Here is a 72089-nt window from a genome sequence, read left to right on the forward strand (position 1 = left end):
TTTTTTTACTCAACTTCCAATTGGTGTCCTTCTTTGTGAGGCATTGGAAAAACTTCCTGGTCTTTGTGTCTGAAATGCACTGCTCGACTGAGGGACCTTACAGATCACTGTAAGTGTGGGGTACAGAGATGAGGTAGTCATTCAGAAATCATGTTAAAGACTATTATAGCACACAGAGTGAGTTCATGTAACTTATTACGTGACTTGTCAAGCAAATTTTTACTCCTGAACTTGTTTAGGCTTGCTTTAACAAATACTTAATAATTATTGACTCAAAGACATTTCAGCTTGTCATTATTTATTAATTTATTTTTAAATTTAAATTTTTTTTTAAATTCTCTGCCGTTATGGGGTATTGTGTTTAGGCCATTAAAACAATAAATGACAATAAATTCAGGCTGTAACAACAAACAGTTAAGAGGTGTGACTATGTTTTTATTCTTATTATGAGGGCTCATATTGAGTGTACAGTATGAACCAGGGTAATAATATGCATTTTAGAAGGTTATTTATTATGAAATTTGTATCTAATGGCCGAATGCTAATTGCTAACCACTAGCTTACCACTTCCATTTAGTAGTAGCTATTTTTTTCTACTTTTATTGTTAGCAGTCCATTGGTTTTTGTAACATTTAATACACAGGCCTAAAATGGATTTTAAATGTATTTTCAAAATCCTCTCAAAACATCCTAAATATATCATCTACAGAGCTCCTGATTGGTGCAGCGGTCTAAGACACTGCATCTCAGTGCTGGAGGCGTCACTACAGACCCTGGTTCGATTCCAGGCTGTATCACAGCGGTCTAAGACACTGCATCTCAGTGCTGGAGGTGTCACTACAGACACCCTGGTTCCATTCCAGGCTGTATCACAGTGGTCTAAGACACTGCATCTCAGTGCTGGAGGTGTCACTACAGACCCTGGTTCGATTCCAGGCTCTATCACAGCGGTCTAAGACACTGCATCTCAGTGCTAGAGGAGTCACAACAGACACCCTGGTTCGATTCCAGGCTGTATTACAGTCCCATAGGGCGGTGCACAATAGGCCCAGCGTCGTCCGGGTTTGGCCAGTGGAGGCAGTAATTGTAAATAAGAATTTGTTCTGAACTGACTTGCCTAGTTAGAAAGGTTAAATAAAACAGATTTTTTCTTTCAATTATTCAACGTGTTTCCTTTCAAATGGTACCAATAATATGCTTATCCTTGCTTCAGGTCCTGAGCTACAGGCAGTTAGATTTGGGTATGTTATTTTAGGTCCTGAGCTACAGGCAGTTAGATTTGGGTATGTTATTTTAGGTCCTGAGCTACAGGCAGTTAGATTTGGGTATGTTATTTTAGGTCCTGAGCTACAGGCAGTTAGATTTGGGTATGTTATTTTAGGTCCTGAGCTACAGGCAGTTAGATTTGGGTATGTTATTTTAGGTCCTGAGCTACAGGCAGTTAGATTTGGGTATGTTATTTTAGGTCCTGAGCTACAGGCAGTTAGATTTGGGTATGTTATTTTAGGTCCTGAGCTACAGGCAGTTAGATTTGGGTATGTTATTTTAGGTCCTGAGCTACAGGCAGTTAGATATGGGTATGTTATTTTAGGTCCTGGTATGTTATTTTAGGTCCTGAGCTACAGGCAGTTAGATATGGGTATGTTATTTTAGGTCCTTGGGTTATGTTATTTTAGGTCCTGAGCTACAGGCAGTTATATTTGGGTATGTTATTTTAGGTCCTGAGCTACAGGCAGTTAGATTTGGGTATGTTATTTTAGGTCCTGAGCTACAGGCAGTTAGATATGGGTATGTTATTTTAGGTCCTGAGCAACAGGCAGTTAGATTTGGGTATGTTATTTTAGGTCCTGAGCTACAGGCAGTTAGATTTGGGTATGTTATTTTAGGTCCTGAGCTACAGGCAGTTAGATTTGGGTATGTTATTTTAGGTCCTGAGCTACAGGCAGTTAGATTTGGGTATGTTATTTTAGGTCCTGAGCTACAGGCAGTTAGATTTGGGTATGTTATTTTAGGTCCTGAGCTACAGGCAGTTAGATTTGGGTATGTTATTTTAGGTCCTGAGCTACAGGCAGTTAGATTTGGGTATGTCATTTTAGGTCCTGAGCTACAGGCAGTTAGATTTGGGTATGTTATTTTAGGTCCTGAGCTACAGGCAGTTAGATTTGGGTATGTTATTTTAGGTCCTGAGCTACAGGCAGTTAGATTTGGGTATGTTATTTTAGGTCCTGAGCTACAGGCAGTTAGATTTGGGTATGTTATTTTAGGTCCTGAGCTACAGGCAGTTAGATTTGGGTATGTTATTTTAGGTCCTGAGCTACAGGCAGTTAGATTTGGGTATGTTATTTTAGGTCCTGAGCTACAGGCAGTTAGATTTGGGTATGTTATTTTAGGTCCTGAGCTACAGGCAGTTAGATTTGGGTATGTTATTTTAGGTCCTGAGCTACAGGCAGTTAGATTTGGGTATGTTATTTTAGGTCCTGAGCTACAGGCAGTTAGATTTGGGTATGTTATTTTAGGTCCTGAGCTACAGGCAGTTAGATATGGGTATGTTATTTTAGGTCCTGAGCTACAGGCAGTTAGATTTGGGTATGTTATTTTAGGTCCTGAGCTACAGGCAGTTAGATTTGGGTATGTTATTTTAGGTCCTGAGCTACAGGCAGTTAGATTTGGGTATGTTATTTTAGGTCCTGAGCTACAGGCAGTTAGATTTGGGTCTTGAGCTGGCAGTTATTTTATGTTATTTTAGGTCCTGAGTTACAGGCAGTTAGATTTGGGTATGTTATTTTAGGTCCTGAGCTACAGGCAGTTAGATTTCAGTATGTTATTTTTTTAGGTCCTGAGCTACAGGCAGTTAGATTTGGGTATGTTATTTTAGGTCCTGAGCTACAGGCAGTTAGATTTGGGTATGTTATTTTAGGTCCTGAGCTACAGGCAGTTAGATTTGGGTATGTTATTTTAGGTCCTGAGCTACAGGCAGTTAGATTTGGGTATGTTATTTTAGGTCCTGAGCTACAGGCAGTTAGATTTGGGTATGTTATTTTTGGTCCTGAGCTACAGGCAGTTAGATTTGGGTATGTTATTTTAGGTCCTGAGCTACAGGCAGTTAGATTTGGGTATGTTATTTTAGGTCCTGAGCTATAGGCAGTTAGATTTGGGTATGTTATTTTAGGTCCTGAGTTACAGGCAGTTAGATTTGGGTATGTCATTTTAGGTCCTGAGCTACAGGCAGTTAGATATGGGTACGTCATTTTAGGTCCTGAGCTACAGGCAGTTAGATTTGGGTATGTCATTTTAGGTCCTGAGCTACAGGCAGTTAGATTTGGGTATGTTATTTTAGGTCCTGAGCTACAGGCAGTTAGATTTGGGTATGTTATTTTAGGTCCTGAGCTACAGGCAGTTAGATTTGGGTATGTTATTTTAGGTCCTGAGCTACAGGCAGTTAGATTTGGGTATGTTATTTTAGGTCCTGAGCTACAGGCAGTTAGATATGGGTATGTTATTTTAGGTCCTGAGCTACAGGCAGTTAGATTCTAGCGCAGGAAAACAATAGATTCATCGATGGGTGGAATGCGCGCACCACTATTATAGGCAGGGCAGAACACTGTCTAAAAGCTCATGGGAAAAAAATCTGTGGAATTCTTTGCATCTATTTTCCTTTCAGTCGTGAAAAGGTGAAAAGGTGTAACTATCCTGCTAAAGTTCAACATAAAATCACTTGCAACAGCATAGGGATTCATTCATTTTACTTGAAATTTTAACAGGTAATTGCATCAATTAGAGATTAATCGAAGGGATATGATGAGCTTGCAATTAGTCCTTTATTGACATGACCTCACACATTGTGTTAAACTAGAAATACTTCCTAGTAAGATGTGTAGGCTACCTATAGTAGTGTTAGGAGACACTATTAAGGTCCTTAACTAATGCTCTATACCTAACAGGAAGTGCAGTACGTGCCCAACGGAGAGGGCTTGGCTTGTGATGAAGAGCATGACTGAAAAGGATCCACCTCTTCTCAAAAAGGGGAGGGAGGGGCACCAACCAAAGAAGTCACATCACATAGGTTGTGTCTCAAATGGCACCCTACTCCCTATTGTTGTGCACTACTTTTGACCTGAGTCCTATGGGCTCTTGATAAAAGTAGTGCACTAGGAAATAGGGCGCCATTTGGAACGTATACCCGCTGTGGGCAAACAGAGACCTTCCCTCTGTAAGGGTGACAGAAACAACACACTCCAGGAAATGGCCGTGTCCAGCCTCAGGATCACCACGCAGAGAAGGGCATCCCTGTGGCGGTAACGTGATGTTCGGAGCGGAGTGCCTGCACAGGACTGTCGTCTCTGCTAACAGGCTTCTTATGTCCACACCGGTGGCTCTGCAGTGCTTCCCTTGGCTTCCCCTGGCCCGAGGCCCCCCTGGTGGCTCTGCAGTGCTTCCCCTGGCCCCCCTGGTGGCTCTGCAGTGCTTCCCCTGGCCCGAGGCCCCCTGGTGGCTCTGCAGTGCTTCCCCTGGCCCGAGGCCCCCTGGTCACTCTGCAGTGCTTCCCTTGGCCTGAGGCCCCCTGGTGACTCTGCAGTGCTTCCCCTGGCCCGAGGCCCCCTGGTGACTCTGCAGTGCTTCCCTTGGCCCGAGGCCCCCTGGTGGCTCTGTAGTGCTTCCCTGGCCCGAGGCCCCCTGGTGGCTCTGCAGTGCTTCCCCTGGCCCGAGGCCCCCTGGTGGTTCTGCAGTGCTTCCCCTGGCCCGAGGCCCCCTGGTGACTCTGCAGTGCTTCCCCTGGCCCGAGGCCCCCTGGTGGTTCTGCAGTGCTTCCCCTGGCCCGAGGCCCCCTGGTGACTCTGCAGTGCTTCCCCTGGCCCGAGGCCCCCTTGGTGATTCTGCAGTGCTTCCCCTGGCCCGAGGCCCCCTGGTGGTTCTGCAGTGCTTCCCCTCCCGAGGCCCCCTGGTGGTTCTGCAGGCCCCCTGGGCCCCCTGGCTCTGCAGTGCTTCCCCTGGCCCGAGGCCCCCCTGGTGACTCTGCAGTGCCTCCCCTGGCCCGAGGCCCCCCTGCTGGCTCTGCAGTGCTTCCCCTGGCCCGAGGCCCCCCTGGTGGCCCCCTTGTTCATAGTTGTAATGGGAAATAATGTATAATGTGTTTATTAACTGTCTCTGTACCCTATATGACTGAACTGCTTGTATGACATGACCGAATCTGCAGTATGTCCAGGATGCAGCGATGTCTTTAATAAGGTGTCTATTCTGTGTTTTAATCTCAACCCTTTAATAACTGGTCCTTTCGGTGTTATAATCTCAAACACATCTGCTGACGGGGAACACGGTGCAATTTGAGATGCATCAATGTTTATCTGTAACAATGGACAATGACATGAATATAGTCAGGTCAGAGGTGAGGGGTCAACAATGAAGATAGTCAGGTCAGAGGTGAGAGATTAAAACCTACGGAATGCTGGCTGTGAAAAGTGGGAAAAGTCAACTGAAGTGGATATCTCTTGTTGCAGTTCTCATCCAAATATTGGGTTAGCCCCCCGTGTAATATCTCCACTGGACGCAGACAGGAAACATGAACAATTTAGTTCCTTAGATGTTTTCAATGTATCCAAATGGCACTCCTATTCCCTAAATTAGTGCACTACTTTTGTCCAGAGCCTTATGGGTCCTGGTCCAAAGTAGTGCACTATAATTGAAATAGGGGGCCATTTGGGATAAAACCCTTAATAACAACGTCTAGTGGCAGGACACTTGGCTTAAGGCCTAATGCTCGGACTACAACCTGTAGAGAGTGGAAGCAGGTAGCCTAGTGGTTAGAGTGTTGGGCCAGTAACCGAAAGGTTGCTGGGTTGAATCCCCGAGCTGACAAGGTAAAAATCTGTCGTTCTGTCCTTGAATAAGGCAGTTAACCCACTGTTCCTCGCTAGGCCGTCATTGTAAATAAGAAGGTGTTCTTAATTGACTTACCTAGAAACTTGAATTGAAACCTAGAATTACAAAAATTGCTGCAGCTTTATTATGAACTACAAGGCCATGAGGACAATACAAAACAAGAGGCTCTGCTGCCCTCTAGCTGTCCGTCTCTGTAATGGCAGTAGTAATAGCCATTATTACACTATTTCAAGGTATCTTTCAAGTGCTTTGAGCAATTAGACTGATGGAGTGACAGTCTTGAAGTACATGTTAACAAATAAATTGCATGAAAGTGTTGGTCATATCAATTCCCAATCTGACCCTCATACCATCATGGCCACATCCCCAGGTTACAATTAACTCACTGATCTGCTCCTCTCCCCTGTAACTATTCCCCGGGTTCTTTAGTTCCCTCTGGTTTTAGTAATGAAATAGTGGCCATCCAGACACCATGTTGTGTGTATAGAAAGGCTGCATTTACAAAAACAGACCAATTCTGATATTTTGCCATTGGTCTTTTGCCCAATTAAATCAGAATTAGTCTGTGTTGTGTAAACGCAGCCAAACGTGTGTGCTTATAAACTTCCCTTCTTCAAAGAGCGTTCATATTGGTTTTCCATCCTCTCTGCCTTCATGGATTTGAAAGGAAATTAAAACTCCCTCTAGCCCATGGGGTGTCAAACATGGGTGGTTTCAGTAAACATGGGTGGTTTGAGTAAAAACATATACACTTTCAAATTAATTAATGCAAATCGAAACGGTGTAACCCGTTACATTCTGAGCTGTTTTTTGGGGGGCCTGTCTATGTCTTATTTTTGTATTAAAAAAAAACAACTCAATAACGTGAAAGACCTAATTGCTAGGGTCATTTTAAGACGTCGTGCTTGAAAACACCACGACACGTCACGGGATCTAATACTGCTGTCTAGTGGATGACCTGGGCATCAGACAGGATATGTTTTTACGTCAATGGAAATGTAGAGACTTCATCTTTCTCCTCACATGTATATCAAGGTATGGCATAAACCCTGCACTTTTAAAATGGCCGTGTTCCTATGGGAAAGTGCACGCTTAGAGTGCCGCCATTAGGTAAACGATCTGAAAAAATATATTTATATTGTAATGAAACAGCATGGAGGCAGGTCTCGAACCCTCGACCTTCGAGCCCGAGGTCCGGCGCGCTATCGACTGTGCCGCAAAAGCATGCTCGTGAGGTATAGTCGATTTCCGCGCTTATAAACCCAGGGTCGTTACACTATTATTATTATTTTTAATTGTTTTGGAACAGTAATTTGATTTCAAACAGACTTTCAAATCTCTTACCAATATGGGGACATTTGGGGGTCCCCTGCGAATAAAAAACAACAACAAAAAACGTTACACTTACGGGTTTTCTGTCCTGTAGTATTTTGGGCTCTGAGGTAGTCACCTTTCTAACAGATCTAAGCATGTATTTGTAGGAATTTGAAACCTTCATGTACATTACAATGGTAGTATACAATATTATGCATTGTTAAGAAAATGTCACCAGAGAGCATCGGAAATTCTAAAAACAATATAACTATTTGGGGCATTTTTTTTTACGGCGAGGAGCTATAACACATTTTCAGTGCAGCCCCCCAGAAGACCGAATACGCTCCCCAGGGGCATCTAGCCCATACAACCCAATCCAATGTTTTTACATTTTTGGGTCGTACACACTTCAGGTGGAAGGAGAGATTATTGTGAGATATATTTAAGCAATAAGTACCGAGGGTGTGTGGTATATGGCTAATATTCCACGGCTAAGGGTTGTTCTTAATCACGACGCAACACGGAGTGCCTGGATACAGCACTTAGCCGTGGTATATTGGACATATACTACTAATCCCCGAGATGTCGTATTGCTTTTATAAACCGGTTGTTAATACAGTAAGGTAAGGAACTACATATTACACTGAAAATGTTGCTTTAATAAATAAATACATTCCGCCATGAAAAAGTAGTCTGGACAAAAGTCTCGTTGCCAGACTGGTTGCTATACAACAACCACAGGCTAGCTGGCAAGCTTACATTACATGTATGGGGGGGAAACAGAGCATTAGCGCTACTTCTAGAGTGACTAACACGTGCCAATGATTTATTCATGTTGGTCTGAATGTTGTCATTTATTGTGCACAAGTGAGAGAGAAACAACATGGCCCCGTGTTATATCGTTTGTTGTTTCCACGCTGCTGGGAACGGATGCCGTTCGTTGAACTGGGGCAGCTGCTGCTGTGTTGTCAGAGTACATTAGAATGATTTAGTTTGGTAACAGTTACATATTATTATGTAGCCGTTCAGTTTTATCGTGCCCCTCTTCCCTCGACTTTTTAACTCCGCCAACAGACACGTTGTAAATTCGGTGTCCTTGTGTGTATGTCCATGCCAAACTGAGAAGTGTTCGTTGATATACCGGTCCAGCATAACGTTAGCTGCTAAATCCCATATTCTTAGGCATTCATGTTTCTCACTGAACAAATACAAATCCCGTAGAATAATGTTCAGTTTCATTTTTTTATATTCCCAAACTCACAATATATATTCCCTTTTTCTACACACCAGTCAGTAAATCAGCTAAGTGTCCACTTTGTTTGTTTCAAATCTAAATGCTTATTTTGTACATCGGCAATTTGCACTATTGTTGACGTAGCCATTTTATCAACGTGAACAGGCTTAAACGTCATGGTATACGGTATCACGTACGCACGGCAAACAAAAAAAATGCTGTTTTAGCCAATCAGTAACCAGTATCCAAACTACCCTGTTTATTAAACGTCTATAAAACATTCTCAGCGCGGGAATAGTTATGCCATTCCAGCCAATCGTTACGCAGAAACGATTGACTCCATCCCACCCGTTTGTGATTTGTCAAAGAGTTTACACAATTCCCTCCGATGATTGGACGAAAAAAATAAAATAATTGTGAGCTTCCCTTCGTTCTTCCGGTTATGTATGTTGTTGAAAAGAAAAGACGAATGCCTGGGGAAAACAAAACACTACGAATACGGTATTTTAGCATGTTAAAAACAAAAAAATTATGCCAATGTATCGTCAAAAGCTTTTGTCGATAAAGCTTTTCCCAACTTATTTTGGCATTCTATGAATATTGTAAGTTCACCCAATGTTTGTTTAGCGATAGCTGCAGCTAGCAAGCTATCCTTAGCTAGCTATTTTGTAAGGTTAACCATCTGGATATGCGATCAAAATTAAACGTTAACGTTATGTAAACGTGTTATTTGAAAGCTCGACTGTGGTCGCTGCCATCGGCTTGTGATACTGTCAAAGCAGATAGGCACATTCTTCAGAGCAGTGCCTATTCGGTGATTTATCTTGTTACTCCTAACAGCTGTATAGTTAGGGTTTCATAGTAACTAGCTTACCATAACATTATCCGCCAACTAAAAGATACCTACCGTAGCGTTACGCTTGTTTACACTGAGCTGCACGGGGGGGGTTGGTACGCAACCATGGTTACATTACGAGCTGGCGGGAGATATGGGTCGGGTAACCTAGCTCAATGCAGGGACGGGATATGTCAATATGCCACTGTACCCCAAATGTGACCTTTATCCACACTGCTAGTAGTGTTTCAATCTTCTCGATCGGGCATTGTGGATAAAGGTACAATTTGAAGTACACTGGCCCATCCTAGCCCAAGATGTACTCTTAAGGAGCCTAACGTTACCGTTGCTCCTTAAAGTGCAATTACTTATTTACAGAGGTAGGATGACTCTGGCAGCCAAATACAATATCTAAACGTGAATCGATTCTCAATTGCAATATGAGTGTAGAAATGTAAAGCCCGATACTTTCATATCACATCAACATTATTTCACAAATGCTAAATATACACTTAATGTACGCAGCTTTTTACCACAGGCGTTCAGAGCATGCTAATTACCACAGGTGTTCAGAGCACGCTAGATAGTTAATTACCACAGGTGTTCAGAGCACGCTAGATAGTTAATTACCACAGGTGTTCAGAGCACGCTAATTACCACAGTTGTTCAGAGTATGCTAGATAGCTAATTACCACAGGTGTTCAGAGCATGCTAATTACCACAGGTGTTCAGAGTATGCTAGATAGCTAATTACCACAGGTGTTCAGAGCATGCTAATTACCACAGGTGTTCAGAGCATGCTAATTACCACAGTTGTTCAGAGTATGCTAGATAGCTAATTACCACAGGTGTTCAGAGCATGCTAGATAACTAATTACCACAGGTGTTCAGAGCACGCTAGATAGCTAATTACCACAGGTGTTCAGAGCATGCTAATTACCAGGTGTTCAGAGTATGCTAGATAGCTAATTACCACAGGTGTTCAGAGCATGCTAATTACCACAGGTGTTCAGAGTATGCTAGATAGCTAATTACCACAGGTGTTCAGAGTATGCTAGATAGCTAATTACCACAGGTGTTCAGAGTATGCTAGATAGCTAATTACCACAGGTGTTCAGAGTATGCTAGATAGCCAATTACCACAGGTGTTCAGAGTATGCTAGATAGCTAATTACCACAGGTGTTCAGAGCATGCTAATTACCACAGGTGTTCAGAGCATGCTAATTACCACAGGTGTTCAGAGCATGCTAATTACCACAGGTGTTCAGAGTATGCTAGATAGCCAATTACCACAGGTGTTCAGAGTATGCTAGATAGCTAATTACCACAGGTGTTCAGAGCATGCTAATTACCACAGTTGTTCAGAGTATGCTAGATAGCTAATTACCACAGGTGTTCAGAGCACGCTAGATAACTAATTACCACAGGTGTTCAGAGCACGCTAGATAGCTAATTACCACAGGTGTTCAGAGCATGCTAATTACCACAGGTGTTCAGAGTATGCTAGATAGCTAATTACCACAGGTGTTCAGAGCATGCTAATTACCACAGGTGTTCAGAGTATGCTAGATAGCTAATTACCACAGGTGTTCAGAGTATGCTAGATAGCTAATTACCACAGGTGTTCAGAGTATGCTAGATAGCTAATTACCACAGGTGTTCAGAGTATGCTAGATAGCCAATTACCACAGGTGTTCAGAGTATGCTAGATAGCTAATTACCACAGGTGTTCAGAGCATGCTAATTACCACAGGTGTTCAGAGCATGCTAATTACCACAGGTGTTCAGAGCATGCTAATTATCACAGGTGTTCAGAGTATGCTAGATAGCCAATTACCACAGGTGTTCAGAGCACGCTAGATAGTTAATTACCACAGGTGTTCAGAGCACGCTAATTACCACAGGTGTTCAGAGTATGCTAGATAGCTAATTAGAAAAGACAAACTAGCTTTTTGCAAATATAATAAATACAATCTAATAGTGTAATTTACAGGATGCTTGTGGATTTATATTAAGAAGCAAAGTGGAAGCTGTGTCGTAGTCATAAATCCAGGCCCTGCAGTGCCTAGCTCCACTCCTATTCCCCAGGCGCTCTCTTTTGATGACTTCTGTAACCGTAATAGCCTTGGTTTCATGCATGTTAACATTAGAATCCTCCTCCCTACGTTTGTTTTATTCACTGCTTTAGCACACTCTGCCAACCTGGATGTTCTAGCCGTGTCTGAATCCTGGCTAAGAAAGACCATCAAAAATCGGTCAAACGACCTCCACTCATAACTGTCAAACGCTCCCTGAAACACTTCAGCGAGCAGGCCTTTCTAATCGACCTGGCCGGGGTATCCTGGAAGGATATTGGTCTCATCCCGTCAGTAGAGGATGTCTTTTTTTTTTTTAAATGCCTTCCTCACCATCTTAAATAAGCATGCCCCATTCAAGAAATTTAGAGCCAGGAACAGATATATCCCTCGGTTTTCTCCAGACCTGACTGCCCTCAACCAACACAAAACATCCTATGGCGTTCTGCATTAGCATCGAACAGCCCCCGTGATATGCAGCTGTTCAGGGAAGCTAGAAACCAATATACACAGGCAGTTAGAAAAGCCAAGGCTTTTTTTTCAAGCAGAAATTTGCTTCCTGCAACACAAACTCAAAAATGTTCTGGGACACTGTAAAGTCCATGGAGAATAAGAACACCTCCTCCCAGCTGCCCACAGCACTGAGGCTAGGAAACACTGTCACCACCGATAAATCCACTATAATTGAGAATTTCAACAAGCATTTTTCTACGGCTGGCCATGCTTTCCACCTGGCTACCCCTACCCCGGTCAACAGCACTGCACCCCCCACAGCAACTCGCCCAAGCCTTCCCCATTTCTCCTTCTCCCAAATCCATTCAGCTGATGTTCTGAAAGAGCTGCAAAATCTGGACCCCTACAAATCAGCCGGGCTAGACAATCTGGACCTTTTCTTTCTAAAATGATCTGCCGAAATTGTTGCCACCCCTATTACTAGCCTCTCTTTCGTGTCATCTGAGATTCCCAAAGATTGGAAAGCAGCTGCGGTCATCCCCCTCTTGACCCAAACTGCTACTGACCTATATCTATCCTACCCTGCCTTTTCTAAAGTCTTCGAAAGCCAAGTCAACAAACAGATTACCGACCATTTCGAATCCCACCATACCTTCTCCGCTATGCAATCTGGTTTCAGAGCTGGTCATAGGTGCACCTCAGCCACGCTCAAGGTCCTAAACGATATCTTAACCGCCAGCGATAAGGAACAGTACTGTGCAGCCGTATTCATTGACCTGGCCAAGGCTTTCGACTCTGTCAATCACCACATCCTCATCGGCAGACTCGATAGCCTTGGTTTCTCAAATGATTGCCTCGTTTCATGTGCTGCATTGACCATGCAGACTGAACACAAGTGCCTCGTAGTCAAGCGAGAATAAATGCGCTCCTTGAGTGTCTGGGTGGGGTTAGGTCTGTGTGGAAATCAGGGGGTGGGGCTAGGTCTGTGTGGAAATCAGGGGTGGGGCTAGGTCTGTGTGGAAAGCAGGGGGTGGGGCTAGGTCTGTGTGGAAAGCAGGGGTGGGGCTAGGTCTGTGTGGAAAGCAGGGGGTGGGGCTAGGTCTGTGTGGAAAGCAGGGGGTGGGGCTAGGTCTGTGTGGAAAGCAGGGGGTGGGGCTAGGTCTGTGTGGAAAGCAGGGGGTGGGGCTAGGTCTGTGTGGAAAGCAGGGGGTGGGGCTAGGTCTGTGTGGAAAGCAGGGGGTGGGGCTAGGTCTGTGTGGAAAGCAGGGGGTGGGGCTGGGTGCTAGGGGGTCTGTGTCTGGAAAGCAGGGGGGGGGGCTAGGTCTGTGTGGAAAGCAGGGGGAGGGGCTAGGTCTGTGTGGAAAGCAGGGGGTGGGGCTAGGTCTGTGTGGAAAGCAGGGGGTGGGGCTAGGTCTGTGTGGAAAGCGGCATGGAGAGCGAGAGAGTTGAGCGAGATGACTCATAGGGAAGTATAAGAAAAAATAAACTATTGAAATTGACATTACACACAGTGTATCACATTTAACAAACCAAACATTTAAAATACTGTTATAGAAGGTAAAGTAAAAACCCAATCCGGTCCGTGCATCAATACTGTTATATTGTCAAATTCGGTATACCGCCCAGCCCGAACTGAGAGTCATGATCAAAGGATACTCCCACCCCTGCATTGAGATATGTTTTCCGACCCATATCTCGCACCGGCTCCGCGCTGTCTTAATGTAACCATCCATGATTGCGTTCCCACCCCAATGCAGCTCGTTGTAAACAAGCGTAATGGGTAGGGTGGGTATCTTCTGGTAAAGTAACTAGCTAGCTAGAATGTGCCACCCCATTATTTTTTTCATAACGTCTGAATTTCCTAAATCTCTCGGGACATTCATTGATCGCAGACAGAGCGTTGATATGTAAAAAATACTTCAGCTTAAGCGCCTTTCCATTTCACACAAAGGTAGCTGGCTCTGTGTGAATGAAAGACAGGGTACCGAGGCTAGTGAGTCTTGCTAGAGCTGCTAGAATGGGATTTGTCTCCGTTCATCTTTACTCCCCAGGGCTGTGACAGGGTGGCAGGTAGCCTAGTGGTTAGAGTGTTGGACTAGTAACCGAAAGGTTGCTAGATCGAATCCCCGAGTTGACAAGGTAAACATCTGTTGTTTATGCCCCTGAACAAGGCAGTTAACCCACTGTTCCTAGACTGTCATTGTAAATAAGAATTTATTTGGAACTGACTTGCCTAGTTAAATAATGTTTAAAAACAAAATATGAGAGTCATGAAATTTGTGTTGACTGTCATGTGGATTCCTCATGCCATCTCTTCTCAAAACCCATTGAGGGGAGGGAATTTGGACCTTATCCGCCAATACATTTGATCAGATAAGGAGAAAAAATGAATTGAGAAAGAGGCGTGTGATCTATTTTAACATTTTTTTATTTTTTATATAATGGTTGTTCAATCCTTCTCCCTTCTAGGATAGTGAAAGATGAGTTCTCAGCCATTTTCTACAGCTGGAATGCCTGCTCAGAGTAATCCTGGTGGAAAGCCGGTCTCCATCAATCAGTCATCCAAACAGCCAGGTTAACATTTATATTGAATATTGCGTGTTCCTAATGGCATACTATTCCCTATATCAGGGGTTCTCAAACTTTTTGGGGCCAGGGTCCCCTTTTGTGATACTAAATTCATCAGGGACCCCCTCATAATCAGAACACAACTCAAGTAAGGTAATATATCAAATAAATAGCTTACAAGGAGTTTTACGACGGCCAGACAAACCAAGTCTTGGAGTGTGGGAAGAAACATTTTAAAGGCCCACCTCTTGGCATCGGAGATAAACATTTAGCAGTTTTCAAGCGAATTTCCTGCAATTCTACAAAAACAATGTCCATGTGGCAGAGACAGGTTAGAGATTTTCCAGTACTGTGGATACCAATATCCCTGTGAGTCTCCCAGGCCTAGGTTTCCCAGTATGTGGTTGTCTCACCTAGCTATCTTAAGATGAATGCACCAACTAACTGCAAGAAGCTCTGGATAAGGGTGTCTGATAAATGGCTAAACTGTAATGTAAATGAATAATGTAAATTTAATGTAAATTAATAATGTTAATGTAAATGAATAATGTAAATTTAATGTAAATTAATAATGTTAGTGTAAATTAATAATGTAAAGGAATGTTAGTTAATAATGTTAATAAATAATGTAAATGTAATGTAAGTTAATAATGTAAATGAGTAATGTAAATTAATAATGTAAATGAATGTTACATTGTATGGTATTACACCCTCTGAACTTATTCTACGGATCCATTGGCCAGAATTAATTTAATTAGTTAATATTCATTAAAATAAATACATGTGTGTGTGTATGTATATATATATATATATATATATACACACACACACACACAGTACCAGTCAAAAGTTTGGAGACACCATTCAAGGGTTTTTCTTTATTTTTACTATTTTCTACATTGTAGAATAATAGTGAAGACATCACAACTATGAAATAACACATATGGAATCATGTAGTATAGTAACCAAAAAAGTGTTAAACAAATCATATATTTTAGATTCTTCAAAAGTAACCATCCTTTGCCTTGATCATAGCTTTGCAAATGCTGGGCATTCTCTCAACCAGCTTCACCTGGAATGCTTTTCCAACAGTCTTGAAGGAGTTCCCACAAATGCTGAGCACTTGCTGGCTGCTTTTCCTTCACTCTGCTGTCCGACTCATCCCAAACCATCCTAATTGGGCTGAGGTCGGGTGATTGTGGAGTCCAGGTCATCTGTTGCAGCACCATCACTCTCCTTCTTGGTCAAATAGCCCTTACACAGCCTGGAGGTGTATTGGTCATTGTCCTGTTGAAAAACAAATTATATTCCCACTAAGTGCAAACCAGATAGGATGGCGTATCACTGCAGAATGCTCTGGTAGCCATGCTGGTTAAGTGTGCCTTGAATTCTAAATAAATCACTGACAGTGTCACCAGCAAAGCACCATCACACCTCCTCCTCCATGCTTCACAGTGGCAACCACACATGCGGAGATCATCCGTTCACCTACTCTGCGTCTCACAAAGACACGACGGTTGGAACCAAAAATCTTAAATTTGGACTCATCAGACCAAAGGACAGATTTCCACTGGTCTGATGTCCATTGTTTGTGTTTCTTGGCCCAAGTAAGTCTCTTCTTCTTATTGGTGTCCTTTAGTAGTGGTTTCTTTGCAGCAATTGGACAATGAAGGCCTGATTCACACAGTCTCCTCTGAACAGTTGATGTTTGAGATGTGTCTGTTACTTGAACTCTGTGAATCATTTATTTGGGCTGCAATTTGAGGTGTAGTTAGTTAACTCTGATGATCTTATCCTTTGCAGCAGAGGGAACTCTGGGTCTTCCTTTCCTGTGGCGGTCCTCATGAGAGCCAGTTTCATCATAGAGCTTGATGGTTTTTGCGACTGCACTTGAATAAACTTTAAAAATTCTTGAAATGTTCCGTATTGACTGACCTTCAAGTCTTAAAGTAATGATGGACTGTCATTTCTCTTTGCTTATTTTAGCTGTTCTTGCCATAATATGGATTTGGTCTTTTACCAAATAGGTCTATCTTCTGTATACCACCCCTACCTTGTCACAACACAACTGATTGGCTCAAACACATTAAGAAGGAAAGAAATTCCACAAATTAACTTCTAACAAGGCACACCTGTTAATTGAAATGCATTCCAGGTGACTACCTCATGAAGTTGGTTGAGAGAATGCCAAGAGTGTGCAAAGCTGTCATCAAGGCAAAGGGTGGCTACTTTTGAAGAATCTCAAATATAAATATATTTTGACTTGTTGAAAACGTTTTTTTTGGTTGCTACATGAGTCCATATCGGTTATTTCATAGTTTTATTGTCTTCATTATTATTCGACAATGTAGAAAATAGTAAAAATAAAGAAACCCTTGAATGAGTAGAGGTGTCCAAACTTTTGACTGGTACTGTATATATGTATAACTTCATGAGCTGCATTACCTGTCTTTGCAATTGGTTTATTTTCATTTGAGCTTAATGGCATGTTTAGCTAGCAGCCTCCATATGGAAATGTTATTTATTTGGCGCCCCCTTGTGTACTAAACTGGTAATACTGTAAATTCTGGATACTGTCCAACCCTGCTAGTTATTGAATCTTCCTAAATGGCCGAGTTGCAGTTCTGATTTAAATCGTCTCAGATCTATGGCAAGACTTGAAAATGGGTGTCTAGCAAAGATCAACTAACTTGACAGAGCTTGAAGAAATTTTAAAATAATAATGTACAATCCAGGTGTGCAAAGCTCGTAGAGACGTACCCATACAGACTCACAGCTGTAGTCGCTGACCAAAGGTAATAACATGTATTGACTTAGGGGTGTTGAATACTGATGTAAATACGATTTTTCTGTATTTAATTTTCAATACATTTGGAAATGTAAAAAAAATACACTTTGTCATTGTGGGGTATTGTGTGTAGCAAGGGGTGAGGGGGGGGGGGAATGTATATATTTAATCCAGTTTGAATTCAGACTGTAACACAACTTAAATGCGTTAAGTCAAGGGGGTATGAATACTTTCTGAAGGCACTGTCTGTTCATAGTAGGAATCAACATACTGTATAGTCTATTACCGTCAACCAAATAATGGCTCTAGAACAATCTACAGGAACGTTGTGTAGCAAAATCACTGAAAATGAACAATATAAGTGGAAGGCGGTGTCGGTAATTTTCGGTTTTGTCGTCCCAAAAGGAGTAGTACTACATAGTGAATAAGGTGCCATTTGGAACTGAACACATTTCAACAGTCCTCCAGAGTTTCTGGTAAATTCTCTCCAATTGTATGTTATGATGTTTATTAAAACTCACACTGCAGGCTTTTTAATGGTTCCCTAGCAGGACCAGGTGAGGACAGTAGTGGTGATGTGGACCACCATGGTCCAAAGGACCATCCAGCCAGCAGCAGGGGAGGAGAAGAAGCCCTGTTGTTCAGAGAAGACAAGCAGGAGACTGGAGTGGTCAGACCCTACCCCCAGGTTAGTGGATACTCTAGTTCCCTCAAACTCTGGACCTTGAAGCCAGTTCCAACTATGTTTTTTCATAGTTTCCCTCTAATCAAGGACTGATTTTAGACCTGGAACACCAGGTGGGTGCAATTAATTATCCGGTAGAACAGACAAGCTCCGGACCTCGTAGGGTAAGAGTTGAGTACCCTTGCTGTAGGGGATAGGATGGCTCCTTACCTCGTAGGGTAAGAGTTGAGTACCCTTGCTGTAGGGGATAGGATGGCTCCTTACCTGGTAGGGTAAGAGTTGAGTACCCTTGCTGTAGGGGATAGGATGGCTCCTTACCTCGTAGGGTAAGAGTTGAGTACCCTTGCTGTAGGGGATAGGATGGCTCCTTACCTCGTAGGGTAAGAGTTGAGTACCCTTGCTGTAGGGGATAGGATGGCTCCTTACCTCGTAGGGTAAGAGTTGAGTACCCTTGCTGTAGGGGATAGGATGGCTCCTTACCTCGTAGGGTAAGAGTTGAGTACCCCAGGTCTAGTTGATAGTGGACATGTATTTGATGGCTCCATTTGGGATGCAACCTATAATGTACAGATATCATTAACTGCACTTTCTCTATTTTCTCATTGATTGTAGGCTTTTTATTGGCTAATGTTCTGTGTCCTGAATCTCCATCAAACTCTTTAGTCCAAGACTAGGCTTTAATCCGTTCCCAGAATCCACCCCTGATATGTCTTACAAAGTCAAAATCTTATCTCATCATCCCTCCTCAGGTCCCGGTTCAGACCCACAGCCTGCAGTCCCTGGTCCCAGCTCTGTCCCAGCAGGTGCCCAACAAGGCAGGTACACCTGGTCAACCTGTCACCGTCTTCAACCCTCCTGTCCAACTACTGCAGGCCCAGCCTGCTGCCCTCGTCGACGGGCAAATTAAGGTAAGACCTCTCCATGGCTGTTTCTCCAAATTGCACTTTTTTTTTGCTATTTAGTTCACTACTTTTGACCAGGGCTCTAGTTGAAAGAAGCACACTTTGTTTACATACCCTACATTACTCATCTCATATGTATATACTGTACTCTATATCATCTACTGCATCCTTATGTAATACATGTATCACTAGCCACTTTAAACTATGCCACTTGGTTTACATACTCATCTCATATGTATATACTGTACTCGATACCATCTACTGCATCTTGCCTATGCCGTTCTGTACCATCACTCATTCATATATCTTTATGTACATATTCTTTATCCCTTTACACTTGTGCGTATAAGGTAGTAGTTGTGGAATTGTTAGGTTAGATTACTCGTTGGTTATTACTGCGTTATCGGAACTAGAAGCACAAGCATTTCGCTACACTCGCATTAACATCTGCTAACCATGTGTATGTGACAAATAACATTTGATTTGATTTTCCCCCTCTCTTCCCGAGCCTGATCCCAGATCTGTTTTATCTATAAAGGTATTAGGGTGGTAATTAGAACACCCCATTTTCCCCCCTCTCTTCTCTAGCCTGATCCCAGATCTGTTTTTATCTATAAAGGTAATAGGGTGGTAATTAGAACACCCCATTTCCCCCCTCTCTTCTCTAGCCTGATCCCAGATCTGTTTGTGGTGTATAGCCAACTATACACGACAGCATGAACACATCCCTTCTTCCCCTGCCATCATCTGATAGAGAACTCACTCAGTCAAGGAGGAAAAGTTGATACCCCCAAAAGTATCCTAAAATATAGAATCAAAAAAAGATTTATAGTCAATGTTATCACTAGCTTAAATCAAATCTATGTGTGTTAGGACAGCAAATATCATAGAAACAAATCTATATTTTCTGTGGTGTTTTTTTTTTCCTCCCTTCTTCAGGCTGCCCTGAAATCGCTGCTACCCAGTCGTCTCATCGCCCCAGCTCCAGCCTCCAGCCAGGGCCAGGGGGGTCACATCCCTCTCCCTCTGCCTCCCAAGGTGCAGCCTGCCCTGCTTGGCCACATCACTGTCACCCTGGAGAGCCACATCGCTCCCACCTCCTCCATCCCAGTGGCAACCATCAGTGGACAACAGGTGACTACATAGCCTGTTACATTCTTATTGGCTCTTGTTTGTGATCATCACATTCTTATTGGCTCTTGTTTGTGATCATTACATTCTTATTGGCTCTTGTTTGTGATCATTACATTCTTATTGGCTCTTGTTTGTGATCATTACATTCTTATTGGCTCTTGTTTGTGATCATCACATTCTTATTGGCTCTTGTTTGTGATCATTGCTTTTTAATAACTTTAATGAATGAGCCAATAAGGGGGCAGTTTCCTGGACACAGATTAAGCCCTAGTCCGGGATCAAAACTACATCAGTAGATTATCTCTGTTGAAAATGTGTTTTTAATCCAGGATTAGACTTAATCTGCATCCAGGAAAACCTTTTATTAGGGACTGATGTTTTTGACCTATTCTTATTTCAGGGCCACTCCAGTAATCGGCATCACCTCGTGCCAGCTAATATCCAGATAATTAGGTCTCCTTCTGTTCCTCAACACACATTCACCTCTCACCTACCAAGAGGTACGTACTACATCTCCATAACCCAGCGTTTTGATTGGAGGCCTAACACCCACCCGTTTCAAACATCAAACATTCACTTCCCATTTACCCTAACCCGATATTACTGGCCGGAGAGGAAACGTTTCACATTCTATTTTTCTCGCGTGTCGCACTTCTCTGGCTCGACCTCTAGAGGGCGCTCTTACCCTCCTGCCTTTCGTTCTGTATTATGTTCCCTCGTCTATATTGTGCTGTCTGTCTTCCAGGGGCGGTGGCTGCAGCAGTGATGTCCAGCTGTAAAGGGCCTGCTGTTCTCAGACCAGCATCAGGGGCCAGTGCAGGCCCCATTCAGCACACTGTACATCACGTCAACCACCAGTCTATCCAGGTGCTTACCCCAGCGTTATTACGGCTCAATTGCATTATTATGGTGGGAGGCTTGTGAAGGGTTTACAGATCAAATGTTGACTTACACACCATTGTTTTTCCTCATTTGTAGTGCAGGAAATGACTGCCCCCCACCCCCCCGGGGGGGGTTGACTTACTTCATTGTAACAAAGATAACTCCTGCGTTCATGATTGTTTGTGTTGACAGTTCAGTCAGTCTTGTAAGGAAACATAGTGTGATTGTCTCCCTCTCTTCGTCCTCAGTCCCGTTCCCCTGTCACCAGCTCTACAGCAGTGGTCCCCATATCAGCCACCCGGAACCAGTCCCCTGTCATCAACCCAACGTTCACCCAGTCTGCAGAGGTGCTGCATGGGTAAGTGGCCCAGTAGCTAGACTAGCATTAAAGGGATAGTGTGAGATTTTGGCCCTTTATGTACTTATCCAGAGTCAGATGAACTCATTGTCAGGGCTCTAAATTAAAAATGTTCATTGGTAGCACTTGCGCTCCCAACTTTAAAAAGTTTGGACTACCAGAAAATAAGATTGCGATATAGCCTAAATGATTCCCAGCTACTTCTGAAGCACATGTTGTGCTCTAGAAACTAATATGTAACCCTTTAAATACATTTGTTTATTATAAAAAGCTAAACTGTGATGACGACATGCAAGAGATCTGTCATTCATTCATTGCTGTGATCATTGACTTCCTGAAGAAGATATCCCCTTTCTTTCTGTGTCCCCAGATGTTTGGATGTACTGGTAAAGTTACCAGGAATTTAGCTAGCTAGCTAATGAGGTAACATGACTGATGTTTGGCTGTACTGGTAAAGTTACCAGGTTGTTAGCTAGCTAGCTAATGAGGTAACATGACTGATGTTTGGCTGTACTGGTAAAGTTACCAGGTTGTTAGCTAGCTAGCTAATGAGGTAACATGACTGATGTTTGGATGTACTGGTAAAGTTACCAGGAATTTAGCTAGCTAGCTAATGAGGTAACATGACTGATGTTTGGCTGTACTGGTAAAGTTACCAGGTTGTTAGCTAGCTAGCTAATGAGGTAACATGACTGATGTTTGGATGTACTGGTAAAGTTACCAGGTTGTTAGCTAGCTAGCTAATGAGGTAACATGACTGATGTTTGGATGTACTGGTAAAGTTACCAGGTTGTTAGTTAATGAGGTAACATGACTGATGTTTGGATGTACTGGTAAAGTTACTTGTTAATGAGGTAACATGACTGATGTTTGGATGTACTGGTAAAGTTACCAGGTTGTTAGCTAGCTAGCTAATGAGGTAACATGACTGATGTTTGGATGTACTGGTAAAGTTACCAGGTTGTTAGTTAGCTAGCTAGCTAATGAGGTAACATGACTGATGTTTGGATGTACTGGTAAGTTACCAGGTTGTTAGCTAGCTGGCTAATGCTAATGAGATGTTTGGAACATGACTGATGTTTGGCTAATGTACTGGATGTTTGGATGTACTGGTACAGTTACCAGGTTGTTAGCTAGCTAGCTAATGAGGTAACATGACTGATGTTTGGATGTACTGGTACAGTTACCAGGTTGTTAGTTAGCTAGCTAGCTAATGAGGTAACATGACTGATGTTTGGATGTACTGGTAAAGTTACCAGGTTGTTAGCTAGCTAGCTAATGAGGTAACATGACTGATGTTTGGATGTACTGGTACAGTTACCAGGTTGTTAGCTAGCTAATGAGGTAACATGACTGATGTTTGGATGTACTGGTACAGTTACCAGGTTGTTAGTTAGCTAGCTAGCTAATGAGGTAACATGACTGATGTTTGGATGTGTACTGGTAAAGTTATCAGGAATTTAGCTAGCTAGCTAATGAGGTAACATGACTGGAACACGGTGTAAAACAAATGCAGCCAGCGAGTAGTTTTAGAACGGCCCGCGACATGGTTTATGACAGGAGGAGAAAAAGATTGTGTCGGTAATATGTGTCCGATCTTTTGAACTGTTTGGGTTCGGAAAACAAGCAGTTTGCTCCGTAGTAATGGTACAAGCATGACGCTAACGAATCTGCGCTCGGGGAAACAACGGTACAGAAAGAAAACAAATATATGGTTTTAGTTTTTTTGCACAGTGCTCCCAAATTAAAACCCCCTGTATAAATGAGAAAATAAACCATAGGACTTACCTTTAACCACTTGTGTAAATGACAACGTGTGTTTGTGCCCACAAGATTTAGAATTCAAATTTGAAATGTATTGACCATGTATTGAAACAATACCCACCAGAGCTTTCACATTAAAAGGGAGGGTGGGTTGATGATGTCACATTAAAAGGGACGGTGGGTTGATGATGTCACATTAAAAGGGATGGTGGGTTGATGATGTCACATTAAAAGGGACGGTGGGTTGATGATGTCACATTAAAAGGGATGGTGGGTTGATGATGTCACATTAAAAGGGACGGTGGGTTGGATGGGGACGGGGTTGATGATGTCACATTAAAAGGGATGGTGGGTTGATGATGTCACATTAAAAGGCTTGGTGGGTTGATGATGTCACATTAAAAGGCTTGGTGGGTTGATGATGTCACATTAAAGGCTTGGTGGGTTGATGATGTCACATTAAAAGGCTTGGTGGGTTGATGATGTCACATTAATAGGCTTGGTGGGTTGATGATGTCACATTAAAAGGCTTGGTGGGTTGATGATGTCACATTAATAGGCTTGGTGGGTTGATGATGTCACATTAAAAGGCTTGGTGGGTTGATGATGTCACATTAAAAGGCTTGGTGGGTTGATGATGTCACATTAAAAGGGACGGTGGGTTGATGATGTCACATTAAAAGGGACGGTGGGTTGATGATGTCACATTAAAAGGGACGGTGGGTTGAGGATGTCACATTAAAAGGGACGGTGGGTTGATGATGTCACATTAAAAGGGATGGTGGGTTGATGATGTCACATTAAAAGGGACGGTGGGTTGATGATGTCACATTAAAAGGGAGGGTGGGTTGAGGATGTCACATTAAAAGGGATGGTGGGTTGATGATGTCACATTAAAAGGGATGGTGGGTTGATGTCACATTAAAAGGGATGGTGGGTTGATGATGTCTTCTTGTGTTACCTCCTCCAGACATCCAGGGCTGACCATCCACCCTCCTCCTGCCACCATCAGTATCCAACGTCCCCAGGGGACCAGGGACACAGCCACTCGCATCACCCTGCCCTCCCACCCTGCTATAGGGGGGCAGAAACCCCAGCCCCCCCACACCATGACACAGGTCAGAACCTTTGACGATAAATATTTACCTTTGGCGCTATACTCCAGCATTTTGGATTTGAGATCAAATGTTTAGTATCAGGCAACAGTATAGAATGTCACCTTTTTATTTGAGGGTATTTTCATATACATCTCTGTTTTACTGTTTATAAATGAAAGCACTTTGTATATCTAGTTCCCCATTTGAAGACGTACCTATGTAGGATCTTAATTTGATCTCCCTGTTGCAGGAAATCTTTAACTTGCAGGAAATCTTTAACAGTGTATTTGAGGTTTAAAAAGGCTTCTGAAGTTAGTAATTTCCACTTAGAAATTGCAGACTTGATTTGTCCCTTACGTATAACTTTTTGAGGATCTGGGGACACATGCCAAATCTTTTCCGTCTCCTGAGGGGCAATAGGTGTTGTTGTGCCCTTATTACGACTGGTTTGGTGTGTTTGGGACATGATAGTTTGTTGGTGATGTGGACACAAAGGAACTTAACTCTCGACCTGCTCCACTACAGCCCCGTAGATGAGAATGGGGGCGTGTTCGGCCCTCCTTTTCCTGTAGTCCGCGATCAGCTCTTTTGTCTTGCTCCCTATAGGCTGTCTCATCATTGTCGGTGATCAGGCCTACCACCGTTGTGTCGTCAGCAAACTTAATGATGGTGTTGGAGACGTGCTTGGCCACGCAATTGTGGGTGAACAGGGAGTACAGGAGGGGACTAAGTACACACCCCTGAGGGGCCCCCGTGAGCTTTGTGGGCACTATTGTGTTGAATGCTGAGCTGTAGTCAATGAGCAGCATTCTCACATACAGTACCAGTCAAAAGTTTGAACACACCTACTCATTCAAGGGTTTTTCTTTATTTGCTATTTTGTACATTGTAGAATAACAGTAAAGACATCAAAACTATGAAGCAACACATATGGAGTCATGTAGTAACCAACAAAGTGTTAAAACACATCAAAATATATTTTATATTTGAGATTCTTCAAAGTAGCCACCCGTTGCCTTGATTACAGCGTTGCACACTCTTGGCATTCTCTCAACCAGCTTCATGAGGTAGTCACCTGGAATGCATTTCAATTAACAGGTGTGCCTTGTTAAAAGTGAATTTGTGGAATTTCTTTCCTTCAAAATGTGTTTGAGCCAATCAGTTGTGATGTGACAAGGTAGGGGTGGTATACAGAGGACAGCCCTATTTGGTAAACTACCAAGTCCATATTATGGCAAGAACAGCTCACATAAGCAAAAAGAAACAACAGTCTCTTTGACACATGAAGGTCAGTCAATCTGCAAAAATGTCAAGAACTTTTAAAGTTACTTCAAGTGTAGTCGCAAAAACCATCAAGCTCTATGATGAAACTGGCTCTCATGAGGACCACCACAGGAAAGGAAGTCCCAGAGTTCCCTCTGCTGCAAAGGAGAAGTTCATTAGAGTTACCAGCCTCAGAAATCAGCAATTTACTGCACCTTTGTTGATAAAACTTTTTTGGGTTACTACATGATTCCATATGTGTTATTTCATAGTGTTGATGTCTTCACTATTATTCTACAATGTAGAAAATAGTAAAAATAAAGAAAAACCCTTTAACGAGTAGAGGTGTCCAAACTTTTGACTGGTACTGTGTGTGTGTTTGTGTTTTATATATGATTTCGGGTTTTCATTTCTAAACAGTAAAACAGATATGTATGAAAATACCCTCAAATAAAAGGTGACATTCTGTCGGGGCAGCAGGGTAGCCTAGTGGTTAGAGCGTTGGACTAGTAACCGGAAGGTTGCAAGTTCATATCCCTGAGCTTACAAGGTACAAATCTGTTGTTATGCCCCTGAACAGGCAATTAACCCACTGTTCCTAGGCCGTCATTGAAAATAAGAATTTGTTCTTAACTGACTTGCCTAGTTAAATAAAGGTTTAATTTTTTTTTTACAAATTTAAAAAATTGAATATTTGATCTCAAATCCAAAATGGTGGAGTACTGTATATGGCCAAAAAAATATATAGCTTCGCTGTCCAAATACATATGGAGGGGAGGGTAAGATGTTCTATGGTTGTTCTCCTCAAGTCAGGTTTTTCTGGTGACACTTTGACAGGAAAAATAGAAGAAAATACAATTCCTTCTATTCCAGAAATCCATCTTCTGTTCTGGGACTCCGGTTGCTGCTGCAACGGTGGCACCTATTCTAACCACCACCACCACTACTGGCCCAGGCACCACCACTACAGGTAACACCACCCACACAGATCCTATTCAATTACATTTTAGTGATTCATTTTAATATGTTATTCTACGAGGTCACCATTCTAGGACTCATATTTACAAAGAGTGCTTGATATCGGATCAGTTTATCCTGTTTCGATCATAATGAATAAGACAAATAACATGGACGTTTTTAAAGACCGACATCCCCCGTAAAATCGACTTCATTTAGAAAACGGCCTATGTGGCATCAATATGAGTCCGAAACATTTATTCTACTGTCGAAATTGACTACAAAGTGGAAATGGGATAATTTTGGTCATGAAGTCGGTCTCGTCCATAACATCTTTCTTTTTGTGTGTGTGTGTGTGTGAGGTTTGAGGTCGTGACTACGTCACAACGTAAATTTAAAGTTGGGTTTGTTTCAATCCTGCCCACAGCATCAGTAATTATCAAGTCGGAGTGCAGCTGCATGCGTAATGCCCGTGGTGAAATTGGGTTCACTTTGGATATCCCTATGGGTCTAGTTAGGGACCATCAGTAAATTACAGTGTAAAGGTAACTGCCAGAAATAATGGAAAGTAAATTATGCTTACAAAGTATATTGAAAGCAGATGCTTACACACAGGTGTAGTTCCTGAGTTAATTAAGCAAAGAACGTCCCATCATGCTTAGGGGCATGTATAAAATGCTGGACAGGCCATTATTTTAGCTACCATGGCTATCCCCAAACCACATGAGTGGTCAGTGAATGGTTGGATGAGCATGACACCTATGTAAACCAGGGGTGGGCAACTCCAGCTCGTGCTGGACCAACGCCCGATTTAAGACACTTTTATGTCTGTGTTTCCTTTATTTTGTCAGGTACTTGTACAAGATTTGACCAGGGTTTTTTCTGGATCAAATTTGTGTTGTCACCGTCCAAAGATTTTAGAGGCACTCCTGTTAGCCGCAGTGACTAATATTTAGCGGTTTTAAAGCAAATTTCCTACAATTCTACACATTTTGTCATAGTTCATGTTATCTGGGTGACTCAAACATTTTAAAAGGTCATTCTACTCCAAAATAAAAAATAAAAAAAATAATGCTGAAACCATATAAAATATCATTTCTACCTTCCCGTAATCAGCCCAATTACATGGGCTAATGGTTTAAATCATTTTAACATATTGGACCATGCATATAGCCTATGCATGGCCCGTATTATAATATATGCTATTAGAAAATAGCATTATCGCTAATGGCTATAAATAAATGGGCTTAAGCATGTGGTTGTCTATCTGCATTTACACTATTGGCCTAATCATTATCATTATCTAGATCCCAAATGTGATATTTTAAACTAGTTGGCATCCTATTGATACATTTTATGTACCAAAAAACGTGCATAAACACAGTAAATATAATGTAGGCCTACATGTTAGGGTAACCTGGGGTAAACCGCCCCCTGCCTGTACTTCTCACAGACACCCCTTCATGCCCCCCCCCATCCAATACTTTCCCTGGTTGCCACTAAACTTGCTCAACTAAAAATGTAATCTGTCTCATCACAATTTAAGTCACTAACCCCCAAAATTATTTTGAGGTTGGGTGGCGTCTTTCCCCCAAGTTACCCTCCAGTTGACCCATGTTACGTTTAGCCCCACTCTCCCCTTTTGCACTCATTCCAAACGTGTTTAAGCATGCTGCTGCTAAGAACTGGTACAGTTCACGTATTTTAGGAGTTGAGAAATGAGTAGGAATGGAAAGTTCCTCTCTCTTTCTAACAAGGCCATTAAAACGTCTGTTTTTTTCCCTCCGATTGTCAGAATGCATGTTTCCCTCCCTATGGCACTCGTAACTTGAATGCGCTTCCAGAGGAATATTTATCTGGCATAGGACACACAACAACAAGCCGACTAGGTAAATAGATCAACTATTGTCTGGTTTAGTTTAATAACATGACTAGGTAAATAGATCATCTATTGTCTGGTTTAGTTTAATAACATGACTAGGTAAATAGATAATCTATTGTCTATAATAACACCATTACAGGACTAGGTAAATAGATTGACTATTGTCTATAATAACACCATTACAGGACTAGGTAAATAGATTGACTATTGTCTAGTTTAGTTTAATAACACCATTACAGGACTAGGTAAATAGATTGACTATTGTCTATAATAACACCATTACAGGACTAGGTAAATAGATAATCTATTGTCTGGTTTAGTTTAATAACATGACTAGGTAAATAGATTGACTATTGTCTATAATAACACCATTACAGGACTAGGTAAATAGATAATCTATTGTCTATAATAACACCATTATAGGACTAGGTAAATAGATCATCTATTGTCTATAATAACACCATTACAGGACTAGGTAAATAGATTGACTATTGTCTATAATAACACCATTATAGGACTAGGTAAATAGATAATCTATTGTCTATAATAACACCATTACAGGACTAGGTAAATAGATTGACTATTGTCTATAATAACACCATTATAGGACTAGGTAAATAGATCATCTATTGTCTATAATAACACCATTACAGGACTAGGTAAATAGATCATCTATTGTCTATAATAACACCATTACAGGACTAGGTAAATAGATAATCTATTGTCTGGTTTAGTTTAATAACACCATTACAGGACTAGGTAAATAGATCATCTATTGTCTATAATAACACCATTACAGGACTAGGTAAATAGATCATCTATTGTCTATAATAACACCATTACAGGACTAGGTAAATAGATCATCTATTGTCTATAATAACACCATTACAGGACTAGGTAAATAGATCATCTATTGTCTATAATAACACCATTACAGGACTAGGTAAATAGATTGACTATTCTATAATGGGGTAGTCTGATTTTTCTGTTCATAACTCATTTTGTTTGCAGAGGAAACGTTAACGTGGACTGTTCTAGAATCTTCAAAGTGCGCATCGTCCGATTTTGTATATATATTTTATGTCCCATATTTTAGGGCGTGGTCGGCAATAATTTAGCCACGGCGCAGCGCCACATGTAAATGACTACGGCGGAAACACTGCCTCAAACCAACTATAAATTCTATACACATTTTGAAAATATTGTCTCATTTACATTGTAATTTATTATCTTTAATTATTTGTTACTTTTATTTATTTGTTGAATTTTTTTAAATATATTTTTTTTACCTACATTGTTGGTTAAAGGGCTTGTATGTAAGCATTTCACTGTAAGGTCTACACCTGTTTCAAATCACCATTTGATTTGATTTGATTTAATGGTCCCTAATTAGCCCCGGAGATGAGCTATCCAAAGTTCAACCACTTTTGCCACGGCCGTACACTATTTTGCTAAATCGTTTGGCTAACTCTTACCATCTGCGAACACACGAGACCCACATCAAACCACCGCCCGAAACCAACTCACGTTTGAATGGACCGCTAACATTTCTTAACGAACCAAATCTAAAAACAAGGCCAAATCAGGAAGTGCAGTCGCCCTTTTAACGATTCCTCATTGAAACAAATGGCATTCTCTGTCCCGTGAACCTCTGTCCCATGATCCTCTTTCAGGCACTGCGCCACACACCCAGATGACCAGCAGTACTATCGTCACCATGACGATGCCCACACACTCCTCCCACACCACAGCACTGACCACCTCTACCATCCCAGTTGGTGAGTAACAGCCTGTATAAGTAAGTAAGATGGTGCCAACAGATATGACAGCTCTGCTACTAGCTCCTAAGACATGACAGATATGTCAGCTCTGCTACTAGCTCCTAAGACATGACAGATATGTCAGCTCAGCTACTAGCTCCTAAGACATGACAGATATGTCAGCTCTGCTACTAGCTCCTAAGACAAGACAGATATGTCAGCTCTGCTACTAGCTCCTAAGACATGACAGATATGTCAGCTCTGCTACTAGCTCCTAAGACATGACAGATATGACATGACAGATATGACAGCTCTGCTACTAGCTCCTAAGACATGACAGATATGACAGCTCTGCTACTAGCTCTAAGACATGACAGATATGCTCTGCTACTAGCTCTAAGACATGACAGATATGACAGCTCTGCTACTAGCTCCTAAGACATGACAGATATGACAGCTCTGCTACTAGCTCCTAAGACATGACAGATATGACAGCTCTGCTACTAGCTCCTAAGACATGACAGATATGACAGCTCTGCTACTAGCTCCTAAGACATGACAGATATGACAGCTCTGCTACTAGCTCCTAAGACATGACAGATATGACAGCTCTGCTACTAGCTCCTAAGACATGACAGATATGACAGCTCTGCTACTAGCTCCTAAGACATGACTCTCTGCTACTAGCTCCTAAGACATGACAGATATGACAGCTCTGCTACTAGCTCCTAAGACATGACAGATATGTCAGCTCTGCTACTAGCTCCTAAGACATGACAGATATGTCAGCTCTGCTACTAGCTCCTAAGACATGACAGATATGACAGCTCTGCTACTAGCTCCTAAGACATGACAGATATGTCAGCTCTGCTACTAGCTCCTAAGACATGACAGATATGTCAGCTCTGCTACTAGCTCCTAAGACATGACAGATATGTCAACTCTGCTACTAGCTCCTAAGACATGACAGATATGACAGCTCTGCTACTAGCTCCTAAGACATGACAGATATGTCAGCTCTGCTACTAGCTCCTAAGACATGACAGATATGTCAGCTCTGCTACTAGCTCCTAAGACATGACAGATATGTCAGCTCTGCTACTAGCTCCTAAGACATGACAGATATGTCAGCTCTGCTACTAGCTCCTAAGATATGACAGCTCTGCTACTAGCTCCTAAGACATGACAGATATGTCAGCTCTGCTACTAGCTCCTAAGACAAGACAGATATGACAGCTCTGCTACTAGCTCCTAAGACATGACAGATATGTCAGCTCTGCTACTAGCTCCTAAGACATGACAGATATGACAGCTCTGCTACTAGCTCCTAAGACATGACAGATATGACAGCTCTGCTACTAGCTCCTAAGACAAGACAGATATGTCAGCTCTGCTACTAGCTCCTAAGACATGACAGATATGTCAGCTCTGCTACTAGCTCCTAAGACATGACAGATATGTCAGCTCTGCTACTAGCTCCTAAGACATGACAGATATGTCAGCTCTGCTACTAGCTCCTAAGACAAGACAGATATGTCAGCTCTGCTACTAGCTCCTAAGACAAGACAGATATGTCAGCTCTGCTACTAGCTCCTAAGACAAGACAGATATGTCAGCTCTGCTACTAGCTCCTAAGACAAGACAGATATGTCAGCTCTGCTACTAGCTCCTAAGACATGACAGATATGTCAGCTCTGCTACTAGCTCCTAAGACAAGACAGATATGTCAGCTCTGCTACTAGCTCCTAAGACAAGACAGATATGTCAGCTCTGCTACTAGCTCCTAAGACATGACAGATATGTCAGCTCTGCTACTAGCTCCTAAGCAACTTTTGATTTAATACTCAGATTCATTGAAAGCTAGTGCACAAAATACTCAGACACATTCAAACCCACTAGTGGGCTATTATTTATTTTATATTTGGATGTCCTTTAAAGAGTTTCTGTCTGTATTCTGTTGTACCAACAGCTGACGTGTATTCTGTTGTATCATATTTCCCCCTTCCTGTGTTGTACCAACAGCTAAAGTGGTACCTCAGCCCATAGCCCACACCTCCCCCCGTGTCCAGTCAGACTACCTTGGAGAGAGGACCAACCTGATCCAGCCTATAGCCCACACCTCCCCCCATGTCCAATCAGACTACCAGCCCATAGCTCACACCTCCCCCCGTGTCCAATCAGACTATCCTGTAGAGAGGACCAACTTGATCTCCATCTCTGGCAACCGCTCCTCTCCTAACCCTGTCACCATCGAGGCCAGGAGTGACAGGCCGCCTGTACCAGTGCACTTCCAGTACTTCCTGCCTACTTTTTCCTCTTCACCTTACCCCCGGACACACACCTACACCCCCATCACCAGCTCCGTGTCCACCATCAGACAGTACCCAGGTGAATACCTTAACATACATATACTGTATGTATTCTTGGGTACAACAAAAAAATATATCTATTGAATTGACTCGGGAATATGTTGCCCAATACACAAAGAGTAAGATTGTGATGATGAAAAGGGAAACTATGACATATATTTTATATCACTATCATGCACACGCAGCCTCACACATAAGGACGGCCCTGCTGCAGGACGACTGATACATGTTTGATAGTAGTAGTAGACACCCTCACACATAAGGATGAACAACAGATTTGTACCTTGTCAGCTCGGGGGTTTGAACTTGCAACCTTCCGGGTACTAGTCCAACGCTCTAACCACTAGGCTACTCTGCCGCCCCTCCACTCTAACCACTAGGCTACCTGCCGCCCCTACACTCTAACCACTAGGCTACTCTGCCACCCCTACACTCTAACCACTAGGCTACTCTGCCGCCTCTACACTCTAACAACTAGGCTACTCTGCCACCTCTACACTCTAACCACTAGGCTACTCTGCCACCCCTACACTCTAACCACTAGGCTACACTGCCGCCTCTACACTCTAACCACTAGGCTACCTGCCGTCCCTACACTCTAACCACTAGGCTACCTGCCACCTCTACACTCTAACCACTAGGCTACCTGCCACCTCTACACTCTAACCACTAGGCTACCTGCCGCCTCTACACTCTAACCACTAGGCTACCCTGCCACCTCTACACTCTAACCACTAGGCTACCTGCCACCCCTCCACTCTAACCACTAGGCTACCTGCCACCCCTCCACTCTAACCACTAGGCTACCCTGCCACCTCTACACTCTAACCACTAGGCTACCCTGCCACCTCTACACTCTAACCACTAGGCTACCTGCCACCTCTACACTCTAACCACTAGGCTACCCTGCCACCTCTACACTCTAACCACTAGGCTACCTGCCACCTCTACACTCTAACCACTAGGCTACCTGCCACCTCTACACTCTAACCACTAGGCTACCCTGCCGCCTCTACACTCTAACCACTAGGCTACCCTGCCACCCCTCCACTCTAACCACTAGGCTACCTGCCACCCTCCACTCTAACCACTAGGCTACCTGCCACCTCTACACTCTAACCACTAGGCTACCCTGCCGCCTCTACACTCTAACCACTAGGCTACCCTGCCACCCCTCCACTCTAACCACTAGGCTACCTGCCACCCCTCCACTCTAACCACTAGGCTACCTGCCACCCCTCCACTCTAACCACTAGGCTACCTGCCACCTCTACACTCTAACCACTAGGCTACCTGCCACCCCTCCACTCTAACCACTAGGCTACTCTGCCGCCTCTACACTCTAACAACTAGGCTACCTGCCTCCTCTACACTCTAACCACTAGGCTACCTGCCTCCTCTACACTCTAACCACTAGGCTACCTGCCTCCTCTACACTCTAACCACTAGGCTACCTGCCTCCTCTAACCACTAGGCTACCTGCCTCCTCTACACTCTAACCACTAGACTACCTGCCACCTCTACACTCTAACCACTAGGCTACCTGCCACCTCTACACTCTAACCACTAGACTACCTGCCACCTCTACACTCTAACCACTAGACTACCTGCCACCTCTACACTCTAACCACTAGTGTACCTACCTCCTCTACACTCTAACCACTAGACTACCTGCCACCTCTACACTCTAACCACTAGGCTACCTGCCACCTCTACACTCTAACCACTAGGCTACCTGCCACCTCTACACTCTAACCACTAGGCTACCTGCCACCCCTCCACTCTAACCACTAGGCTACCTGCCTCCTCTACACTCTAACCACTAGGCTACCCTGCCTCCTCTACACTCTAACCACTAGGCTACCCTGCCTCCTCTACACTCTAACCACTAGGCTACCCTGCCGCCTCTACACTCTAACCACTAGGCTACCTGCCTCCTCTACACTCTAACCACTAGGCTACCTGCCTCCTCTACACTCTAACCACTAGGCTACCTGCCTCCTCTACACTCTAACCACTAGACTACCTGCCGCCTCTACACTCTAACCACTAGGCTACCTGCCTCCTCTACACTCTAACCACTAGGCTACCCTGCCGCCTCTACACTCTAACCACTAGGCTACCTGCCTGCCTCTACACTCTAACCACTAGGCTACCTGCCACCTCTACACTCTAACCACTAGGCTACCTGCCTCCTCTACACTCTAACCACTAGGCTACCTGCCGCCTCTACACTCTAACCACTAGGCTACCCTGCCACCCCTCCACTCTAACCACTAGGCTACTCTGCCACCCCTCCACTCTAACCACTAGGCTACTCTGCCACCCCTACACTCTAACCACTAGGCTACCTGCCACCCCTCCACTCTAACCACTAGGCTACTCTGCCGCCCCTCCACTGCAAACCACTAGGCTACCTGCCACCTCTACACTCTAACCACTAGGCTACCCTGCCACCCCTCCACTCTAACCACTAGGCTACTCTGCCGCCTCTACACTCTAACCACTAGGCTACTCTGCCGCCCCTCCACTCTAACCACTAGGCTACTCTGCCACCCCTACACTCTAACCACTAGGCTACCTGCCTCCTCTACACTCTAACCACTAGGCTACCCTGCCGCCTCTACACTCTAACCACTAGGCTACCTGCCTCCTCTACACTCTAACCACTAGACTACCTGCCACCTCTACACTCTAACCACTAGACTACCTGCCTCCTCTACACTCTAACCACTAGGCTACCTGCCGCCTCTACACTCTAACCACTAGGCTACCCTGCCACCCCTCCACTCTAACCACTAGGCTACTCTGCCACCCCTCCACTCTAACCACTAGGCTACTCTGCCACCCCTACACTCTAACCACTAGGCTACCTGCCACCCCTCCACTCTAACCACTAGGCTACTCTGCCGCCCCTACACTCTAACCACTAGGCTACCCTGCCACCCCTCCACTCTAACCACTAGGCTACTCTGCCGCCTCTACACTCTAACCACTAGGCTACTCTGCCGCCCCTCCACTCTAACCACTAGGCTACTCTGCCACCCCTACACTCTAACCACTAGGCTACTCTGCCACCCCTACACTCTAACCACTAGGCTACCTGCCGCCCTCCACTCTAACCACTAGGCTACCCTGCCACCCCTCCACTCTAACCACTAGGCTACTCTGCCACCCCTACACTCTAACCACTAGGCTACCTGCCGCCCCTCCACTCTAACCACTAGGCTACTCTGCCGCCCCTACACTCTAACCACTAGGCTACTCTGCCGCCCCTCCACTCTAACCACTAGGCTACCTGCCACCCTCCACTCTAACCACTAGGCTACTCTGCCGCCCCTACACTCTAACCACTAGGCTACCTGCCACCCCTCCACTCTAACCACTAGGCTACTACCTGCCGCCCCTCCACTCTAACCACTAGGCTACCTGCCGCCCCTCCACTCTAACCACTAGGCTACTCTGCCACCCCTACACTCTAACCACTAGGCTACTCTGCCACCCTCCACTCTAACCACTAGGCTACTCTGCCGCCCCTACACTCTAACCACTAGGCTACCTGCCACCCCTACACTCTAACCACTAGGCTACTCTGCCGCCCTACACTCTAACCACTAGGCTACCTGCCACCCCTCCACTCTAACCACTAGACTACCTACCTCCTCTACACTCTAACCACTAGGCTACTCTGCCACCCCTACACTCTAACCACTAGGCTACTCTGCCTCCTCTACACTCTAACCACTAGGCTACTCTGCCACCCCTACACTCTAACCACTAGGCTACTCTGCCACCCCTCCACTCTAACCACTAGGCTACTCTGCCGCCCCTACACTCTAACCACTAGGCTACCTGCCTCCTCTACACTCTAACCACTAGGCTACTCTGCCGCCCCTACACTCTAACCACTAGGCTACCTGCCACCCCTCCACTCTAACCACTAGGCTACTCTGCCACCCCTACACTCTAACCACTAGGCTACTCTGCCACCCCTACACTCTAACCACTAGGCTACTCTGCCACCCTACACTCTAACCACTAGGCTACTCTGCCACCCCTACACTCTAACCACTAGGCTACTCTGCCACCCCTACACTCTAACCACTAGGCTACTCTGCCGCCCCTACACTCTAACCACTAGGCTACCTGCCTCCTCTACACTCTAACCACTAGGCTACCTGCCGCCCCTCCACTCTAACCACTAGGCTACCTGCCTCCTCTACACTCTAACCACTAGGCTACACTGCCGCCACTACACTCTAACCACTAGGCTACCTGCCACCCCTCCACTCTAACCACTAGGCTACCTGCCACCCCTACACTCTAACCACTAGGCTACTCTGCCGCCCCTACACTCTAACCACTAGGCTACCCTGCCGCCTCTACACTCTAACCACTAGGCTACCTACCTCCCTCCACTCTAACCACTAGGCTACTCTGCCGCCCTACACTCTAACCACTAGGCTACTCTGCCACCCCTACACTCTAACCACTAGGCTACTCTGCCGCCCCTACACTCTAACCACTAGGCTACTCTGCCGCCCCTACACTCTAACCACTAGGCTACCTGCCGCCTCTACACTCTAACCACTAGGCTACCTGCCGCCTCTACACTCTAACCACTAGGCTACCTGCCGCCTCTACACTCTAACCACTAGGCTACCTGCCGCCCCTCCACTCTAACCACTAGGCTACCTGCCACCCCTCCACTCTAACCACTAGGCTACCTGCCGCCTCTACACTCTAACCACTAGGCTACCCTGCCGCCCCTCCACTCTAACCACTAGGCTACTCTGCCGCCTCTACACTCTAACCACTAGGCTACCTGCCACCCCTCCACTCTAACCACTAGGCTACCTGCCGCCTCTACACTCTAACCACTAGGCTACCTGCCACCCCTCCACTCTAACCACTAGGCTACCTGCCGCCTCTACACTCTAACCACTAGGCTACCCTGCCGCCCCTCCACTCTAACCACTAGGCTACCTGCCACCCTCCACTCTAACCACTAGGCTACCCTGCCTCCTCTACACTCTAACCACTAGGCTACCTGCCGCCCCTCCACTCTAACCACTAGGCTACCTGCCTCCCTACACTCTAACCACTAGGCTACCTGCCGCCCCTCCACTCTAACCACTAGGCTACCTGCCTCCCCTACACTCTAACCACTAGGCTACCTGCCGCCCCTCCACTCTAACCACTAGGCTACTCTGCCGCCCCTCCACTCTAACCACTAGGCTACTCTGCCGCCCCTCCACTCTAACCACTAGGCTACTCTGCCGCCCTACACTCTAACCACTAGGCTACCCTGCCTCCCCTCCACTCTAACCACTAGGCTACCTGCCTCCCCTCCACTCTAACCACTAGGCTACTCTGCCGCCCTACACTCTAACCACTAGGCTACCCTGCCACCCCTCCACTCTAACCACTAGGCTACTCTGCCGCCTCTACACTCTAACCACTAGGCTACCTGCTGCCGCCCACACTCTAACCACTAGGCTACTCTGCCACCCCTACACTCTAACCACTAGGCTACTCTGCCACCCCTACACTCTAACCACTAGGCTACCTGCCGCCCTCCACTCTAACCACTAGGCTACCTGCCACCCCTCCACTCTAACCACTAGGCTACCTGCCACCCCTACACTCTAACCACTAGGCTACCTGCCGCCCCTCCACTCTAACCACTAGGCTACCTGCCGCCCTACACACTCTAACCACTAGGCTACCTGCCGCCCTCCACTCTAACCACTAGGCTACCTGCCACCCTCCACTCTAACCACTAGGCTACCTGCCGCCCTCCACTCTAACCACTAGGCTACCTGCCGCCCTCCACTCTAACCACTAGGCTACTCTGCCACCCCTACACTCTAACCACTAGGCTACTCTGCCACCCCTCCACTCTAACCACTAGGCTACTGCCGCCCCTACACTCTAACCACTAGGCTACCTGCCACCCCTACACTCTAACCACTAGGCTACTCTGCCGCCCCTACACTCTAACCACTAGGCTACCTGCCACCCCTCCACTCTAACCACTAGGCTACCTGCCTCCTCTACACTCTAACCACTAGGCTACCTGCCACCCCTACACTCTAACCACTAGGCTACTCTGCCTCCTCTACACTCTAACCACTAGGCTACTCTGCCACCCCTACACTCTAACCACTAGGCTACTCTGCCACCCCTCCACTCTAACCACTAGGCTACTCTGCCGCCCCTCTACACTCTAACCACTAGGCTACCTGCTCCTCTACACCTAACCACTAGGCTACTCTGCCGCCCCTACACTCTAACCACTAGGCTACCTGCCACCCCTCCACTCTAACCACTAGGCTACTCTGCCACCCCTACACTCTAACCACTAGGCTACTCTGCCACCCCTACACTCTAACCACTAGGCTACTCTGCCACCCCTACACTCTAACCACTAGGCTACTCTGCCCCCTACACTCTAACCACTAGGCTACTCTGCCACCCCTACACTCTAACCACTAGGCTACTCTGCCGCCCCTACACTCTAACCACTAGGCTACCTGCCTCCTCTACACTCTAACCACTAGGCTACTCTGCCGCCCCTCCACTCTAACCACTAGGCTACCTGCCTCCTCTACACTCTAACCACTAGGCTACACTGCCGCCCCTACACTCTAACCACTAGGCTACCTGCCACCCCTCCACTCTAACCACTAGGCTACTCTGCCACCCCTACACTCTAACCACTAGGCTACTCTGCCGCCCCTACACTCTAACCACTAGGCTACCCTGCCGCCTCTACACTCTAACCACTAGGCTACCTGCCTCCCCTCCACTCTAACCACTAGGCTACTCTGCCGCCCTACACTCTAACCACTAGGCTACTCTGCCACCCCTACACTCTAACCACTAGGCTACTCTGCCGCCCCTACACTCTAACCACTAGGCTACTCTGCCGCCCCTACACTCTAACCACTAGGCTACCCTGCCACCTCTACACTCTAACCACTAGGCTACCTGCCGCCTCTACACTCTAACCACTAGGCTACCTGCCGCCTCTACACTCTAACCACTAGGCTACCTGCCGCCCTCCACTCTAACCACTAGGCTACCTGCCACCCCTCCACTCTCTAACCACTAGGCTACCTGCCGCCTCTACACTCTAACCACTAGGCTACCCTGCCGCCCTCCACTCTAACCACTAGGCTACTCTGCCGCCTCTACACTCTAACCACTAGGCTACCTGCCACCCCTCCACTCTAACCACTAGGCTACCTGCCGCCTCTACACTCTAACCACTAGGCTACCTGCCACCCCTCCACTCTAACCACTAGGCTACCTGCCGCCTCTACACTCTAACCACTAGGCTACCCTGCCGCCCCTCCACTCTAACCACTAGGCTACCTGCCACCCCTCCACTCTAACCACTAGGCTACCCTGCCTCCTCTACACTCTAACCACTAGGCTACTCTGCCGCCCTCCACTCTAACCACTAGGCTACCTGCCTCCCCTACACTCTAACCACTAGGCTACCTGCCGCCCCTCCACTCTAACCACTAGGCTACCTGCCTCCCTACACTCTAACCACTAGGCTACCTGCCGCCCCTCCACTCTAACCACTAGGCTACTCTGCCGCCCTCCACTCTAACCACTAGGCTACTCTGCCGCCCCTCCACTCTAACCACTAGGCTACTCTGCCGCCCTACACTCTAACCACTAGGCTACCCTGCCTCCCTCCACTCTAACCACTAGGCTACCCTGCCTCCCTCCACTCTAACCACTAGGCTACTCTGCCGCCCCTACACTCTAACCACTAGGCTACCCTGCCGCCCTCCACTCTAACCACTAGGCTACTCTGCCGCCCCTCCACTCTAACCACTAGGCTACACTGCCGCCCCTACACTCTAACCACTAGGCTACTCTGCCGCCCTCCACTCTAACCACTAGGCTACTCTGCCGCCCCTCCACTCTAACCACTAGGCTACCTGCCTCCTCCACTCTAACCACTAGGCTACTCTGCCGCCCTCCACTCTAACCACTAGGCTACTCTGCCGCCCTCCACTCTAACCACTAGGCTACACTGCCGCCCCCACTCTAACCACTAGGCTACTCTGCCGCCCTCCACTCTAACCACTAGGCTACTCTGCCGCCCTCCACTCTAACCACTAGGCTACTCTGCCGCCCCTACACTCTAACCACTAGGCTACCTGCCTCCTCTACACTCTAACCACTAGGCTACCTGCCTCCTCTACACTCTAACCACTAGGCTACCTGCCTCCTCTACACTCTAACCACTAGGCTACCTGCCTCCTCTACACTCTAACCACTAGGCTACCCTGCCACCTCTACACTCTAACCACTAGGCTACCTGCCACCCCTCCACTCTAACCACTAGGCTACCTGCCACCCCTACACTCTAACCACTAGGCTACCTGCCACCCCTCCACTCTAACCACTAGGCTACCTGCCACCCCTCCACTCTAACCACTAGGCTACCTGCCACCCCTCCACTCTAACCACTAGGCTACCTGCCACCTCTACACTCTAACCACTAGACTACCTGCCACCCCTCCACTCTAACCACTAGGCTACCTGCCACCCCTCCACTCTAACCACTAGGCTACCTACCTCCCCTCCACTCTAACCACTAGGCTACCTGCCTCCTCTACACTCTAACCACTAGGCTACCTGCCGCCTCTACACTCTAACCACTAGGATACCTGCCACCCCTACACTCTAACCACTAGACTACCTGCCGCCCCATGTTTGATAGTGTCTTGATGCTGTATTGTTTGTCCTTCATGTTATAATATTTTGTTACCCCTTCCTTGTGTTTTTTGTAATTAATAATAATAATTTTAAAAATAATAATAATATTAAAATTTATATATAATTTAAAAATATAATAAAAAAATATATAATATTATAATATTTTGTTACCCCTTCCTTGTGTTTTTTGTAATTAATAATAATAATTTTAAAAATAATAATAATATTAAAATTTATATATAATTTAAAAATATAATAAAAAAATATATAATATTATAATATTTTGTTACCCCTTCCTTGTGTTTTTTGTAATTAATAATAATAATTTTAAAAATAATAATAATAATAAAATATATATAATTTAAAAATATAATAAAAAAATATATAATATTATAATATTTTGTTGCCCCTTCCTTGTGTTTTTTGTAATTAATAATAATAATTTAAAAAATAATAATAATAATAAAATATATATATATATAATTTAAAAATATAATTTAAAAAATTATAATAATTAAAACAAATAATAATAATAATATTTGGGGGGAAAAATAATAATCATAATCATAATAATTAAAAAATAAAAGAGTGATCCTTAAGGATCATTTGGCATCATGTCCCAAGTCTGCTTTGACTGACACCCCCCTCCTCTCCTCAGTGACGCCCCAGACCCCGAGCTCTGCTCTGCCCAGCCAGCCTGCTGTGGCCGTGGCCACTACTGTTCACCTCAACCCCATGCAGCTGATGGCCGTGGACAGGATTGGTCTACAGTCTGCACAAATCAGCACCCAGGGAATCCAGCCTCAACCAATTGGAGCCCAGGGCATCCAGCCTGCACCAATGGGAGTGCAGGGGTTACATAGCTCCGGTCCAATCGGCACACAGGGGATTCAGCAGGCAACAATCGCAGGGCAGCAGCCTGAGGCCAAACCATCTGGTAATCTACAGTACACTAATGCTAAACATGGCCTCAAGAAGCCGCTTATTGAATATGACTCACAGGGACCCGAAAACACACACTGAAAATATTGTACGAATATATGTTTGGATAAAAGCGTCTGCTGAAGGTGATGTTATTGAATGATAATTGGTCGAATCTATAGCTGATGATAAATATATGACTGTACATCTGAACCTGTGTCTGTTCTACAGGGATGGTATTGGATGGTAATTGGTCGAATCTATAGCTGATGATAAATATATGACTGTACATCTGAACCTGTGTCTGTTCTACAGGGATGGTATTGGATGGTAATTGGTCGAATCTATAGCTGATGATAAATATATGACTGTACATCTGAACCTGTGTCTGTTCTACAGGGATGGTATTGAATGGTAATTGGTCGAATCTGTAGTTCATGATAAGAACCTGTGTCTGTTCTACAGGGATGGTATTGGCTGACGGCAGTACGTTTGTAGCTGCTCCTATGGGCAGCCCGTTTGGCGCCGCACAGCCCGTTGCTACCATGGTACAGACACACCCCCAGGGCGGAGTAGGAGGCGGAGGGCCCACTTTGGTCTCTTCCCCTCGACCCAGCATCCTCCGCAAGAAGCCAGCCAATGAGGGGTGAGTCAATCAGTCGATCAATCAATCTGCCAGCCAATGAAGGGTGACTGAGCCTCTGAGCCCAGGGTCATGTTCATGAGGGAACTGTGTAATAAAACAGTTTAGATCTGTGTCAGGCCTGCTGAACACCACCTACTGAACCAATGGGGGGCGCGGGAACTTAGAGAGATATTTCAAACGTGTCAGAAATGTCCAGATCAACTAGCCCATGTCCGCTAACGTTGTTTTTTTTTAAAGCCCATATATTTTGTTGTATTATTCAAGTCACTCAAATGTCACATGAATACACATTAGACATGGCAAAACATATAGAATTGCAAGAAAATTAGTTTTAAAATTGCAAAGTGTTCTCTGCACCACATGACAAAATGTGTAGAATTGCAAGAAAATTAGCTTTAAAACTGCAAAGTGTTCTCTGCACCACATGACAAAATGTGTAGAATTGCAAGAAAATTAGCTTTAAAACTGCAAAGTGTTCTCTGCACCACATGACAAAATGAGGGGCTTTAAAACTGCAAAATGTTCTCTCCGCCAACAAGAGGGGGGTGAACAGTTGGTGTCATAAACAGTGCTTGTGCCCATAGAAATAGACGTGGTGGGGGCCGGGATGTTCCCCAATGCCGGAAGGGGGGGGGGGCTGAGTGAAAAGGTTTGGAGAAGCCCTGTTCATTAACAATCTCTCAAGCACATACCAACAGATGCTAGTGAGAAGCCAGCTCGTCTTTTATATTTAAAGTCTAGCCAACTTGAATCTTTTGGCTCGCTAACAAGATAGAACAGTTGAACAATTGTGAATACACTGTCCTTCTGTCTGGTCTCTGAACAACACAGCTTGGGTCACTTTGTTTACATGTTTACATTAACTGGCCTGTCTGGGGAAAAAATGATGCTTATTTATCTGAGTTAGAACAAGTTGCCCCAATTGCTTATATTAATGACAATTTTTTTTTGAGACTAGACAGCTAGCACGTTACAGTATGGGACTGAAATGCTGGAGGGGCTTGGTGACCACAGAGCAGAAGGAGGGACGGAGACGAGCCCCCAAAAAAAGACATAAACGCTCATAAAAACAGAAGGAGAAAATGGATAAATAACTTGATTGTTGCGATTTGCAGGCATTTGGAACATTGTAACTGTGTGTGTGTGTGTGTGTGTGTGTGTGTGTGTGTGTGTGTGTTTAGGTGTGGTGTTGGTAAGAATCTGTGTGTGTGTGTGTGTGTGTGTTTAGGTGTGGTGTTGGTAAGAATCTGAGGGGCCTGGTGAGGCTAACAGCAGCAGAGTGGAGGGAGGAGTGAGAGGAGCAGGACCACCTAGACCTGCAGGGTGAGCCTTCAGAGAATAATCAATCATTCATTCAACGCCTGGGTCATGCATGTCCTGTAATGGGTTTAGACTGCCTCCTAGATGTCATCCTACATGGCTGCTTTGTGTGAGGTATTGTTGTCTCTAACTTCTTGACCTTTGCGTTGTTGTCTGTGCCCAATAATGTTTGTAGTCCTCGACCATGTTGTTGTCATGTTATGATGTTACCATGTTGTTGTCATGCTGTGTTGCTACCAAGCCCCTCTCTCTCTCTCTGTGACTCTTAACATCTCTCTCTGTCAGAGTGAATCTAACATACCTCTCTCTCTCTCTCTCTCTCTCTGTTTCTCTCTCTCTCTCTCTCTCTCTCTCTGTGAGTCTAACAAGGCTCTCTCTCCCTCTCTCTCTCTCTCTCTCTCTCTCTGAGTGACTCTAACATCTCTCTCTCTCTGAGTGAATCTAACATCTCTCTCTCTGAGTGAGTCTTAACAAGCCTCTCTCTCTCCATTTAAATTTGCTTTCAATTCAATTTGCTTTATTGGCATGATGTAACAATGTACATATTGCCAAAGCTTATTTTGGATATTTACAATATAAAAATGAGAATCAAAATTGTCAACAGGACAATAGTAACAACAATAACCAAGTGTCAAAATAACCATACATTCAACAATAACAATAAGCATACAGTAGAGGACATGTGCAGGTTGATTGGTCAGTCACACACTGTCCCTCAACTTATGGCAGGCAGCAATGTAGTGCGCTGCCAACCCCTCCCCCCCTCTCTCTGAGTGACTCTAACATCTCTCTCTTTCAGAGTCTAACATACCTCTCTCTCTCTCTGAGTGACTCTAACATCTCTCTCTGTCAGTCTAACATACCTCTCTCTCTCTCTCTGAGTGACTCTAACATCTCTCTGTCAGAGTCTAACATACCCCTCTCTCTCTCTCTCTGAGTGAGTCTTAATTAACAAGCCTCTCTCTCTCCCTGTCAGAGTGAAGCCTAAAGCAGAGGGTCACATGACCATGTTGGCTCCTCCAGTCCTAGTCATGGCTGCAGTGGAGTCTCTACCCTCCCAGGGAGGAGTGGAGCAGCAGGCGGTCTCCTCCCCAGCCCAGGCTATCCCCTCCAACCTGCTGGCCCCCCGTGGTCCTCCACCCCCCTCCCAGCCCAGCTCCAATACCCACCTCTCTGCCCTGTCGGCCGCCATGGCCGTGACACCCCCTGGCCCCGCCTCCATGGCCAATACTGTCGCCTCCCCCACCCAGCCCGCAGCCAGTAGCACGGCAGCATGCAGCGGAGGTTCCGCCCACACAGAGGTCAAAATCAAGCAGGAGGTGGAGTCTATGGAGATGTATCAACCAGGTAACTGTGGGAACGTGTGTACATTTCCATCTCAATTCGTCTTTCCGTGATACCTCACGTCCTTTCTCCTTGCCTTGCACTATAGTTACTAAGGCAGGTTGTACTATAGTTACTAAGGCAGGTTGTACTATAGTTACTAAGGCAGGTTGTACTATAGTTACTATAGTTACTAAGACAGGCTGCACTATAGTTACTAAGGCAGGTTGTACTATAGTTACTAAGGCAGGTTGTACTATAGTTACTAAGGCAGGTTGTACTATAGTTACTATAGTTACTAAGACAGGCTGCACTATAGTTACTAAGGCAGGTTGTACTATAGTTACTAAGGCAGGTTGTACTATAGTTACTAAGGCAGGTTGTACTATAGTTACTAAGGCAGGTTGTACTATAGTTACTAAGGCAGGTTGTACTATAGTTACTAAGGCAGGTTGTACTATAGTTACTAAGGCAGGTTGTACTATAGTTACTAAGGCAGGTTGTACTATAGTTACTAAGGCAGGTTGTACTATAGTTACTAAGGCAGGTTGTACTATAGTTACTAAGGCAGGTTGTACTATAGTTACTATAGTTACTAAGACAGGCTGCACTATAGTTACCAAGGCAGGTTGTACTATAGTTACTAAGGCAGGTTGTACTATAGTTACTAAGGCAGGTTGTACTATAGTTACTAAGGCAGGTTGTACTATAGTTACTATAGTTACTAAGACAGGCTGCACTATAGTTACTAAGGCAGGTTGTACTATAGTTACTAAGACAGGCTGCACTATAGTTACTAAGGCATGCTGCACTATAGTTACTAAGGCAGGCTGCACTATAGTTACTAAGGCAGGCTGAACTATAGTTACTAAGGCAGGCTGCACTATAGTTACTAAGGCAGGCTGCACTATAGTTACTAAGGTAGGCTGCACTATAGTTACTAAGGCAGGCTGCACTATAGTTACTAAGGTAGGCTGCACTATAGTTACTAAGGCAGGCTGCACTATAGTTACTAAGGTAGGCTGCACTATAGTTACTAAGGTAGGCTGCACTATAGTTACTAAGGCAGGCTGCACTATAGTTACTAAGGCAGGCTGCACTATAGTTACTAAGGCAGGCTATACTATAGTTACTCAGTGAAGGCAGGCTGTACTATAGTTACTCAGTGAAGGCAGGCTGTACTATAGTTACTCAGTGAAGGCAGGCTGTACTATAGTTACTCAGTGAAGGCAGGCTGTACTATAGTTACTCAGTGAAGGCAGGCTGTACTATAGTTACTCAGTGAAGGCAGGCTGTACTATAGTTACTCAGTGAAGGCAGGCTGTACTATAGTTACTCAGTGAAGGCAGGCTGCACTATAGTTACTCAGTGAAGGCAGGCTGTACTATAGTTACTCAGTGAAGGTAGGCTGTACTATAGTTACTCAGTGAAGGCAGGCTGTACTATAGTTACTCAGTGAAGGTAGGCTGTACTATAGTTACTCAGTGAAGGCAGGCTGTACTATAGTTACTCAGTGAAGGCAGGCTGTACTATAGTTACTCAGTGAAGGCAGGCTGTACTATAGTTACTCAGTGAAGGCAGGCTGTACTATAGTTACTCAGTGAAGGCAGGCTGCACTATAGTTACTCAGTGAAGGCAGGCTGTACTATAGTTACTCAGTGAAGGCAGGCTGTACTATAGTTACTCAGTGAAGGCAGGCTGTACTATAGTTACTCAGTGAAGGCAGGCTGTACTATAGTTACTCAGTGAAGGCAGGCTGTACTATAGTTACTCAGTGAAGGCAGGCTGTACTATAGTTACTCAGTGAAGGCAGGCTGTACTATAGTTACTCAGTGAAGGCAGGCTGCACTATAGTTACTCAGTGAAGGCAGGCTGTACTATAGTTACTCAGTGAAGGCAGGCTGTACTATAGTTACTCAGTGAAGGCAGGCTGTACTATAGTTACTCAGTGAAGGCAGGCTGTACTATAGTTACTCAGTGAAGGCAGGCTGTACTGTAGTTACTCAGTGAAGGCAGGCTGTACTATAGTTACTCAGTGAAGGCAGGCTGTACTATAGTTACTCAGTGAAGGCAGGCTGTACTATAGTTACTCAGTGAAGGCAGGCTGTACTATAGTTACTCAGTGAAGGCAGGCTATACGTCTGTGTTTACCCAGATTATCAAGATGAAATAACAATAGCCTACACTTGATATGGCTATAATATCAGTTTATAAAAGGCTAAAATAACTGATATCTTGAGTATTTTTATGGACAAGAGAAACAGCCCTACCAAGGTGAAAATCATTCTGCACTATTGACAAAAGAAATATCTAGGCCTAACACTGTTTTGAACATGTATTTCATGAGATTGTTTTTGGCTTTTGTAACAATTTTAAATTAGAATGACATTATGCACCAAATTATACTGCATATTAAATTCCCCCCTCTCTAAGAAAACAAAAATACACAATGCTATCATATATTATTTATTTATTTATTTTGCTCCTTTGCACCCCGTTATTTTTATTTCTACTTTGCACATTCTTCCATTGCAAATCTACCATTCCAGTGTTTTACTTGCTATACTGTATTTACTTTGCCACCATGGCGTTTTTTTGCCTTTACCTCCCTTATCACCTCATTTGCTCACATCGTATGTAGACTTGTTTATACTGTATTATTGACTGTATGTTTTGGTTTGCTCCCCAGTCCCATCTATCTTTCTTAAACAAGGAAATAAAACTGGTTGGACATGCCTGTACTGTGATTTACATGTCTGTCCCCCCTCTCCTCTCCTCTCCTCTCCTCAGTGCCCCAGCCCTCGGCGAACTCAGGCCTCATCACCCAGCCCCGCCAGGCCGGGTCCCCCCACGGGACCCCCTCCTCAGGGGACCTGGTTCCTGGTGCCTCCCCCAGGAAGAAGCCCCGCAAACAGCAGCACGTCATTTCCACAGAAGAGACTGAAATGGTGGAGACCAACAGTACAGATGAGGACAGGGCTATGGGCCACAGGCCCCTGGGCAGCAGGGCTAAGAGGAGAGAGTCCCCTCCCAGAGAGTATGTGGGTGGGTGGATAACACTAAACCATGCACAGTTGCACTCACCACGGTGGGGTCAATTCCATTTCAGTTCAGTCAAATCAGGAAGTCAAGTGAAATTCCAAGTTGTATCAATTCTGATACTAGTGCTTTGCTGTGATCTGTCTCAGATGAGGAAGGGGTTCGTTACGTCCCTGTCAGGCCGCGCCCACCTGTCACTCTGCTGCGTCACTATAGGAACCCCTGGAAGGCAGCCTATCACCACTTCCAGAGGTACAGCGACATCCGGATCAAAGGTCAGTATTGGTCCAATCAGAACGCTGAACAAAAAACTTATGCTCTTTCAAAAAAAAAAAAAAAAAGTAATTTCTCAGAACGTCCTTTTTTCTACATTTTATGAAGAGGTTCTGACTAGCAGACAGTGTATTTTATTAAATATGTTCTGGAATGCATATAAGGTGTTATAAGCATGTGTGAGCCTTTATAATGTGTTATTATGAGGCTTCTAATATTATGTCGCTCTAAGTATGTTACTATTAAGTTATTTTCATTACTGATTTAGAAGTCTGGTTGTCTATGTCAGAGGATAAGTTGTTTATAAGCATGTATAAGCTTTTAGGTCCTGCTTTAAATGACGCTCAGCTTATAAAGGCTTCATAATGCCTTCATAAGCACTACATAAATGTGTTACAAAGCATCCGTAACCGTACGTCATGCTTTATAAAGGGTTAATAAATGTGGCATAACTGCGTGATGCGATCACCAATGTCAAATGTGACGTAACCCACTATGTCAACTGTGATATAATCGTGTGCTTTATAAAGGGTGAGGTGTTGTGCTGAAGGACGGCACACTCTTTAACGTAAAGTGATGTTAGTCACATTACAGCTCCTCTCGTTCCCAGACACTTCCACCCAAGTGTGCGGAATGTCTGATGGACCCAATGCATGAAACCTGGCCTTTATTAGTTACGGTTACCTGTAAATTAACATTTTGTGGAAATGCGCAAGAGTTTAGCAAAGATTCAGACTTTTTGACTGTGTTAACTAGTGCCTGACAAATCCTTTACTCAGTAAAGGTCACTCCTATACAATTCTATGGTTACTCCCACTAAGGCCACTTCTGATTGGTTGATATTCCAGGCTTATACACTGAGTATTACAAAACACGACATAGGCTGACCAGGTGAAAGCTATGATCGCCTATTGATGTAACTTATTAAATCTACTTCAATCAGTGTAGATGAAGGGGAGGAGACGGGTTAAAGATATGATCCCTTATTGATGTCCCCTGTTAAATCTACTTCAGTCAGTGTAGATGAAGGGGAGGAGACGGGTTAAAGATATGATCCCTTATTGATGTCCCCTGTTAAATCTACTTCAGTCAGTGTAGATGAAGGGGAGGAGACGGGTTAAAGATATGATCCCTTATTGATGTCCCCTGTTAAATCTACTTCAGTCAGTGTAGATGAAGGGGAGGAGACGGGTTAAAGATATGATCCCTTATTGATGTCCCCTGTTAAATCTACTTCAGTCAGTGTAGATGAAGGGGAGGAGACGGGTTAAAGATATGATCCCTTATTGATGTCCCCTGTTAAATCTACTTCAGTCAGTGTAGATGAAGGGGAGGAGACGGGTTAAAGATATGATCCCTTATTGATGTCCCCTGTTAAATCTACTTCAGTCAGTGTAGATGAAGGGGAGGAGACAGGTTAAAGAAGGATTTTTAAGCTTCGAGATGGAAGTGTCTTTGAACAGGGTATGTTAGTGGGAGCCAGGTGCAGAAACACCTTGATGAAAGCCCCCAACCTAAAGAAACACCTTGATGAAAGCCCCCAACCTAAAGAAACACCGTGATGAAAGCCCCCAACCTAAAGAAACACCGTGATGAAAGCCCCCAACCTAAAGAAACATCTTGATGAAAGCCCCCAACCTAAAGAAACACCTTGATGAAAGCCCCCAACCTAAAGAAACACCTTGATGAAAGCCCCCAACCTAAAGAAACACCGTGATGAAAGCCCCCAACCTAAAGAAACATCTTGATGAAAGCCCCCAACCTAAAGAAACACCTTGATGAAAGCCCCCAACCTAAAGAAACACCTTGATGAAAGCCCCAACCTAAAGAAACACCTTGATGAAAGCCCCCAACCTAAAACACTTACCGTGATGAAAGCCCTCAACCTAAAGAAACACCAGGTCTTTAACTATCTATACCACACGGTGCTGGACCCAGTCAGGTTTTAACTATCTATACCACACGGTGCTGGACCCAGTCAGGTTTTAACTATCTATACCACACGGTGCTGGACCCAGTCAGGTTTTAACTATCTATACCACACGGCGCTGGACCCAGTCAGGTTTTAACTATCTATACCACACGGTGCTGGACCCAGTCAGGTCTTTAACTATCTATACCACACGGTGCTGGACCCAGTCAGGTCTTTAACTATCTATACCACACAGTGCTGGACCCAGTCAGGTTTTAACTATCTATACCACACGGTGCTGGACCCAGTCAGGTTTTAACTATCTATACCACACGGTGCTGGACCCAGTCAGGTCTTTAACTATCTATACCACACGGTGCTGGACCCAGTCAGGTTTTAACTATCTATACCACACGGTGCTGGACCCAGTCAGGTTTTAACTATCTATACCACACCTGGACCCAGTCAGGTTTTAACTATCTATACCACACGGCGCTGGACCCAGTCAGGTTTTAACTATCTATACCACACGGTGCTGGACCCAGTCAGGTCTTTAACTATCTATACCACACGGTGCTGGACCCAGTCAGGTCTTTAACTATCTATACCACACGGTGCTGGACCCAGTCAGGTTTTAACTATCTATACCACACGGTGCTGGACCCAGTCAGGTTTTAACTATCTATACCACACGGTGCTGGACCCAGTCAGGTCTTTAACTATCTATACCACACGGTGCTGGACCCAGTCAGGTTTTAACTATCTATACCACACGGTGCTGGACCCAGTCAGGTTTTAACTATCTATACCACACGGTGCTGGACCCAGTCAGGTTTTAACTATCTATACCACACGGTGCTGGACCCAGTCAGGTTTTAACTATCTATACCACACGGTGCTGGACCCAGTCAGGTTTTAACTATCTATACCACACGGTGCTGGACCCAGTCAGGTTTTAACTATCTATACCACACGGTGCTGGACCCAGTCAGGTTTTAACTATCTATACCACACGGTGCTGGACCCAGTCAGGTTTTAACTATCTATACCACACGGTGCTGGACCCAGTCAGGTTTTAACTATCTATACCACACGGTGCTGGACCCAGTCAGGTTTTAACTATCTATACCACACGGTGCTGGACCCAGTCAGGTCTTTAACTATCTATACCACACGGTGCTGGACCCAGTCAGGTTTTAACTATCTATACCACACGGTGCTGGACCCAGTCAGGTTTTAACTATCTATACCACACGGTGCTGGACCCAGTCAGGTTTTAACTATCTATACCACACGGTGCTGGACCCAGTCAGGTCTTTAACTATCTATACCACACGGTGCTGGACCCAGTCAGGTCTTTAACTATCTATACCACACGGTGCTGGACCCAGTCAGGTCTTTAACTATCTATACCACACGGTGCTGGACCCAGTCAGGTCTTTAACACGTCCACTCCCCCTGCTGAAAGATCAGCCATGTTGGCAACATTGTAACAGGTTGTAATCAAGCCCTGGTGTCCAGCATGGGAACAGAAGAGGAATACCTGGTGCAGTAGTCTCAGGGTACTGTAGGACCGCTCCAAATCATCTGGGTACTGTACACACCTCTCAGAGCAGCCTACAGGGTAGTAGGTATTGTAAAGGAATACTCAGTAGGCTCAGTAGAATGTATATATTTTGTCATTTCATATGAGGCTCTGAATAATGGTGCTGCTGGCCCGTTCCATTGGCGGCCACAATGCCAGTCACTCTCAATGAAGTAAAAACAGCTTTTAAAATGAAATAACAACAGGTTTTTTGTTTGTTGCTGTGCATGACTGCGCTTTAGAGTTATCCTGCAGCACAGCATTGTGGGGGGAAGTTGAAGTCAGGATTAACATGGACTATTCACCCAGGAGGGAAAGAAGTTTGACCATCCTAGAAATGTTTTAGATTTTAATATAATTATATGCAATTTAGCGGACTGTTTTATCCAAAGCGACTTGGTCATGTGTGATTCCATTTTTACGTTTATGGGTGTTCCTGGGAATTGAACCCTCTTTCCTGGCGTTTCAACGCCCTATCAAGATGCATGATGGGATATAAATGCTTTGTGAAGCCTCCATTTAATATGATTTATAAGGTCTTTTATTTAAGTCGTGCTTATGTCACCCTTTTATAAAGCACAAGGTTATGTCACCCTTTTATAAAGCACAAGGTTATGTCACCCTTTATAAAGCACAAGGTTATGTCACCCTTTATAAAGCACAAGGTTATGTCACCCTTTATAAAGCACAAGGTTATGTCACCCTTTATAAAGCACAAGGTTATGTCACCCTTTATAAAGCACAAGGTTATGTCACCCTTTATAAAGCACAAGGTTATGTCACCCTTTTATAAAGCACAAGGTTATGTCACCCTTTATAAAGCACAAGGTTATGTCACCCTTTATAAAGCACAAGGTTATGTCACCCTTTATAAAGCACAAGGTTATGTCACCCTTTATAAAGCACAAGGTTATGTCACCCTTTCATAAAGCACAAGGTTATGTCACCCTTTATAAAGCACAAGGTTATGTCACCCTTTATAAAGCACAAGGTTATGTCACCCTTTTATAAAGCACAAGGTTATGTCACCTTTTATAAAGCACAAGGTTATGTCACCCTTTTATAAAGCACAAGGTTATGTCACCTTTTATAAAGCACAAGGTTATGTCACCCTTTATAAAGCACAAGGTTATGTCACCCTTTTATAAAGCACAAGGTTATGTCACCCTTTTATAAAGCACAAGGTTATGTCACCCTTTATAAAGCACAAGGTTATGTCACCTTTTATAAAGCACAAGGTTATGTCACCCTTTATAAAGCACAAGGTTATGTCACCCTTTATAAAGCACAAGGTTATGTCACCCTTTTATAAAGCACAAGGTTATGTCACCCTTTATAAAGCACAAGGTTATGTCACCCTTTATAAAGCACAAGGTTATGTCACCTTTTATAAAGCACAAGGTTATGTCACATTTCTAAACCATGACGTACGGTTATAGGTTATGTAGTTATGTCGTGTTTACGAAGCCTTCGTAAAAACGGGGTCAGCTTGGTCATGTCTTCTGTTTACGTGTCCTACAGAGGAGAAGGAGTCGTTACAGGAAGTGGCCAATCAGAGAGGAGTAGCACGGCGAGCTCAGGGATGGAAAATGCACTTGTGTGTTGCTCAGCTCATGCAGCTGGTGAGTGTCGTTGGCGATACATCTCTCAGTTCTCATTTGCAGCCACCAGAGGACATTTAAGTGACGTTTTAATTAGTGAAAAAATAGTGAAATGTGTATTTCGTATTTTGGAGCTTGTATTATGCAGTACTTATGTCAATGTTCCTTTAATGTCTGGTTGAAACCCTTAAGCCCTGACCCCTGACCTCTAACCCTGTTCTGACCTCTAGTCGAACCTGGAGCATGATGTAGACTGAACAAAAATATAAAACGCAACATGCAACAATTTCAAAGATTTTAGTGAGTTACAGTTTATATGAGAAAATATATATTTTTTAAATTAATTAATCTGGTCCTCATCTATGGATTTCACGTGACTGGGAATACAGATATGCATCTCTGCCTCAGGGTCTTGTCACAGTGTATCATGGGGCGGCAGGTGGTTAGAGCGATGGGCCAATAACTGAAAGGTTGCAAGCTCAAATCCCCGAGCTGACAAGGTAAAAATCTGTCGTTCTGCCCCTGAACATGTCAGTTAACCCACTGTTCCTAGGCCGTCATTGAAAATAAGAATTTGTTCTTAACTGACTTGCCTAGTTAAATAAAAAATAATTCTGTGCATTTAAATTGCCGTTGATAAAATGCAATTGTATTCGTTTGTCCGTAGCTTATGCCTGTCCATACCATAACCCCACCTCCACCATGGGGCACTCTGTTCACAACGCTGACATCAGCAAACCGCTCACCCACACAACACCATACACGCGGTTGTGAGGTTGGTTGGACCTTCTGCCAAATTCTCTAAAACGACGTTGTAGGCAGTTCATGGTAGAGAAATGAACATTCAATTCTCTGGCAACATCTCTCGTGGACATTCCTGCAGTCAGCATGCCAATTGCACGCTCCCTCAAAACTTGAGACATCTGTAGCATTGTGTTGGGTGACAAAACTGCACATTTTAAAGTGGCCTTTTATTGTTCCCAGCACAAGGTGCACCTGTGTAATGATCATGCTGTTTAATCAGCTTCTTGATATGGAATACCTGTCAGGTGGATGGATTGTCTCACCAAAGGAGACATGTTCACTAACAGGGATGTAAACAAATGTGTGCACAACATTTTAGAGAGATGAGCTTTTTGTGCGTACGGAACATTTCTGGGATTTTTTTTGGGGCTCATGAAACATGGGACCAACACTTTACATGTTGCGTTTATATTTTTGTTCAGTGTGTGTGTGTATATAGTGGGTAGAACAAGTATTTGATATATATATATATAGTGGGTAGAACAAGTATTTGATACACTGCCGATTTTGCAGGTTTTCCCTACTTACAAAGCATGTAGAGGTCTGTCATTTTTATCATAGGTACACTTCAACTGTGAGAGACGGAATCTAAAACAATAATCCAGAAAATCACATTGAATGATTTATAAGTAATTAATTTACATGTATAAATAGGAGACTGACATACCCCCAGGCTGATCTCTGACCTCTAACCTCTGACCCCTAGTCAAACCTGGAGCATGATGTGTATAGCAGACTGACTTCCCTTCAGGAGGGGCTAATCCCTAAGAAGAGGGCCGGGGTCGACGACGAGCTGCACCGCATTAACGAACTCATACAGGTTTGTGGGGACAGTAACAGTACATGTACAACATTTAATGTATTTTTTATTTAAACTTTATTTAGTCAAGTCAGTTAAGAACAACTTCTTATTGACAACGACGGCCTATCAAAAGGCAAAGGGCGTCTTGCGTGGACGGGGGCTGGAATTAAAAATAAAAATGAAGGTCAAAACACACATCGTGACAAGAGAGACAGCACTACATAAAGAGAGACCTACGACGGCAACATGGCAACACAGCATGGTAGCAACACAGCATGGTAGCAACACAGCATGGTAGCAGCACAACATGGTAGCAAGACAACATGCCAACACAGCATGGTAGCAACACAGCATGGTAGCAGCACAACATGACAACACAGCATGGTAGCAGCACACCATGGTAGCAGCACAACATGACAACAACGCATGGTAGCAACACAGCATGGTAGCAGCACAACATGGTAGCAGCACAACATGGTAGCAGCACAACATGGTAGCAGCACAACATGGTAGCAGCACAACATGGTACAAACATTATTGGGCACAGACAACAGCACAAAGGGCAAGAAGGTAGAGACATCAATACATCACACAAAGCAGCCACAACAGTCAGTACGAGTGTCCATGATTGAGTCTTTGAATGAAGAGCTTGAGATAAAACTGTCTAGTTTGAATGATTGTTGCAGATTGTTCCAGTCACTAGCTGCAGCGAACTGAAAAGAGGAGCGACCCAGGGATGTGTGTGTTTTGAGGACCTTTAACAGAATGTGACTGGCAGAACTGGTGTTGTATGTGGAGGATGAGGGCTCCAGTAGATATCTCAGATAGGAGGAAGTGAGGCCTAAGAGGGTTTTATAAATGAGCATCAACCAGTGGGTTTCGTGACTGTTATACAGAGATGACCAGTTTACAGAGGAGTATAGAGTGCAGGGATGTGTCTTATAAGGAGCATTGGTGGCAAATCTGATGGCCGAATGAGAGCACCCTTACCTGCCGATCTATAAATTACTTCTCTGTAATCTAGCATGGGTAGGATGGTCATCTGAATCAGGGTTAGTTTGGCAGCTGGGCTGAAAGAGGAGCGATTACAATAGAGGAAACCAAGTCTAGATTTAACTTTAGCCTGCAGCTTGGATATGTGCTGAGAGAAGGACTGTGTACCGTCTAGCCATACTCCCAAGTACTTGTATGATGTGACTACATCAAGCTCTAAACCCTCAGAGGTAGTAATAACACCTGTGGGGAGAAGGGCATTCTTCTTACCAAACCACATGACCTTTGTTTTGGAGGTGTTCAGAACAAGGTTAAGAGCAGAGAAAGCTTGTTGTACAGAGTTTAAATCCGGGGAAGGGCCAGCCGAGTATAAGACTGTATCATCTGCATATAAATGGATGAGAGAGCTTCCTACTGCCTGAGCTATGTTGTTGATGTAAATTGAGGAGAGTGTGGGACTTAGGATCGAGCCTTGGGGTACTCCCTTGGTGACAGGCAGTGGCTGAAACAGCAGATGTTCTGACTTTATACACTCTTTGAGAGAGTTAGTTAGCAAACCAGGCCAAAGACCCCTCAGAGACACCAATACTCCTTAGCTGGTCCACAAGAATGGAATGGTCTACCGTATCAAACGCTTTGGCCAAGTCAATAAAAATAGCAGCATCAAGGGCAATGGTGACATCATTGAGGACCTTTTTAAGGTTGCAGGGACACCGCCATAACCTGAGAGGAAACCAGATTGCATACCAGAGAGAATACTATAGACATCAAGAAAACCAGTCAGTTGATTATTGACAAGTTTTTCCATCACTTTTGATAAACAGAGCAACATAGAAATGGGCCTATAACAGTTAGGATCAGCTTGATTTTCCCTTTTAACCTCTCTGGGGTAGGCGGGACGCTTGCGTCCCACATGGCCAATAGCCAGGGAAAATGCAGAGCGCCAAATTCAAATACATTTCTATAAAAATCAAACTTTCATTAAATTACACATGCAAGATAGCAAATTAAAGCTACACTCGTTGTGAATCCAGCCAACATGTCAGATTTCAAAAAGGCTTTTCGGCGAAAGCATAAGATGCTATTATCTGATGATAGCACAACAGTAAACGAGAGAGTAGCATATTTCAACTCTGCAGGCGCGACACAAAACGCAGAAATAAAATATAATTAATGCCTTACCTTTGACGAGCTTCTTCTGTTGGCACTCCAATATGTCCCATAAACATCACAAATGGTCCTTTTTGTTCGATTAATTCCGTCGATATATATCCAAAATGTCCATTTATTTGGCGCGTTTGATCCAGAAAAACACCGCTTCCAACTTACGCAACGTCGCTACGAAATATCTCAAAAGTTCTGGGATAGATAGCATTAGAAAGGGTGGGAGATGAGGAAATGGCAAGGTGTGTGTAAATGAGGTAAGATTAGGGAGGCAAGGCAATAAATAGGCCATAGTGGCGAAATAATTACAGCTTGATCTCCCCCTTTAAATAAAGGATGAACCGTGGCTGCCTTCCAAGCAGTAGGAACCTCCTGTAAAGCGGCTGTGTGTAGCTGGTGAGATGAGTCAGGACAGCAGATATGAGTAATGAAAGCAATTTTACTCAAATATATCACAATACACATTGTATAAATACAAGGCCACAAATACGGACCGCAATAAAATAAACAATTACTCACAAACAAACATGGGGGAACAGAGTGTTAAATAATGAACAAGTAATTGGGGGATTGAAACCAGGTGTGTAAGACAAAGACAAAACAAATGGAAAATGAAAAGTGGATCAGCGATGGCTAGAATGCTGGTGACGCTGACCGCCGAACGCCGCCCGAACAAGTAGAGGGACTGACTTTGGCAGAAGTTGTGACACCTCCCCAAAGAGGAGAGACAGGTTAAAAAGGTTGGAGATAGGCTTGGAGATGATAACCTCCCTAGAGAGGAGAGACAGGCTTGGCGATGATAGGGGCAGCAACCTTAAAGAACAAAGGGTCTAAGCCATCTGAACCAGATGTTTTTTGGGGGGGGTCAAGTTTAAGGAGCTCCTTTAGCACCTCGGACTCAGTGACTGCCTGCAGGGAGAAACTTTGTAGCGGGTCAGGGGAAAAAGAGGGAGAAGCATCTGGGATAGTCACATCAGAAGGGGTGGGAGATGAGGAAATGTTGGATGGGCAAGGAGGCGTGGCTGATTCAAATAGGAATACTGACTTAATGAAGTAGTGATTTAAAGAGCTCAGCCATGTGCTCTTTGTCAGTAACAACCACATCATCAACTTTAAGGGACATGGGCAGCTGTGAGGAGGAGGAGGGTTTATTCTCCAGGTCTTTAACCGTTTTCCAGAAGTTCTTGGGGTTAGACCCACAGAGAGAGAATGTAACTAACTTTGACCTTCTGGATAGTCTGAGTGAACTTATTTCTCATTTGCCTAAACGAGAACAAGTCAGCCTGAGTATGTGTGTCCCGAGCCTTTCGCCAAATGCAATTCTTGAGGTGGAAAAATTCCCATTTTCTTTATGGGGTGTGTTTGTTAACAATCAAAATAAAAGGTCCAAACGTCTTCGACAAAGGGGATCAAGCTTATTCTATACTAATTTACAGAGGCCAGGTCATGAAGGACCTTGTCTCTGATACCTATCAGGATTATATGTGAGGATAACAACAAGGGGGTTTAGCCTTTTCTGGGTGTTTGGAGTCATACCTTGTGGGATTGGTAATAATCTGGGAAAGATTTAGGGAGTCCCATTGCTTTAGGACTTGGTAGGGTGGTTTAAGCATGTCTCAGTTTAGGTCACCAAGCAGGACAGATTCAGACTTAGTGTAAGGGGCCAGGAGAGAGCTTAGGGCAGGTAGGGTACAGGTAGGGTACAGGCCAGTGCTGATGGAGGACAATAACACCCAACAACAGTCAACAAAGAGCTATTTGAAAGTTGAATGCTTAAAACCAACAAATCAAATTATTTGGGGACAGACTTGGTGGAGACAACCGAGCACTGAAGGTGATCCTTGGTAAAGATTTGCCACTCCCCCACCTTTGGAAGATCTGTCTTGCCGAAAAAGGTTATAACCAGAAAGGTTAACATCAGTATTCAAAACACTCTTCCTTAACCACATCATCATTATAGGTTAACTCATACAGGTACGTGGATTGATTGATTAAGCGATTGATTGGTTGAGCACTTGATGACATTTTATTGTCCTTCAAAAGGAAATCCTTTTGACGGCTCGCATGTTACACAAAAGTCACAAGTTTATTTAGTCACAGTCACAGTTGGACGTCCAGACAATTTCAGTGCATCGATTTGTTTTTATACTCAGTAGTGTGATACTTGTGATACTTCTACAGTGTTGTCATGTAGGCCTAACTGAATGTTGGTTCTGTGTGCAGGGTAACATGCAGCGTTGTAAGCTAGTGATGGACCAGGTTACAGAGGCCCGGGACACTATGATGAAGGTTCTGGACCACAAAGACAAGGTCCTGAAGCTGCTCAACCAGAACGGAGCTGTCAAAAAGTCTAACAAACTGAAACGTAAGGATCGGACCTAGCCTGGACTTCCTGTTCCGTCACCAACGTCATGGATCTGTTCGTTACAGCATGCGATGCGTTTTAAAACGGTTTTGCAACGGAAGAAGAAAATGTAAACGTTTCTCAGTGGATAAGTCAAGGGGGTAGTCCCTCCCTGTTTTGTGTTTGTTTTTTTGCTGCTTACGTGCCTAATGAACACGACCCACCTCTGCCCTGCCCAAACGGGAGGACAGGGTGGAAGAGCTGCTGGGAGCTAGAGGTGGAACTGTTGGTACTATGACAGCTACTCACCCACACCCTCTTATCTCTGTCTGAGTACTGAAGCTGGGTGGACAACATAACTAGAACCCTCCTGTTGCTTCAGTCAGAGCTCACTGTCTGGAGGGAATCCCTCTAGGAATATGTTCTCACTGAAGAAGACTCAACACTCTGTCTTCCAAATGGCACCCTATTCCCTTTATAGTGCACTACTATTGACTAGAGCCCTATGGAACCCTATACCCTACGTAGTGCACTACTTTAGACCAGAGCCCTATGGAACCCTATTCCCTATATATAGTGCACTACTTTTGACTAGAGCCCTATGGAACCCTATTCCCTATATAGCACACTACTTTAGACCAGAGCACTATGGAACCCTATACCCTACGTAGTGCACTACTTTAGACCAGAGCCCTATGGAACCCTATACACACAATACTTTAGACCAGAGCACTATGGGACCCTATTCCCTATATAGTGCACTACTTTAGACTAGAGCCCTATGGAACCCTATACCCTATGTAGTGCACTACTTTTGACTAGAGCCCTATGTGTCCTGAACAAAAGTAGTGCACTACGTAGGGAATAGGATGCCATTTGGAAGACAACACTGCCTGAAGGGCCCCTTCTTTTTTGTTTTACTCTTTTTACAGAGCTCAGGTCTATCGGTTCTCCTATTTTACAGTTTATTTTGGTATCTTTCAGTTCAAGTTACTTCTTGTCAAAAAAAAAGCAGAGGTTGAACTGAACCTTAAGCACTTACAAACTTCAAACATGTTGTACGAATTGGTAACATCATCATATGAAGTGGGAAAAACAAGTCTGTAACACATCGTATGTAGTGGATGACTTTGTTCAACAATGTCTCGCTTTGGGGCGTTACTTTCACAACTACTGGCAGAAATCAAATCTTTATGACTCATCTTTAAAATATGCTATATTTATTTACAACTTCCTGTTTTGTTTCCATTTTCAGCATTTATATTGTCTTACCTGTGTGATAAACAATGTGGTGCCAAATGCCCATTTTTGTTTCAATATTTTTTATATTTGTTATATTGGAAGATGGGGCACCCTCAACAGACTTAATTGTACTGTATGTGCAGAACTTTAACGATGATGAAAATATTGGCGGAGTGTTTATTGTTTTCAGATATTTATTTGATAATGAATGAGACAGTCTGTATAATAGAGAGATTTACATGCAGAGATGTTTTGAAATGGCTGACGAGCATTGTGGGTAATATTTTGAAATGGCTGACGAGCATAGTGGGTAATATTTTGAAATGGCTGACGAGCATAGTGGGTAATGTTTTGAAATGGCTGACGAGCATAGTGGGTAATGTTTTGAAATGGCTGACGAGCATAGTGGGTAATATTTTGAAATGGCTGACGAGCATAGTGGGTAATGTTTTGAAATGGCTGACGAGCATTGTGGGTAATGTTTTGAAATGGCTGACGAGCATTGTGGGTAATATTTTGAAATGGCTGACGAGCATTGTGGGTAATGTTTTGAAATGGCTGACGAGCATTGTGGGTAATGTTTTGAAATGGCTGACGAGCATTGTGGGTAATGTTTTGAAATGGCTGACGAGCATTGTGGGTAATGTTTTGAAATGGCTGACGAGCATTGTGGGTAATGTTTTTGAAATGGCTGACGAGCATTGTGGGTAATGTTTTTGAAATGGCTGACGAGCATTGTGGGTAATGTTTTGAAATGGCTGACGAGCATTGTGGGTAATGTTTTGAAATGGCTAACGAGCATAGTGGGTAATGTTTCATGGTGTGATTGATGACCGTACATTATGCGTTTGGTTTTTAGAAGGAAGTATTGTGCTTGTCGTGTAACTACAATGCCAGGAACTGATTTCTGTTCAAAATATAAGAAGTTGAATATGAAAGTGTTTTACTTTTTTTGTTTTTTTTTCCCATTGTCTTTTTGTTTTTTTTGTCGCTAATTTTGTGGGGGTTTTGTACCTCATAAAAACATGTTGTGCTTCTTTTTTCAGATGTTATGATCAGACACTGGGCCTGAAAATTCAGCTATTGTACATGGGGTTCTCTGTTATTCTAGTGAAACTACTTCAAGGAAACAGTACTCTCAAGTCATTTTGTTTTATATGTACTGTGAACTAGTTTTATTCCATGGATGTTCCCAATGTTGTGGAGTTGACTATATCAGGGGTTCTGAAATGCTTTGGGACCCCTTTTCGTCATAGCAAATTCATCAGGGACCCCCTCATAAGCAGAACACAACTCAAGTGAGATAAAAAAATATATATATTAAAAAATAGCCTACTATTACTTTTCCTACGTCTGCAGTTCATGGCTGGATGAACCAAGTCTCGGGCCCGGGGGGGAAAACATTTGAAAAGCACGATTCTTGGCATCGTAGATACAATTTTGCCATTTTTTTAAAGTTAATTTTCTGCAATTCTACACATTTTGCCATGAGGCAGAGAGAACTTTGCAGTTGTAAAGGCCCCGTGCAGTCAAAAACAGGATTTCCTGTGTTTTATGTATATATATTTCCACACTATGAGATTGGAATAATACCGTAAAATGGTGAAAATTATGATAATGCCCTTTTAGTGTAAGAACTGTTTATATCAGCCTGTTTTGGTGGGATGGAGTTTTGACCTGCCTGGTGACATCACCAAGTGGTAAATTAGCTAATAGACCAATTAGAAAGAGTTCCAAACCTCTCTGCCAATAACAACTAGTTTTCAGTTTTCCTCTCCCCATTCAGACCACTCACAGGCAGTCGTAGCAAAGTTCTTGATTGAGAAATTGCTCTAAGAAGCTATTTTTGTTTACCAGTTTCATTGAAACCAATCACAGTAAGGTGATTGTTTTTAGTTTAACCAGGCAAGTCAGTTAAGAACAAACTCTTATTTACAATGATGGCCTACCCCAGGGCCAAACCCTAACCCAGACGACGCTGGACCAATTCTGCGCCGCCCTATGGGACTCCCATTCACGGACAGTTGTCATTCAGCCTGGAATCGAACCAGGGTCTGTAGTGACGCCTCTAGGAGTGATATGGAGTGCCTTAGACCACTGCGCCACTCCGGAGCCCATTGTTACCCAGAAATGATTTGATACTGAAATAAAAATGACTGCTTTGTTGTTTTGTTTTTAAAGCTTACAGTGCATTTATGTTTAAAGAAATTGTACTGGTATCCTCAAGAGTAGAACTCCCTTATGTCATCATGAAGTGCTTTGAGAGGCTAGTTAATGGTCATATCACCTCTACCTTACCCGACTCCCTAGACCCACTTCAATTTGCTTACCGCCCCAATAGATCCAGCCCCCTCCTGTACTCCCTGTTCACCCATGACTGCATGGCCACGCACAGCTCCAACTCAATCACCAAGTTTGTAGACGACACTACAGTAGTAGGCCCGATGACCAATAATGACGAGACGGCCTACAGGGAGGAGGTGAGGGCCCTGGGAGTGTGGTGTCAGGAAAATAACCTCTCACTCATTGTCGACAAAACAAAGCTTTCCTGAATAACTGGGCCAGCTGGGACTGGAGAGGAGGCAGAGTGATGGTTAATCTTTCCTGAATAACTGGGCCAGCTGGGACTGGAGAGGAGGCAGAGTGATGGTTAATCTTTCCTGAATAACTGGGCCAGCTGGGACTGGAGAGGAGGCAGAGTGATGGTTAATCTTTCCTGAATAAATGGACCAGCTGGGACTGGAGAGGAGGCAGAGTGATAATCTTTCCTGAATAACTGGGCCAGCTGGGACTGGAGAGGAGGCAGAGTGATGGTTAATCTTTCCTGAATAACTGGGCCAGCTGGGACTGGAGAGGAGGCAGAGTGATGGTTAATCTTTCCTGAATAACTGGGCCAGCTGGGAGCATACAGTACTTTCTGAAAGTATTGCCTTTTTCCACATATTGTTACGTTAGTCATATTCTAAAATTGATTAAATCATTTTTTCCCCCCCTCATCAACTACTAAGTAAGAAAAAACAGTGATGAGCTTGGAGGGTACCAAATTTACCCTCCAAGCTCATCACTTAGCTCGGGGCCTCGGGTCTGAACCCCGCCCTGTGCAACTTGGTCCTGGACTTCCTGACGGGTCGCCCCCCATGGGGTTAAGGTTCAACTCCTACACTTCACTGATCCTCAACACAGGGGCCCCACAAGGATGTATACTCCCTGTGGCCACAACACGACTTCCTGACAGGTCGCCCCCCATGGGGTTAAGGTTCAACACCTACACTTCACTGATCCTCAACACAGGGGCCACACAAGGATGTGTACTCCCTGTGGCCACAACACGACTTCCTGACGGGTCGCCCCCCATGGGGTTAAGGTTCAACACCTACACTTCACTGATCCTCAACACAGGGGCCACACAAGGATGTGTACTCCCTGTGGCCACAACACGACTTCCTGACGGGTCGCCCCCCATGGGGTTAAGGTTCAACACCTACACTTCACTGATCCTCAACACAGGGCCACACAAGGATGTATACTCCCTGTGGCCACAACAGACGACACAACAGCGGTAGGCCTGATTACCTACAACGACGAGACGGCCTACAGGGAGGAGGTGAGGGCCCTGGAGGGAGTGGTGCCAGGAAAATAACCTCTCCCTCAACGTCAACAAAAACAAAGGAGCTGATCGTGGACTTCAGGAAACAGCAGAGGGAGCACAGCCCTATCCACATCGACGGGACCGCAGTGGAGAAGGTGGAAATCTTCAAGTTACTCTGCGTATACATCACTGACGCTCTGATGCTCTGAAATGGTCCACCCACACAGACAGTGTGGTGAAGAAGGCGTAACAGTGCCTCTTCAGCCTCCTGAGCTTTGCCCCTAAGATCCTCGTAAACTTTTACAGATGCACCATTGACAATATCCTGTCGGGCTGTATCGCTGCCTGGTACGGCAACTGCTCCGTCCGCAACGGCAGGACTCTCCAGAGGGTAGTGAGGTCTGCACAACGCATCACCGGGGGCACACCTGCATACCTGCTCTCCAGGACACCTACACCACCCGATGTCACAGGAAGGCCAAGAAGACCATCAAGGACATCAACCACCCGAGCCACTGCCTGTTTACCCCGTTATCATCCAGAAGGCGAGGTCAGTACAGGTGCATCAAAGCTGGGACTGAGAGACTGAAAAACAGCTTCTATCTCAAGGCCATCAGACTGTTAAATAGTCACCACTAGCCGGCCCCCGCCCAGTACCGCCCGCTCTGAACTTAGCCACTGTCACTAGCTGGCTGCCACAAGTTACTCAACCCTGCACCTTAGAGCTCTGGGAAGAGTCTTGGTGGTTCCAAACTTCTTTCATTTAAGAATGATGGTGGCCACTGTGTTCTTGGGGACCTTCAATTTTGCAATCATTTTTTGGTACCCTTCCCCAAATCTGTGCCTTGACAAAATCCTGTCTCGGAGCTCTAAGGACAATTCTTTCGACCTCATGACTTGGTTTTTGCTCTGACATACACTGTCAACTGTAGGACCTTATACAGACAGGCCTTTTCAAATCATGTCCAATCAAGTGAATTTACCACAGGTGGACTCCAATCAAGTTGAAGAAACATCTCAAGGATGAGAGATGGAAACATGGATTTACCTGAGCTCAATTTCGAGTCTCATTCCAAAGCGTCTGAATACTTAAAATATAAATCAGGGATTTCAGTATTTTTATTTTAATACATTTGCAAAAATAAAAAAATACATGTTTTTCGCTTTGTCATTATGGGATATTGTGTGTAGATTGATAGAACTATTTAATCAGGTTTAGAATAAGGCTGTAATGTAACAAAATGTGGTGCAAAAAGTCAAAGGGTCTGAATACTCTGTGAATACTCTCTGAATGCACTCTGAATACTCTCTGAATGCACTCTGAATGCTCTCTGAATACTCTGAATGCTCTCTGAATGCTCTCTGAATACTCTCTGAATGCTCTCTGAATACTCTGAATGCTCTCTGAATACTCTCTGAATGCTCTCTGAATGCACTCTGAATACTCTCTGAATGCACTCTGAATACTCTCTGAATGCACTCTGAATACTCTCTGAATGCACTCTGAATACTCTCTGAATGCACTCGACATACTAGTCAAAACACGTATTCTTCAGATATACTACATATTCTATCCATATACTGTCCATAATGTCTATACATCCCATCACACACATTTATACAGTGGGGCAAAAATGTATTTAGTCAGCCACCAATTGTGCAAGTTCTCCCACTTAAAAAGACGAGAGAGGCCTGTAGTTTTCATCATAGGTACACTTCAACTATGACAGACAAAATGAGAAAAGAAAATCCCATTGTAGGATTTTTAATGAATTTATTTTATTATTTAATTTAATTTTAGACTAGTTGAGTATCTGGAGCAGTATCTGAAACAAATACATTTCTTCTGAAACTCGTCAGTCTATTCTTGTTCTGAGAAATGAAGGCTATTCCATGCGAGAAATTGCCAAGAAACTGAAGATCTCGTACAACTCTGTGTACTACTCCCTTCACAGAACAGCGCAAACTGGCTCTAACCAGAATAGAAAGAAGAGTGGGAGGCCCCGGTGCACAACTGAGCAAGAGGACAAGTACATTAGAGTGTCTAGTTTGAGAAACAGACGCCTCACAAGTCCTCAACTGGCAGCTTCATTAAATAGTACCCGCAAAACACCAGTCTCAACGTCAACAGTGAAGAGGCGACTCCGGGATACTGGCCTTCTAGGCAGAGTTCCTCTGTCCAGTCTCAACGTCAACAGTGAAGAGGCGACTCCGGGATACTGGCCTTCTAGGCAGAGTTCCTCTGTCCAGTCTCAACGTCAACAGTGAAGGGCGACTCCGGGATACTGGCCTTCTAGGCAGAGTTGCAAAGAAAAAGCCACATCTCAGACTGGCCAATAAACATAAAAGATTAAGATGGGCAAAAGAACACAGACACTGGACAGAGGAACTCTGCCTAGAAGGCCAGCATCCCGGAGTCGCCTCTTCACTGTTGACGTTGAGATTGGACAGAGGAACTCTGCCTAGAAGGCCAGCATCCCAGAATCGCCTCTTCACTGTTGATGTTGAGACTGGTGTTTTGCGGGTACTATTTAATGAAGCTGCCAGTTGAGGACTTGTGAGGCATCTGTTTCTCAAACTAGACACTGTAATGTACTTGTCCTCTTTGCTCTTCCTAATATTTCTAAATTTCTTAATTCCATTCTTTTACTCATTAGATTTGTGTGTATTGTTGAAATGTTTTATATATTTCTACACTGTTGGAGCATTTTGTCCTTTATACAAAGTGTTCTGTTTGGGGCAATTCCAATGCAACTCTCTCAATATTTTCAAGCATTGTGGTGGCTGCATCATGTTATGGGTGTGCTTGTAGTCGTTAAGGACTGGGGAGTTTTCAGGATAAAAATCATCAGAATGGAGCTAAGCACAGGCAAAATCATGGAGTAAAACCTGGTTCAGTTTGCTTTCCAACTTAAACTGGGAGATTCATTCACCTTTCAGCAAGACAATAACCTGAAACAATTAAGGTCAATCTACACTGGAGTTACTTATCAAGAAGACAGTGAATGTTCCTGAGTGGCTGAGTTACAGTTTTGACTTAAATCTACTTGAAAATCTGTGGCAAGACCTGAAAATGGTTGTGTAGCAATGATCAACAACCAATTTGACAGATCTTAAAGAATGATGGGCAAATGTTGCAGAATCCAGGTGTGGAAAGCTCTTCGAGAATCACCCAGAAAGACTCACATCTGTAATCGTTGCCAAAGATGCTTCTAGAAAGTATTGACTAAAAGGTGCGAATACTTACTGTATTTAATTTTAAATACATTTGTAAACATGTTTTAAAAAAACGTATTTTCACTTTTTCATTATTTTGTGTGTAGATGAGTGAGAGAGAAAAAAATAACTATTTAATCCATTTTTAATTCAGGTTGTAACACAATAAAATGTGGAATGAGTCAAAGGGTATGAATAATTTCTGAAGGCACTGCAGTTAACTTAATCAACATGGTTTTTCGATGCATTTAGTGTAGCAATCCCACTTTAATATAATGTAATTCAGATTTTATTAGGCTGCTTTTTACAGCCCTCTTTTACATGCCTTTCCTGTTACTCACAGAGGTTTGACGACACCGCCTATCCTAATGCTGGAATAGAAACCGTGATGCGACAAAGAGAAGCTTAAGCTTTCCTCGGGTTAGGCCTTCCTCGGGTTAGGCTTTCCTCGGGTTAGGCCTTCCTCGGGTTAGGCCTTCCTCGGGTTAGGCTTTCCTCGGGTTAGGCCTTCCTCGGGTTAGGCCTTCCTCGGGTTAGGCCTTCCCGTCAGTGTACCTGTGCTGGGTGTTACCTCCACTGGACCTACCTGCCATGCATTGACTATAACTGCCCTGATTATTTCCTGTGCTGGGTGTCTGAGATCAAAGTCTTCAGGCCATAAAGGGGTGCTGGCTGTGCTGTGTTGGCATAGCTCACTGTCCTCCTGTTTCCTGGTTCACAGTACTGTCTCTTTTATTTCTCTTGGACGGACTCGACAGGACAGACAATTGAACGGTGGCTGAGGACTGAACTGTCTACAGGACCAGGGAGAGCTTTCTAATAGACCTCTACAGCAATATAACCTCTACAGGTAAGACATGGGCTGCTATTGTTGGTGGTTTGAACCGTAATTGTCTTAACTTAATGGGATTTAAATGGGATTTGATTCTTAATGGGATTTAAATGGGATTTGATTCTTAATGGGATTTAAATGGGATTTGATTCTTAATGGGATTTAAATGGGATTCAGATTCTATTGAATCATTTGATTTCATATGAGACAGTGAAACCTAAACTTAAATTCAATTTATTGGAGCAGGAATCACAAGGCCTTAACCATCAGCTGTCACAATGTGTCAATATTGTTTTACTGTAAAAAGGGAGTGGTCTTGGCTGACATGGCAGCCATTTTATACCACTGATATATTGTCTGTATCCAAAATGTCACACTATTCCCAGGATAGTGCAATACATTTTGACCAGGGCCACTTTCCATACAATACGGATTCATACACACCTGTGTTTTTTTTCTCTAAATCTATAGATTGGAGACGAGACATTTTTTAATCATGGTGGTTTTGAGGAAGGTAAGATACCTATTGCTTGTATGATTAGTAACAGGATCTATCCTCAACATTGCCTTTGACAGAAAATATGTCACAGACTGAATTTAAACATTATTTCAGGAGAATAGTTAAAAAGGATTTGAAGCAATGTCTTTCATAGCATGTCTGTGTAGGTGAATTTTACATAGTTTTATCTCAGTATGGAGTCCAGTATTCTTAGTATTGACTATGTCCATCCCCCCTCCCCCCCAGGGTGAATGGGTGTGGGTAGACTCCGGGCAGGGAGTGGCCATCGGAGCTGAGGTCAAGCTGACCGACACTGGAAAGCTGCAGCTCTTCGATGATGAAGGAAAGGTACTGTACCTAGTTACCTGTCCAATACCTACCTGTACCTCCTAACTGTCTACTGGAAGGTACCTAGTTACCTGTCCAATACCTACCTGTACCTCCTAACTGTCTACTGGAAGGTACCTAGTTACCTGTCCAATACCTACCTGTACCTCCTGTCTACTGGAAGGTACCTAGTTACCTGTCCAATACCTACCTGTACCTCCTAACTGTCTACTGGAAGGTACTGTACCTAGTTACCTGTCCAATACCTACCTGTACCTCCTAACTGTCTACTGGAAGGTACCTAGTTACCTGTCCAATACCTACCTGTACCTCCTAACTGTCTACTGGAAGGTACTGTACCTAGTTACCTGTCCAATACCTACCTGTATCTCCTAACTGTCTACTGGAAGGTACCTAGTTACCTGTCCAATACCTACCTGTACCTCCTAACTGTCTACTGGAAGGTACTGTACCTAGTTACCTGTCCAATACCTACCTGTATCTCCTAACTGTCTACTGGAAGGTACTGTACCTAGTTACCTGTCCAATACCTACCTGTACCTCCTAACTGTCTACTGGAAGGTACTGTTCCTAGTTACCTGTCCAATACCTACCTGTACCTCCTAACTGTCTACTGGAAGGTACTGTACCTGTCCTGTACACCTGAATGTTTTTGTGAAATATTGTTATGTGTAATGTCCTCTTTTTGTTGGGGTTTCTGTTTACTATTTTGTCTTGAACCACTCCACAAAATAACTTCTCATGAGGACATTTATTTATTTATTGGTTATTTAAAGTGAAATGAAGAGTTGGATGTTTTTTTAGGGGTTTTTTTGTCTGTGAAATCTTTGGCCTCAGAATGAAATATTTCTCCTGATATTGTGATATATTGTGATAGTGTCATTGATCGTTGCAGGAGCATGAAATCAACAAGAAGAAAGAGGATGGATTCCGGCCCATGCACCCTACGTCTGTTAACGGAGTGGACGACATGATCAGACTGGGAGACCTCAACGAGGCCGGGCTCCTCAGGAACCTCCTGGTCCGACACAAGGACGGGATCATCTATGTTAGTATATTACATACATGTACTATATCAATTATTTAGTCCCTATTCATATCATCTGTAATCCACCTTACTAAGTTCTTAAAACAATTATTGCCCCCACCAGCTTGGAATGGGATGTGCAAAATGGTACAAATGATGTCTTTGTTGATAACAACTGATAAGGAAGTTGCGGAGATGTGTGAAAGGTAGAACCAGGTAGAGTCAGGTAAAGTCAGGTAGAGTTCGGTTAAACCGGGTAGAGCCGGGTAGAACCAGGGAGAACCAGGTAAAGTCAGGTAGAACCAGGTAGAGTCAGTTGAGTTCGGTTAAACCGGGTAGAGTCGGGTAGAGTCGGGTAGAGCCGGGTAGAGTCTGGTAGAACCGGGTAGAGTCTGGTAGAACCAGGGAGAACCAGGTAGAGTCTGGTAGAGTTTGGTAGAGTCTGGTAGAGTTCGGTTAAACCAGGCAGAGTCAGGTAGAGTCGGGTAGAACTGGGTAGAGTCTGGTAGAACCAGGGAGAACCAGGTAGAGTCTGGTAGAGTTTGGTAGAGTCTGGTAGAGTTCGGTTAAACCAGGCAGAGTCAGGTAGAGTCGGGTAGAGCCGGGTAGAGCCTGGTAGAGTCTGGTAGAGTCATGTAGAGTCTGGTAGAACCGGGTAGAGTCTGGTAGAACCAGGTAGAGTTCGGTTAAACCAGGCAGAGTCAGGTAGAGTCGGGTAGAGTCTGGTAGAACCGGGTAGAATCTGGTAGAACCTGGTAGAACTGGGTAGAACCGGGTAGAGTCAGGTAGAGTCTGGTAGAACTATGTGGAGTCTGGTAGAACCAGGTAGAGTCTGGTAGATGCAGGTATAGTTTGGTAGAAGCAGGTATAGTTTGGTAGAACCAGGTAGAGTCTGGTAGAACCAGGTAGAGTCTGGTAGAGTCTGGTAGAACCAGGTAGAGTCGGGTATAGTCTGGTAGAGTCTGTAAGTACCAGGTAGAGTCGGGTACAGTCTGGTAGAGTCTGTAAGAACCAGGTAGAGTCGGGTAGAACTGTGTGGAGTCTGGTAGAACCAGGTAGAGTCATGTAGAGTCATGTAGAGTCGGGTAGAGTCTGGTAGAACCAGGTAGAGTCGGGTAGAGTCTGGTAGAACCAGGTAGAGTCGGGTAGAGTCTGGTAGAACCAGGTAGAGTCGGGTAGAGTCTGGTAGAACCAGGCAGAGTCTGGCAGAGTCTGGTAGAGTTTGGTTAAACCAGGCAGAGTCTGGTAGAGTCTGGCAGAGTCTGGTAGAGTCTGGTAGAACCGGGTAGAGTCTGGTAGAACCGGGTAGAGTCTGGTAGAACCAGGTAGAGTCTGGTAGAACCAGGTAGAGTCTAGTAGAGTCTAGTAGAGTCTAGTAGAGTCAGGTAGAGTCAGGTAGAGTCAGGTAGAACCACATATATTTTTATTGTCAGACCACTGATCATAAGTGATCAAACATTATGCAAAGACTGAACTGTCATCTTCTTGGTTAAAAAGAACCCCATTCACAATAGATGATATATAACTAGTTTGTTCATGATGACTGGTGGTTTAGGCTCTAATGGAGGCTCAGCACAGTATTCCTCTCTGGCTGAAGTGAATGCACTGTCTGTGACAGATAGATAGACTTTGCCCTGTAGTTAGGATAATCACACTGGTGTTTGTC

The 72089-nt window shown here is 44.3% G+C and overlaps 1 protein-coding gene and 1 pseudogene across 1 annotated transcript; both read left to right on the forward strand.

Moving 5' to 3' along the window:
- The first annotated feature begins 8829 nt into the window (after positions 1 to 8829).
- LOC112247792 (histone deacetylase complex subunit SAP130-like) lies at positions 8830 to 60242 on the forward strand. The gene is given in 21 exon segments (XM_042322615.1): positions 8830 to 8926; positions 14259 to 14363; positions 17694 to 17833; positions 18580 to 18738; positions 19672 to 19866; positions 20267 to 20366; positions 20612 to 20733; positions 20997 to 21106; positions 23841 to 23988; positions 26104 to 26200; positions 29743 to 29847; positions 31852 to 32217; positions 41602 to 41880; positions 42330 to 42538; positions 43763 to 43833; positions 44807 to 45177; positions 47944 to 48198; positions 48342 to 48467; positions 53484 to 53584; positions 55074 to 55187; positions 59550 to 60242. Coding segments are annotated over 20 exon segments (3321 nt in total). The 5' UTR covers positions 8830 to 8926; positions 14259 to 14269; the 3' UTR covers positions 59709 to 60242.
- Positions 60243 to 68434: 8192 nt separating this feature from the next.
- Positions 68435 to 72089, forward strand: part of LOC112251664 — a 78690-nt pseudogene continuing 75035 nt past the window's right edge.

Source organism: Oncorhynchus tshawytscha, linkage group LG05, assembly GCF_018296145.1.
Source record: "Oncorhynchus tshawytscha isolate Ot180627B linkage group LG05, Otsh_v2.0, whole genome shotgun sequence".
NCBI classification, from domain to species: Eukaryota; Metazoa; Chordata; class Actinopteri; order Salmoniformes; family Salmonidae; genus Oncorhynchus; species Oncorhynchus tshawytscha.